This window comes from Cnephaeus nilssonii (genome assembly GCF_951640355.1).
Source record: "Cnephaeus nilssonii genome assembly, chromosome: X".
Taxonomy (NCBI): Eukaryota; Metazoa; Chordata; class Mammalia; order Chiroptera; family Vespertilionidae; genus Cnephaeus; species Cnephaeus nilssonii.
The window spans coordinates 50135070-50207158 of NC_137071.1; the positions used below are offsets into that span (position 1 = coordinate 50135070).

Below are 72089 nucleotides of genomic sequence, written 5' to 3' on the forward strand. Positions count from 1 at the left end.
TGTCTACACGGTGATCAGGGTGATGAGTTTCGATAACATACAGACCCTTCCCCCCACACACACCCCTTAGCTAGAAGAGGTCAGAACCTGGTTACTTTGAATGAACCAAGCTAAGCCAACAAACGAGGCAGCCGTTTGTCCACTCTGATCTATCTGAGGTAACTTGCACGCACGCCTTCAGACCCTTCTAATGTCTGTCAACAATGATAGCTAAAATCTGTGCCCAGCTTATGCTGCATTCGAAGAACTCTCATTTCATTAGCATATAACATTAATTACAGGAAGTAATTAGCTGAACTAATGGCATCATCAAAGGCTCAAGGAGTAGAGAAAGTAAGTGTAACTTGCCCACCACCGTTCATTTCAAATTGTGGTTTGTGATTGGTTTGTTTTGTTTAAAGGAAGTCTTACTATGGTCCAGAACTGAGAATGTATAAACTAAAAGGATACAAAAGGCAGCCTTGCAAGTTGCTATGGCCCATAACACAAAAAAGGCCTAATTAGTTAACCATATGGGGAGAGAGGGTAAGAACTGGATAAATGGGATGCTGATGGAGCTCCAAAACAATCATTGTGACTCCTCCTGCACCCCCCCTCCCAAGGCTAATAGGCACTAAGTCTTCTTGTCAGTTCAATTTTCTAAGCAAAGCCAGAGCAGTGATTCATTTGATTTTCATATGTCTGGTTTCTGGGAGGTTGGGGGGAAAACAGACCAAGAATTGAACAAAGAAAACTGGTTGAGCAATAATGGAGAGGTATTTGTCCACTGTCCAAAGAGAGGGAAAGAAGTCAAATGAAATAGCAGTCTGTTTCACAAAGAGGGTTCCCTTACCCTTTACTTCTTCACACACACCCCCACAACAGATTCACTGGTCAACCTTCTGGAGGATGCAGAAACTGCCCCAGAGACAAGCAGATCTTGATTTTGATAGATTGTGTTGCTCACCAATAAGAAGCAAACTCTTAGCACAACTGCCCACACTCCAGAGAACAGAGCAGCTGAAAAACCACACTGTGTGCTGAAAAGACTTAAGCCTCTCACACAGAAGCCCTGGGCCTAGGCACTTGGTTGGTACAGTTCTGAATTCTAGACTTCTGAGTACAGGCCAGACCCACCCACTCCCTTGCAATCAGCACTTTCCCCTGATTTAGACCAAAGCCACATAATATAATAAACAACAAAATCCCAGATGCTTTGTAAAGAATTCAAACTATTTGGTTTGTGGTATGGATGTTGAGGATAGAGAGCAAGTCATTCTCAACATAACAGAAGGACCTGACCACATTTCAGGGGTTTTACCGGAAGTAAAATAGATTCATTACTGGGCTTAATTTATATATGAATGCCAGACTTGTCTGTCCCAGTCTTAGAATTCGAAAAGATGCAAACATCTTGCTCTGTAGGGAAATGAAGGAGAGTTTGTGCTTTTGCCTAACAAAGGTAAAGAACAGCCAGGGCCTTCTTAAGAACCATTATGAATAGCTGAACTCTAAAGCCAAGTATGAGACATGTTTAGGACTTGTTATTTCTGCTGATTTTTCTGGAAGCATCTTGTTTGCTACTTCTAGTGGGTTTTGCCTCTCCCCTCACCTTGCTATCTCTAGTGGATTCCCCAAAAGATTCTAAGCTAAATGCACTGATACCTTTGTATTTTCCAATTACCTTGAGTCTTACTTTCCTCTACAATAATCTGTATGCCTGGATTTTTTTAGAACATCATCACTCTGGCCCTCAGATACTCAGTGGTGTTCCCATTAGCACAAGAGCATTTGGGGCAAAGATTTTATGGTCAGAGGTAACATGGAGGACTGGAAATATTTACTTAATGTTTTACAACAGGTGGACCTAGTTCCAAACAAACAACCAAACTGTACTATTCCTACCAATCATCAATGAACAGAACACTGAACATCTTTCCTACTCCTAACACTCAACCTCTCTCCTCCCCCCTTGTTTATCGTAACACCAACTCTCTCTCCCACCTAGGCACAAACCATAGTATTTGCTGCCTTCTGCACCTACTCTGCTGAAACTGGAGAAGAGAGGCTGAAAGCCCCTCCAGAAAGGCTTTCAGAGAACCTACTACTGCCACTATTACTAGTGTGAAAAATAATAATAACAATTTTTGAAGGCGGAATACAGAAGAGGTGCAAATGAAATGAAGTTGGCCCCAGGAGGTTAGCTAACAATCCAAGTTGTTTCTGTCCCTTTGTTTCCTCTGATTCCAACTAATAGCAGCAGGTGGTTCTGTAGACTGACTTCAGTCCAGTGAGGAGAGCAGGAAGTCATCCCCAGGAGAGGTTAGTTGGTAGCTAAAAGTGCTTTGCACTTATTTGTGGTAAGGATGTTGAGAATAGAGAGCAAGTCATTCTCAACATAACAGGGAGCTTCTCTGGTGTCTCTTCTTTGTCTGCTTCAGTCTCACTCCTGGGACTTCCACCTGGCCTCAACTTGTCCCTTACCTGTAAATTGCTTCCCTGGCTGACAGCTTGCCCTTTAAGGAGGCAAGAGCAAGGCAGCAAATTAATTCATGTTAGCTTAATGACCACAAATTGACCAGTTGATCTGGAGACATCATATTGAATATTCAAAGACAGATGAGATTCTACAAGCATTTTACCAGACATCCATTCTAACTCTCTAGAGTCTAGACAACATGGATTGGGTTGCTATCTCACTGTATCATCCGTCTGAGCAGATCTGGCCAAGCACCTGCCCTCTTCCTCATAAATGAACTATTCCCTAAAAAGACGAATTCATGATCAGTGCTCTTTTCCTCACCATTGCAGCCTTTCATTATCACCAGGTCTGTAACACAGTGGTGACCTTTCACTTTAATATGATTTTCCAGGGCCAGGACTAGAGTGAGGTGACTGAGGCGCCTGGGGCGCAAAATTTAAGGAGGCGCCCACTCTCAGGGCTGTGCAAGTGCCTTACCCTCATCCTGGCCCTGCGATTTGCACTCCATAAAGTATTATCAGTTTATCTTCTTCCAATGAACAAGCATGGGGGGTAACTCACTATCTGTTGTTGTATCAGATGTCTTTATTGCTATCTGTTTTTCACTGCTATTTGATCAGACAATATTGGACAGTTTCACCTTTCACAAACAGGACTGATTTGGGGGGTAACTCACTATCTGTTGTTGTATCAGATGTCTTTATTGCTATCTGTTTTTCACTGCTATAAACCTTCGTATGCTTATACATAAAAGAATCTTCATTATTATCAGAAAACATGGTTGCTTTCTAAGTAATTTGCTCCAAGTGACAAGTTAGTGCCCATTTTAGTAAGGGATGCTGACAGGATAGCCCATCAGCAAAACAGTGAGTGAGTTGGAGGTCTGTCGTTGGAATCCAAGGTTTATAGTTTCTGCTCCATTCTCCCCAGACCTTGCTTTCCAGCACCAACTCTTCTGAGTGCCTCCTAGTTTGCGTTCTTCCTAGTTAAGAAAATCATGCTCTCAGGAAAGGAATACATTTCTTTACTTTGGGGTTATAAGGCTTAATGCTACCTCTTTTGAAGGTCATTTGCTGTTTAACAGGGGAAAAGCCTTACACCAAAGGAATGAAATTCTACTGTAGAATTTTAGACATCAATTAGTTGCAGAAGTGGTGGTGTGTTTTGTTTTGTTTTTCACCATCAAAAGGCCAAATTACTTGACAGCTAACTCCAGACTATAGAAAATACCTTAATCTCCTGGTATTATTTTAGTAAATTACTGGTAATCGATTCAATCATCCTGATACCCAGTGCTGTTCAATATGGCTCCTACCAAGAGATTCTCAGAAATGCTACCAAATGCCACTGAAAAGGCCTAGATAATTCACATTGTACATTAACATTTTCTCACAAGTGGAATTAATACTATTTATCATTTGAGTAAAAACAAAGGGATTTAAATAATTTATGAAGATGTGTCCTGTTTGTGAAAGGTGAAACTGTCCAATATTGTCTGATCAATGTCAGTCGTCCAGTATTGGTGGTGATTATTAAACTTATTAGAGGTACAACTTTATTGAACACAAGCCTCTGCTCCCTGCCATCTGTTTTGTGCTATCACTTCAGGTTGGTGTGAGAGTGAGACCAGATCTATACCACAGCACCCACTCCCTCCAAAGCCTTTGTGTGTATTTCAGCTATAAGTGATTAAGGATTTAAAAGGACAAGAGAGGGGAAATGAGGTACAAAGAACTGCTTTTGTCAAAGGGCAGCAAAAAAATCTAATTATTTAAACAATGACATTAAAGAAATAATTTTAGAATACTTGGAAACATATTTATAGAGGAATACAGTAGTAAATTGCTATAGACACACATTTGAGATGCTTTTCATATGTTTAGGAAAAAAAGAATTTGCATAAGTAATTGTTTGTGTGAAATAGGTATATACTTTGTTCAGTAAAGTCCCAAATTTAAACCAGTGGCTATCAAAGCATGATCCCAGGACCAGCAGAAGCCCTAGGATATGTGTGTGTGTGTGTGTGTGTGTGTGTGTGTGTGTGTGTGTGTGTGTGCGCGCGCGCACGCCCATCTATTCCAGTGATGTTACTTCTTCAAGCCCCTGAATCACTGTAGCCACAACTCTCCAATGATTCCAACCTCCCCATTATTTCTGCTATCATTACTAGTAGAGTGATCAGTCTCTGGCTAAGTGATATATTTTGTCATGTTGGTCAGGTATGTGTTGCTTAGTGTTAAGAAATTATCAGATCAAATCAACTACTTGCTCAACCTGCAAAAATATTTTATTTAACTTAGCCAGCATATCTGGCCTGTTTTTTACTTAATATTTTAATGTCATAAATAGGAAAAAGAAAAAGATGTTATATTTGTTTGGTATTGCTGGTTGTTCTCTAGAAGGGCTCTGGCAGAAGTATATTTGATTTTAAGATTTTGCCTAAATAGTGAAATTTGATATCAACAAATCCTCAAACAAAATATGAACTGAAACAACCAGTTAACCCCTCTCAACCTCTCTTTAGTGCCAAGCTTTATAGAAATTTATTCCTTACGTGATGTTGAGGTTTTTTTTAATGTCCAATTTTATAAAATGTTATGCATGCAACAAAGCATCATGCTCATTATACAAGTCACCCCAAACTCATTTCCTCCTCCGTATGTATGATGGTGAAGAAATATCAATATGTATGCTCTTCTCTCTCCTGATCAATTATAAATTGCAAATCTTTTCATTAATTTTTAAACAAGATATATTTACTCTGGCTAGTAGTTAAAATTATATTCTTTTTATTATATTTCATTGCTACTTTTTTTCTACTGACTCCAAAACTTACTTTGGGGAATATTTCTTATTTCTAGATTATTGTATTTATCTTATGTCTATATTTATCTGTAGTCATGGAATAATAGAGCTGAAAGGAACCAACTTCTCATTTTACAGATGAGGAACTGAGGCCCAGAAAGGTTAAATAACTTAAACAAGGTCACAGTGGTATGACCCAGCCTCAATCTCAGGTCTCCTGTCTATGGGTCCAGTGTTTTTCCATGTAAAGTATGACATTTATAGAAGACCCACAGCTGGCTTCTACTTTTATGACACATGAATTTCCCAGATATTTCAGTGAAATAATATATATGCTTTAATGAAAATGATCAAGAGTTCTTTAGTTCATGAGTCCAAAGACAAATTTGATTTTCAGTTTAGAAATAGTAATTCCTTCCAAATTCAGTATATGTGCTCTACTTTGTACAATGGATGTTTTCCTTCAAAGTTGTTTGAAAAATTATTGTTTTGGATAAAATTCCATATTTTAGAAGAGAAGCTTCCTATGTAAGGAATCTTTTGGTGATTTCTTTTGAAAAACGAAGAATCCTCTTGTCAACGTCTCCTAAAAGCCTATACTTTTTTTCATGTGAACTTTTGTAACTGGTGTTTATTTAAAGTAGGGCAAGCCAATATAGGCTTTCCTAGAATCTACTTTATTCGTCTCTTCTTAAACTTTGTGAGATTTTTCAGACTGTTAGATGTTCATGAGATACTTAGTTGTGCTCTAAAAACTTTACCTAGCTTGATATTTTGTCAATCCCTGGGCTCAAACTCTGTCGCCATCTTATCAAACAATAACAGAATTCCCTAATCAACACTAAGTTCTGCATGCAGTCTCTTTTCCAGAACATTCTTTGCCTAGTGCTCATTAGTGTGACTGTCTCCTCGGCTATTCTTGGGTTTCCCTCCATAGTTCATGCATAACCTCATTATTCTGTGGAGTTTCAGGCAGTTGTCTTTTAGGCCTATCTTAGTGATATGGAGTAGTATTTACAGATATTTCCATTTACAGATTGTTCCCTTTTTTCTCCTGGACCTTTTCTGGTTTGTCTTTTCAGGAATGCTTAGAGGATGGTGGTATTTTCCCTATCCTCCAGACCAGGGGTTGACAAACTTTTCTGTAAAGGGCCAGATAGTAACTATTTTAAGCTTTGTGGGCCACATATGGCTTCAGTAACAAATTCTTCTTTTTTTATTGTTTGTTTGATCTTTCAAATGGTGTGTTTATACCTTAAAAATGTAAATACCATTATTAGCTCTTGGGCCATACAAAGCCAGTGGCTAGATTTGGCCCACTTGTCATAGTTTGCTGAGCCCTGACCCAGACCATCTTCTGTGACCCACCCCAGGTGATCACTGGCTTGTGTACTGTATAATATGGCTCACAAGCATACACAGAGGTGGGTGGAGAGGAGCTGCATATGCCAACCATTATTTTCAATAGGGTGCCCTTTATGACTTCTCTGTCTCTCCCTCCACCTATCTATCTATCCATCATCTATCTATCTCTCATTTTCACTGACTACCTCGGTGTAGGAACCCTCATTGTTTTCTCCAGCCCTCCTATCCTGATTATCCAATATGCCTCTGCTTCCTTAAGTTTGGGGCAAGCTGGCAGGGAAGAAAGGATTTCTGAGATTTCTTATTTCTTTTGTCCCATCATTAACCCCAAACTGTGGTTCATCAGTCCCACCCTGCATCATACTGCCATCATGAGTTTAGGGCTGTCTGTAGAGAGTCTGGTGACCCAGGCCATGAGATTCCAGTCCAGTCTACAACTTTCTAGGGAAATCACCAGCTCTTGATTTGGTCCCAATAGCTGGTTTTAAAATCCAGAATGTCCACGTGTCCATTTTCTAATGTGATTTGGACCTGTTCTAAACTCAGCCCCAGCAAGAAAAACAATGAATTATGGAGGTATTCTGTGCCCCCCAGTTTTTTCTAGCCAAACCTCCTGTCTCCTGGGCCCCGGCTTCTGGGGACGGACTCGTTGGGATGCCCTGGGCAGGACCACAACCAGCAGGCATTCAACAGACTACCACCACCTGTTTCCTGCACCTCTAAAAGGATTCCTTAAAGCTTATTCACATCTCTCTCCATCTTTCTCCATTTCTATCTCTAATTCTGTTACTTGCGGGTCTAAAGCTCAGAGTCACATTTTAATATTTGTTTGTATAAACTTGGGGAGATGCAAGTGAATGGGAAGGTGTGTACCTGTGTGTACAAGCATGGTTTCTCCACCTGGACTGTGAAGTCACATTTCCTAATGTGTATCTCTTACACACATGCACATACACCCTATCCAGTGCTCACAGCAGTTCTCTGGTCCAGATCCAGGTCTGATAGGGCTAGTGAAGGAGAAGGGGATTGTGGGAGCTCCTGAGGCATCTCCCTTTTCTCATTGTTTTTTTTTTTCTACTGACTTGTGCTGACCTCTCCCAAGAAATCATTTAAAGAAACTCCTCTGTGACAATTCTGGACAGGCCAACTTTCAGAGAGCTATGACTATCATTCATTAAGGACTCAGACACGCCTCTCAGGCTGCAGGTTTTCCTATCTAAGCAAATTGTTTTAGAGGACCTTTAGCTTGCTTTTTGTCATTTGAGTCCAGGGATCTACCCACTTACTGAAATCTAAATTTTAAAAAGTCAGACACAAGTTACTTTCAGGATTTCCTAATTTGAAAGCACCCATGAAACAGTTTCTTTCTGCCTTGTGTTTAGGATTTCCAGACTTAGGAAAGGAAACAGGCTTGCACCTTGGAGTCTAAGGCAGCAAAAGTACCACACTTGCCAAAAACAAAATGAGGAAGGAGGATTGGCTAGTCCTACTGTGCATAGTCAAGAGATGGACTTTTGTGAAGTTAGCTCTCATGGTTCAATGCTTATTGGGTGCCAACAATGCACTTAAGAAAAACAAGGGAGAGTGGAATTTACAAACCAATATCCTAAACTGGAAGGCAGTGATGAGAATGTGTCCATCGATAAAAATTTCAAGAAGCAACAGAAACTAATAAAGATCAGAACCCCAGTCTTTCTAGAATTCCAACACAAAATGGAAGGGAACCCTCTGTGGGTAATATTACAAATGGTTTTTATAGTCTTTCTTTTCTTTTTAAACAAAATCATTCCTTACTGGTTTGCTGCTATGAATTCATTTGCATTCTTTATATAGCTAGAGCTGTTTGTGTCTTCTCAAAATAAACAACTTCTGTTAAAAATTATTTTTTGTTTCACCCTTTGTTTTCATAGTAGCATAGTGTTATTCAGACACTAAGCCCAGCTCATGAGCATGTTTTACTGACCACACAAGTATGGGGCCCACACATGGAATCTGATTCTCATAAACCCCTGAGAACCCAAAACAGATATGCGGGACATGGTGTCTTGCAGAAAGGTGGCACTCTGAGCCAGGAACCTCAGCCAAATCTGTGTTCGAAGACTTCATCTTGAGGATTCGAGTTCAACTGCTCATGGAGGCAACAAGGGGCTCTGGTGAAGTGGACAGTAGTTACCAGGCTCCTTAGGGGAGGAGGTTGCCTTAGCAACTGTGCTCAGGACTGCACTCCCCCTTTGTTCACTGGCTCAATGAAACCACCCAGTATGGCAATCCAGTGTGAGTTGGGGCTGGGAGCAAAAAACATAGACCAGATGCAGCCCAGATCACTTCCATCCCTCAAGTTGATCCTTGAATGTAGCTACATTCAAGGGTCAACTTCCATCCAAAAGGAGATTTTTCTTTTTTTGTTCCCAACAGGCCCAAACCTCTAAGGCCTTGCAGCCAACACCCCTGTCTCCCTAGGCCCTGTGCTAGCTCGTGTTTCCAGACACCATCAGGCTGCTCTTCCCAAATGACACAACAGAGCTGGAAACAACCTAGAAAGCATACAGGGGAAGGGAGAGAGGCCATAGCTACTCTCAGACAAGAACAGGTGTTAAGATTTAAGATAAGGGTCAGAGAAGGAGGCTGGCTCAAGGTCGGCCTTATACAAGTAATACCTCTGTGAGACCCTATAGGTCAGGGTCCAGTGTTCACCGCAGCAGGGTCAGAGCCTCCTCCTTTTAAGGTCTAACTCACAGTGACCAAACTCAAAAGACTTACCAAGGGCTGGAGCTGGCATATTAATTAACCAAAGAGAGAGTACACCTTTAAAGCACAGGTCATAAACATGAAGCCTATGGGCTGAACTGAGCTTACACACGTTGTCTGTTGTACACAGTGGGTTTTTTTTTTAATTCTTAAAAATCTAGATGTGGCACAACCTCTGCAATTCATCTAGTTCTCCACCAGTCCCTGCTATGTTAAACCCAACCAGTTTCATTCATTTATATACCTGCCAGGTCCCTGGAAGCATTTTTGAGCCTGTGAGTTATGAATCAAGGTATTGTTGCAGGTTGGGTTCCCAGGAAGCAGGCTCTGGGATGAAATTCGGTGTGCAAGGTGTTTCTTAGGGAATGTCTTAGGGATCGAAATCTATGGGAGAAAAGGGAAGGAAACAGGCTTAGGCGGGAGAAAAGGACAGCAATGCAGACACCACAAAGCCTTGGCTGACTCAATGGCAAGCTTCGGCTTTAAAATGACCTGTCAGAATTGTCCTGCACTGGGCCAAAGGCAGGCCTTTGTACCCCTGTTTCAGTCACTGGCTGTAGGCCACTTCATTAAGGGCCTAACCTTGGGTGAGGTGACTCTTTCCAGCTGAGGCAATCCCAGAAGGCGCTGACAGCTAAAGAAGGTTCTTTGCTGACAGCACTCCTGGCTGCTGAGTCAACAAGTCCACCCTTGAAGGGGGATCGGGGCAACAGAGTTCAGTGTCCATCACAGGTGTCTTATCTCCAGGAGCAGTTCAGGTTAAATATGTACGAAGTCTTACTTTCTGATTCCCACTCCTTATATAGTTGGTTTGATTAAGCTCATAGCTTTCTTAAATTGTCACCATCTCAGGGTACATGCCAGTAGCCTTAGTTGGATTTGGTGTTTCACAACCCTTATTAATGCCCATTAACAAACCCTTTCCAAGGGCATGTCACATATGCAAATGGATAAGTCAATCCATCATAAAATACCAAGAATAATACTAGCATCTATCAAACACTAGCAATCTATCAAGCACCTATAATGGACCAGATACTGTGTGCTCTTCTATCCACTTCTTTTATTCATCCATTCAATAAGAAAGTAATGAGCTCCTTCTACATGCCTAACAGAGTCTAGGTGCTGAGAGTATAGTAGTGACAGATACAGACACCAGGTTGGTCCTCATGTAGTTCACAGGCCATTGGGACTGCTGCTGAGATTAGTTCACTTGGCAGCATTGGGGACCAGGACCAATAGGAGTCTGTTATCTAGGGGTCACCATCCTGGATATGAACTCCTCTGATCATCTCTTTTCTCTCAGTACTTAATTCATACTACTCCAGGCTTCTCTGCTACTCAACCTCCCACCACTCCTTTCCCTCCCATCTTTTTTAAATTGTGCCCATTGGAACCCCAATCCGGGAGACTAGTAAATACCCCTACAACCCAAGCAGAAAGTTCCCCCTGCCAACACCTTCCTTAATTGAAACCATACTTTGTTCTAAGAATCCCACTTCGCCTGTAGTCCTCTCCTCAGAGATATTTGTTCCCTCTACAAATACTTCTGCATCTGTTGGTGTAGGGGGTCCCTTTTTTACTCCCCACTGTACTTTCCAGACAGTGATTGCTGAACCTCCCAGTCACCACCTTTCATACAGTTTTTTCTTTCTACCCCTAGACTGGTCAAATCCAGGGTTACTTCAAATCCATGTGAAAACCCCATTGTAAATCCCTGGCTTGTCATTTCTTTGGCTTACTCACCTCTGATGACCTACTTTTTTGCTCCAGTCACCCACTATCAGGGTCACAAATAGACCTTATTATCCTCCAGAATTGATATATTACTGAAATATTAACTTCAATCCCCCACAACCTCAACTTCATTGAAACTTCCAACAACTTAACCCATTCATTCATTCAATATTTAGTAGGCATCTACCAAACACCAGGCATGGTGTTAAGTACTGAATATACAATTTGAATATGACAAGCACAATCTTTGCTCTCATGGAGTTCAGTCTACTTTTTCCTTATTTCTTAAACCTTCTCTCTATTCCAACTTCTTCCCAATTAGTTCAGGTCTAGCATTTTGACCACTATCTTGTAAACATCCTCACATGGATCCATCATTTTAGATTATTAAGAAAACACAATTCTGTCCACATTCTCTGTTCCCACCACACAGGCTGCTGGAGAAGACCACACACATAATTATGCAAACTGGTGCTCTCTTACCAAAAGGGGGCCTTCAGCTCTGTTAAAAAAAATACTTCTCAAGTCTTGGAAGCACAGAGCAGGAAAGAAGATGGCGGCCAGCGAGACAGCAGTGAGGAAGTGAGCGTGAGTGAGTGAGAGAGCAAAAGGGGAGTGCATGGACATGTGGTGTGTGTGTATGTGTGAATGTGAGTGAGGGACAGTTAGATTCTGCAGGACTTTTGGGGGCTGGCAGACCAGGCTCCCTAGCCAGGAAGCCTCTGCTACCACTGCAATCTCTCTCAAGGTGGCTGACTCTGCCACAGAAGCTGCACCATCTTGAAGGAGAGAGCTTCTGTGACTGGGAGCCCTGCCTCACCTCCACCCAGGGTGCTCCCAGACACCATTGGGGTCCCTACAGCCACTCCAGCCAGGGACCTGCTGCCTTGGCTGTGGACCCACAAACACTGAGACTCCTGCCTCCCCAGCTATGGGCTCCTGTGAGTTCTGGAGCATGCTCCCCTCTCACAAGCCAGACAGTTTAGCCCCAGGTACCTCGACCACATGCAAACAGCCAAGCCTTATGCAGCAACACTGGGAACCAAGCCTCATGCAGCAACCCCAGGTGCCCCTTCTATGCACGAAGAGCCAAGCCTTACGCAGCAACCCTGGACCCCACAACTGTGTTAGCCACCACCAAGTCTGACTCGGCAAATCCACGCGCTGCAACTGAGCATAAGCAGCCAAGCCTTACGCAGCACCCCAGGTGCCTCACGCAGCAACCCCTGATGCTAGCTGCCACCAAGCCCGACACAGCAACCCCAGGCACTGCAAATGAGTATGAGCAGCCAAGCCCTATGCAGCAACACCAGGTGCCTCATGCAGCAACCCCAGGTGCCGCAACCATGCAAATTGCTGCCAAGCCCAATGCATCAACCCCAGGCCTGGTAACTATGTGATCTGCCGCCAAGCCCACCACTGCAGTCACAGGCCCAGTATGACTCGACACCTAGATCCTTTGGTGAGAGCAAAAATGAAGAGACAAAGAAACAACCCCCAAAGGAAAGAAAAAGAGGAATCACCAGAAAAGGAACTAAATGAAATGGAGGGATGCAATTTGTCAGGAAAAGGATTCAGAATAAGGGTCATACAGTTCATAACTCAGATGGATGTGAAAATCAACAACTTATGTAAGAATCAAGAGGAAATAAAGAGTGATATAACTACAATAAAAAAAAGACTATAGAAGGTTTCAACAGTAGACTAGAAGAGGCAGAGGATCAAATTAATGAATTAGAAGACAGGGCAGCAAAACACATCCAATATGAACTGCAAATGGAGAAAAAAAATAAAAGGCAGGAGGATAACCTAAGAGTGCTTTGGGACAACATGAAACAACACAACATACATAAAATAGGGATGCTAGAACAACAAGAAGACGAGCAAGGGTTAGAAAACCTACTTGAAGAAATAATGTCAGAAAACTTCCCTGATTTGGGGAAGAAGAAATTCACACAAGCACAGAGAGTCCCAAACAAGATGAACCCAAAAGGACCCACACCAAGACACATTGTAATTACAATGGTAAACATTAATGACAAAGAGAGAATCTTAAAGGCTGCAAGATAGAGACAGAAAGTTACCTACAAGGGATCTCCCAATAGATTATCAAATTATTTCTCAACAGAAACACATCAGGCTAGAAAGGAATGGAAGGAAGTATACAAAGTTATGCAGGTCAGGGACTGAGTCCAAGAATACTTTATCCATCAAGGTTATCATTCAAAATTGAAGTGGAAATCAGGAGCTTCACCGACCAAAAAAAAAAAAAAAAAATGCCTGCCAAAACCGGTTTGGCTCAGTGGATAGAGCGTTGGCCTGTGGACTCAGGGGACCCAGGTTCGATTCTGGTCAAGGGCATGTACCTTGGTTGCGGGCACATCCCCAGTAGGTGGTGTGCAAGAGGCAGCTGATCGATGTTTCTCTCTCATCGATGTTTCTAACTCTCTATCCCTCTCTCTTCCTCTCTGTAAAAAATCAATAAAATATATATTTTTTAAAAAGCCTAATGGAGTTTATCACTACCAAGCCAGCAATGCAAAAAATGCTAAAGGGACTGTGGTAAAAAAAGAAGAAATAAAAAGGGAAGAAGGAACGCAGGCACAAAAAAATAAAAATGGCTACAAACAAGTACCTATCAATAATAATATTGAATGTAAATGGACTGAATGCTCCAATCAAAAACATCGAGTGGCTGAATGGATAAGAAAACATAACCCATAACCCATATATATGCTGTCTGCAGGAGACCCACCTCAGAACAAGGGACACACACAGACTGAGAGTGAAGGGATAGAAAAATATCTTTCAGGCAAATGGAAATGAAAAAAAAAGGCTGTGGCAGCAATACTTATATGGGACAAAATAGACCTCAAAAGTGAAAGCCATAACAAGAGATAAGGAAGGCCACTTTATAATACTAAAGGGATCAATACAACAAGAAGATATAATTCTGGTAAACATATATGCACCCAATACAGGGGCACCCAAATATATTTTTAAAAAAAAATTCTGGAAAAAATCAAGGGGGAGATCAATAACAGTACAATCATAGTAGGGGAATTTTAATACCCCAGTGACATCACTGGATAAATCCTCTGGAAAAAAACTTCAGCAAAGAAACAGCAATCTTAAATGACTCACTAGATCAGATGGACTTGACATTTTCAGAACATTTCAACTCAAAGATACTGAATATACATTTTTCTCAAGTGCACATAGGACATTTTCAAAGATAGACCACATATTGGGTCACAAGCAAAGTCTCTCCAAATTCAAGAAGATTGAAATCATACCAAGCATCTTCTCAGACCACAATGGCATAATATTAGAAATAAACTACAATAAAAACAATAAAAAAAATCAAACACTTGGAGGCTGAATAGCATGCTATTAAACAATCATTGGGTTACCAAAGACATCAAAGAAGAAATTTAAAATATCCTGAAAACAAATTACAATGAAAACATAACATCCAAAATCTATGGGACACAGTCAAAGCAGTCCTGAGAGGGAAGTTTATAGTTCTATACGCCTACCTCAAAAAAAAAAAGGTAATAAATTATCAAACCCTGCAACTTAAAGAATTAGAAAGAGAGCAATAAGAAACACCCATAGTGAGCAGAAGGAAGGAGATAATAAAGATCAGAGCAGGAGGATTAAGATGGTGGCTGGCAGGACAGAGGTGAGGGAGAGGAAGTTAGGGAGTGAGGGGATGAAAGGAGAGTGTGTAGATTTGTGTGGTGAGTATGTGAGTGAGGAACAGTTATATCCCCGTAGGAGCAGCAGGGGCTGGCAGACCAGGCTCTCTTGGACAGGGAGAGACTACCACTGCTGCAGGCACTGCCCCAGACTATGGGACTTGGGCATGGAGCCCACACCATCTTGAAGGGGAGAATGGCCTTTTTTAGGAACTCATCAGCACTTCCAACCAGACAGGCCTTGGAACTGCCCTGCGAACCAGCAGCCACTCCAGCCAAAAACCTGCTGCCCCACATGCAGACCCGCAGACTCTGGGACCTTCACCTCCAAAGGAGTACTGCTCCGGCAGCAGTAAGTACAACCTCCTCCTCCCCAGCAGCAGAACTCAGGACATCACATTCATGCATTTCCAGCACGCACAGGCATCCAGGGCTCACCACTCCATAGGCAGCACCTGGGAGCCACTGGGAGCCCCCGCGGATGTGATTTTGTACAGAAAAGGGCACTCTGCCCCGCAGTAGAAATTCTGAACTCCCTCTTCCTGAATAACTGCCCACGGACACCCAAGCTGTGCAACTTCAGTGCCAGGGCCCCTCAGAGTGCATCAGAGCTCTGCGCAGGCAAAGGCACCTCCACGCTCACGCATTTCCAACGAGCAGGCCCCCTGAGCCCATCTATCCACAGCGCACTCAGGGGAGCAGCTGTGAGACTCTTCTGGGTGTGATTCTGCACAGACAAAGGCACACTGCCCCACAGTAAAAATTATGAATTCCCTCTTCCTAAATAACTGCCCACAGCCACCCCAGCTGCTCAACTTCAGTGCCAGGGCACCTCAAAGTGTGTCAGAGCTCTGAGTCAGCAAACATACCTCCATAGATGCACATTTCCAACAGGCAGGCACCCTGAGCCCATCTATCCACAGGGCGCTCCTGGGAGACACTGTGAGCTCTCCCTGGGTGTGATCTTGGACAAACAGGGACACACTCCACCACCACCCTCTGCCCCCGGGCAGTAGAAATTCAAAATTCACTCATCCTGGATACCTGCCCACAGACGTCTCAACTACACAGCTACACTGCCAGGGCCCTTCAGAGTGCTTCAGTGTGCCTTGCTGGCAAATGTACAGCGGGTGCCCCTGTGAGCCGCCACTGGGAGCGAGTGCCTATCCACCACAGGTGCAGCAGCAAAAGCTGAGTCTGCCCACCCCACAACTACAGAACTCTGGACACCACAGTCACGCCTTTCCAGAGTGCAGGCCCCATGAGACCCATCACCCCAACAGACAGTTCCTGGGTGCCACTGTGAGTCCCCTCTGGGCACGTATGATTTCAATCAAGAGCACAAGACAGCAAAAATTGGGTGCTGACCTCTAGAGACCACAGTTGTGCCACTCCAGCTCACAGGCCTACATCAAGAGAACCCAAATAGCTCAAGGAGGGAGTTACACTAGATTACCAAGCCCAGGAGACCTGAGAAATCACACCAGTAGCACCATCCCCAAAAGAACCTAGGTAGCAAAGCAATTGGATCTACAATTAAAACATTACAAGAAAACATGGGAAGACAAAAAAAGCAATCCCCAAAGGAAAGAAAAAGAGGAATCACCAGAAAGGGAGTTAAATGAAATTGAGGCTAGCAACATACCTGAGAAAGAATTTAGAGTAATGGTTATAAGAATGCTTAAATGGCTGGATGACAAATACACACAACTCAATGAGAATTATAAGGAGCTGAATGAGAATGTCGCCAACATGTAAAGGAATGAAGAGGAGATGAAGAATGACATAGCTGCAATAAAGAACACAATGGAAGGCTTAAACAGTAGACTAGAAGAGGCTGAGGACCGCATCAGCAAATTAGAAGACAAGGTAGGAAAAAACACACAAACACAGCAACAACTGGAAAAAAGACTTAAAAAGCAAGAGGAGAGCGTAAGGGAGCTTTGGGACAACACAAAATGAAAGAACATTCGCATAATAGGGGTACCAGAAGGAGAGGAAAGGAAGCAAGGAATAGAAAACCTGTTTGAAGAAATAATGACAGAAAATTTCCCTGATATTGGCAAGAAAAAAACCATGCAAGTCCAAGAAGCACATAGAGTCCCAAACAAGATGAACCCTAAAATTCCAACACCAAGACACATCATAATTAAATTGGCAAACACCAACGACAAAGTAAGAATCTTAAAGGCTGCCAGAGAGAGAGAGAAAGTTACCTACAAGGGTTCTCCTATTAGAATATCAATGGATTTCTCAACAGAAACACTCCAGGCCAGAAGGGAATGGAATGAAATTTACAAAGTGATGCAAAGCAAGGGACTGAACCCAAGAATACTATACCCAGCAAGGCTACCATTCAAAATTTAGGGTGGAATCAGGACCTTCACAGACAAAAGGGGGCTAAGAGAATTGATCACTACCAAGCCAGCAATGCAAGAAATGCTAAAGGGACTGCTGAAAAAAAGAAGGAGAAAGGCAAGAAGAAACACAAACATTAAGGAAAAATATGACAACAAACATATACTTATCAATAATAACATTAAATGTAAATGGATTAAATGCACCAATCAAAAGACATAGGGTAGCTGAAAGGATAAGAAAACATGACCCATATATTTGCTGTCTGCAAAAGACCCATCTCAGAACAAAGGATTCACACACACTGAGAGTGAAGGGATTGAAAAATATTTTTCAGGCAAATGGAAATGAGAAAAAAGCTGGGGTTGCGATACTTATATCCGATAAAATAGACAAAAAGTAAAGGCCATAACTAGAGATAAGGAAGGCTACTACATAATACTAAAGGGAGCAATTCAACAAGAAGATATAACTCTGGTAAACATATATGCACCCAATACAGGAGCACCCAAATACACAAAACAACTTCTGGAAGATATCAAGGGAGAGATCTATAGCAATACAATCATAGTAGGGGACTATAATACCCCACAGACACCATTGAATAAATCAATTGAACAAAAAATCAGCAAAGAAACAGCAACCCTAAATGACACATTAGATCAGATGGACTTAATTGATATCTTTAGAACATTTCACCCCAAAGCTACAGAATATACATTCTTCTCCAGTGTCAACCAAACATTTTCAAGGATAGACAACATATTAGGACACAGGCAAAGTCTCTTCAAATTCAAGAAGATAGAAATCATATCAAGCATGTTCTCAGATCATAGTGGCATAAGACTGGAAATCAACTACAATAAAAACAATCCAAAGAAATTAAACACCTGGAGACTAAATAGAATGCTATTAAACAATGACTGGGTTACCAGAGAGATCAAGGAAGAAACAAAAAACATCATGGCAACAAACGAAAATGAAAACACAACAATCCAAAATCTATGGGACACAGTGAAAGCAGTCTTGAGAGGGAACGTCATAGCTCTACAAGCCTACTGCAAAAAAAACAAGAAACAATGGTAATAAATTATCTAATGCTACAACTCAAAGCGTTAGAAAGAGAGCAACAAGGAAAGCCCAGTGTAAGCAGAAGGAGGGAAATAATAAAGATCAGAGCGGAGATAAATGACATAGAGACCAAAAAAACAATACAAACGATCAACAAAACCAAGAGTTGGTTCTTTGAAAGGATAAACAAGATTGATGAACCTCTCGCCAGGCTCACCAAAAAGCAAAGAGAGAGGACCCAAATAAACAAAATAAGAAATGAAAGAGGAGAAATAACAACAGACCCCACCGAAATACAGAGGATTGTTAAAAAATATTAGGAACAACTCTATTCCAAAAAACTGGACAACCAGAAGGAAATGAACATATTCCTAGAAAAATACAACCTTCCAAAACTCAATCAGGAAGACTAAAAATCTCAATAGGCAAAAAACTATGAACGAAATTGAAGCCGTCATTAAAAAGCTTTCAGAAAAAAAAAAAAAAAAGCCCGGGGCCAGACAGCTTCACAGGGGAGTTTTACCAAACATTCAAGGAAGAACTAAAACCTATCTTCCTTAGACTATTCCAAAAAATGCAAGAGGAAGGAACACTTCCAAGCTCATTCTATGAAGCCAGCATCACCCCAATACCAAAACCAGATAAAGACAACACAATGAAAGAGAGTTATAGGCCAATATCCCTCATGAACATAAATGCCAAAATCCTCAACAAAATTCTAGCAAATCGGATCCAGCAGTACATCAGAAAGATCATACACCATGACCAAGGAGGATTTATCCTAGGGATGTAAGGATGGTACAATATCCACAAATCAATAAACGTAATACATCACATAAACAAACTGAGAAATAAAAATCGCATAGTCATATCAATTGATGCAGAAAAAGCATTTGGCAAAATCCAACACCCTTTCTTGATAAAAACTTTCAGCAAGGTGGGAATAGAAGGATCATAACTCAACATAATAAAAGCCATATATGACAAACCCACAGCCAACATCATACTCAATGGGAAAAAAATAAAACCATTTCCCCTAAAAACAGGGACAAGACAGGGATGCCCGCTTTCACCACTCCTATTCAACCACAGTACTGGAAGTGCTAGCCACAGCCATCAGAAAAGAAGAAGAAATAAAGGGCATCCAAATTGGAAAAGAAAAAGTAAAATTTTCATTATTTGCAAATGACATGATACTCTACATAGAAAACCCTAAAGACTCCATAAAAAATTATTAGACTTAATAAATGAATTCGGCAATGTAGCAGGAAACAAAATCAATGCCAAGAAATCTATGGCATTTCTATATACCAACAGTGAACTTACAGAAAGAGAGACTAAGAAAACAATCCCATTTACCATCGCACCAAAAAAAATTAAGATACCTAGGAATAAACTTAACTAAGAAGGTAAAAGACCTCTACACAGAAAACTACAGGACATTGAAAAAAGAGATAAAGAAAGACATAAATAGATGGATTGGTAGAATCAACATCATTAAAATGTCCATACTACCCAAAGAAATCTATAGATTCAATGCACTCCCCATTAAAATACCAACGGCATATTTCACAGACCTAGAAAGAACTCTCCAAAAATTCATCTGGAATAAAAAATGACCCAGAATAGCTGCAGCAATCCTGAGAAAGAATAACAAAGTAGGAGGGATCTCAATACCAGATTTCAAGCTCTATTACAAGGCCACTGTTCTCAAAACAGCCTGGTACTGGCATAAGAACAGGCATATAGACCAATGGAATGGAATAGAGAACCCAGCTATCGACCCAAACCACTGTGGTCAATTAATATTTGACAAAGGAGGCATGAACATACAATAGAGTCAAGACAGTCTCTTCAATAAATGGTGTTGGGAAAATTGGACAGACACATGCAAAAAAATGAAACTAGATCACCAACTTACACCATACACAAAAATAAACTCAAAATAGATGAAGGACTTAAACATAAGATGGGAAACCATAAAAATACTAGGGGAATCCACAGGCAGAGAAATCTCAGACATATGCTGAAGCAATTTCTTCACTGATACTGCTCCTAGGGCAATGGAAGCTAAAGAGAAAATAAACAAATGGGACTACATCAAAATAAAAAGCTTTTGCACAGCAAAAGAAACCATCCACAAGACAACAAGAAAGTCCACTGTATGGGAGAACATACTTGCCAATGTTATCTCCGATAAGGGTTTAATCTCCAACATCTACAGGGAATTCATACAACTTAAAAGGAAGATAAATGATCCAATAAAAAATGGGCAATGGACCTAAATAGAACCTTTTCAAAAGAAGACAGAAGGAAGGCTAAGAGACATATGAAAACATGCTCAAAGTCACTAATTATCCGAGAGATGCAAATCAAAACGACAATGCGGTAGCATCTCACACCTGTCAGAATGGCAAACATCAACAAATGAACAAACGACAAGTGCTGGCGAGGGTACAGAGAAAAAGGAACCCTTGTGCACTGCTGGTGGGAATGCAGACTGATGCAGCCACTGTGGAGAACAGTATGGAGTTTCCTCAAAAAACTAAAAATGGAACTCCCATTTGACCCAGTAATCCCACTTCTAGGAATATATCCCAAGGAACTAGAAACACTAAACAGAAAGGACATATGCACCCCTATGTTCTTAGCAGCACAATTTACAATAGTTAAGATTTGGAAACAGCCTATGTGCCCATCAGCAGATGACTGGATCAGAAAACTATGGTACATCTACAGAATGGAATACTACGCTGTGGTAATAAAGAAGGAATTCTTACCATTTGCAGCAGCATGGATGGAATTGGAGAACATTATGCTAAGTGAAATAAGCCAGGCAATGACAGAAAAATACCACATGATCTCACTCATTTATGGAAAATAAAGAATATTATAACGTGATGAACAAAAAGATAGATACAGAGGCAGTAAAGCATCAAACAGACTGTCAAATTACAGAGGGAAGGTTGGGGGGTGGGAGATAAGAGATCAACTGAAAGACTTGTATGCATCCATATAAGCATTACCAATGGACGCAAGACACTGGGGGGTGAGGGCATGTATGGGAGTGGGATGGGGGGGGCAATGGAAGATATTTACACATGTAATACCTTAATCAATAAAATAAATTGGGGAAAAATAAAATAAAATATAAACAAAAGCTTTAAAAAATATATCAGAGTAGAAATAAATGACACAGAGAATAAAAAAAAAACCAATACAAAAGATCAACAAAACCAAGAGCTGATTATTTGAAAGGATAAACAAAATTGATGAACCTCTAGCCAGGCTCACCAAGAAACAAAGAGAGAGGACCCAAATAAAATCAGAAATGAAAGAGGTGAAGTAACAACCGACCCCACAGGGTCTGGGTGAGGCCGCGCGCCCCTGGGATCGGGTGAGGACGCACGTCCCCGGGTCCGGGTGAGGCCGCGTGCCCCTGGGTCCGGGTGAGGCTGGGTCCCAGGCCCGGGTGAAGCCGCACGCCCCCAGGCCCGGGTGATGCTGGGTCCCGGGTCCGGGTGAGGCTGCGCGTCCCTGAGTCCGGGTGAGGCCGCGCTCCTGGGTCCAGGCGAGACCAAACCAGAGGGAGTTGGAACTGCATTACCACCATTTGTCCACCATCCAGAACTGAAAAGTCAGTGTTGACATGTACACATAAGGAAATGGTAGACATTGAAATTGGGTCTCAAAAGAACTGTTGGTCCAAAAAGAAACTCACTACAGACTGATTCATTTGCCTGTCAGCATAACTATTATTGCTCGTCTCACATTCGGTTCTTATAAGTATATTTCTAGTAACACATGATCTCACTCATCTAGGGGAAATGATGAACAACATAGACTGAGGAACAAGAACAGACCCAGAAACAAGGAGGCATCAATCGGACTGTCGGGCCTCAGAGGGAGGGTAGGGGAGGGTGGGGGTAGTGGGGAGAGATCAACCAAAGGACTTGTGTGCATGCATAAAAGCCTAACCAATGGTTAAGGACAACAGGAGGGTGGGGGAATCCGTGGGGAGGGGTGTGGGATGGGAATGGGGGGATGAGGACAAATATGTGACACCTTAATCAATAAAGAAATTTTTAAAAAAAGAAAAGTACCACATGATCTCACTCATTTATGGATAATAAAGAACATTATAAACTGATGAACAAAAAGATAGATACAGAGACAGTAAAGCATCAAACAGACTGTCAAATTACAGCGGGAAGTTTAGGGAGAGGTGGAGGAGATAAGAGATCAACCGAAGTACTTGTATGCATGCATATAAGCATGACCAATGCACGCAAAACACTGGGGGGTGAGGGCATGTATGGGAGTGGGGTGAGGGGGAGCCTATGGTAAGATATGTACACATATAATACCTTAATAAAAAATGGAAAAAAAACCTAGCAGATTCAGAAGATAAATGTATAATAGAAGGCCACAACTGTACATTTATTTGTGACTTGAATAGAATTAAACCTTCAAAAAACACAGAAACATTAGAATTACTACTGAAGGAATTTTTTGAATTTTTTTGGAAATTTAGCTTTCAATAAAAATTCCATAAATATTCAACAGGGAAGAGAAAGAACAAACCTGAACCTTCTCCATTGCACATTCAGAATCCTTTTGAAACTTCTCTCAACATCAGTAAAAATGTAAGTCAAAGCCAGCTGCAAAAATTTGTAGATCTGGCCAGAGAAAGTGCCTGGATTTTACATCAGGAAGATAAAGATCACCCTTCCCCATCAAGTAATCAGCCATGGGGGCTGGCAACCTTGCTGCTACCTTCCATAGCAAAGAGTATGTCTCATGACAAGAAGAAAAGGAAGAAGCCTGCAAGTGAGAGAATTAAAAACTTGTTGGAATCCATAAAAAGCAGTCCAGAAAATTCCACAAACACCAATGGGAAAAGAACAGTTAGTACACAGGCATAATGGGTACTGCTTTGCTTCACGAACTGGTTTTATTTTATAAAATGATCTTTGGACTGCCTGGGAGAACTGGTGTGGAATTTTCACAGAGCTCAACTTTCATGTGATGTCTCTTCTTGATCTTCCATCTTCTTGCTGGGCCCTTTCCCTGGTCTGAAGTTCTGGGACATTTTCAGGCTGCTACCCAGTGGCAGTTTATTAAAACAGCAGCCACAAGGAGGAGCAGATGAAAAAAGATTGGAATGTACTTTAATAGATGAACTGTACAGAGCAAATGGTAATAATTAGTTTTAGAATCACACCATTGTTTATATCCATGTCAGTCCCTGGTATGTACATATACATTCAATGAGTAAAATAAAGCTTCAAATTTTGGTAGTACTCATTAGTATATACTTTTGCATTCTTTAAGCAAAGTGCTCTTATATAAATTAAAACAGGTTGGTAATGATTTTGAAAAATGTTCATGTTTTTAAAAGATGGATACAGACACGTCAGTCACTATGTTCAGGGTATTTTATGCCATATCAGTACATTGTATTTTAAATATTATTTAGTTATTTTTCCTATTTTTAAAAAAGAAAACCCTGTTTCTATTAATATGTAATATTTGTAGTATTTCTTCAGTTCTGTTTTGAGAACTCTTTCTTCCTTAAGGAAATAGATGTGTATTAAAATATAATTTCATTACATTTCCTGGGGAGTAACTTCCATTTTAAGAAGCAAAAAGTGTAGTGCTTGAAAACACACACTTGAGCTAGACTGGCTTCCTGGTAAATTATTCAGGCTCTCTGGGCCCCCAGTTGTTTCATCTGTAAACTAGAGGCCTGGTGCACGACATTCATGCACTGGGTGGGGGAGGGGTGGTCCCTCAGCCCAGCCTGTGCCTTCTCGCAGGGAGTGGGGCTAAGCCAATAGGTGGACATCCCCCTCAGGGTCCTTAGTGCTGCTGCAGAGGCAGGAGAGGCTCCCGCCACCGCTGCTGTGCATGTCAGCCATGAGCCTGGTTTCTGGCTGAGAGGCACTCCCCCTGTGGGAGTGCACTGACCACCAGGGGGCAGCTCCTGCATTGAGCATCTGCCCCTGGTGGTCAGTGCACGTCATAGTGACCGGTTGTTCTGCCATTCGGTCAATTTGCATATTAGTGTTTTATTATATAGGATGGTGATGCTAATGGTGCCTACCTTACAGCTTGTGAAGATTGGATGAGTTACATAGGGTGTTACATCAAGAGTCTTGCATGTAGTACTGGATTCTTTAGCCATTTCTTTTTTGTGTTCATGGTATGTGACTATTCTTGGCTATTCAAAATTCAGACTTAGAGTGTGTATTAGTTTTCAAATTAGTTTCCCATGTAAATTTTCAGTCAAAAACTATAATGAGCTCTGCTTGGGATATTTTGGGAAACTCCAACAGAATTGTTATGAAGCAAATAAGTTCTATGCATAGCCAACATCTGAAACAACAAATAAGTATTAGTATTTTTTTATAGAAATGTTGTCTTTAAAAGCCATTTTTCATTTGTTGTTTAATTAATAGGTTTATTTTGTTTGGCTAGAAATCTGTATTAAGACTTAAAAAGTTTTAAAAGCATATAAAAACACTCAGCAAAGTGGGAATAGATGGATCATACCTCAATATAATAAAAGCCTTATATGACAAACCTAAAGCCAACATCAAACTCAATGGGCATAAACTAAACCCATTTCCCCTAAGAACAGGAACAAGATAGGGATGCCCACACTCACCACTCTTGTTCAACATAGTACTGGAAATGCTAGCCATAGTGATCAGACAAGTAGAAGAAATAAAAGGCATCCAAATTGGAAAAGAAGAAGTAAAATTGCCATTATTCACAGTTGACATGATATTGTACATAGAAAACTCTAAAGACTCCATCAAAAAACTACAAGAATTAATAAATGAATTTGGTAATGCAGCAGGATACAAAATTAACACCCAGAAATCTATGGCTTTTTTATATACCAATAATGAACTCACAGAAAGAGAAACTAAAAAAAAAAAAAAAACAATTGCATTTACCATTGCAATAAAAAATTAAGATACCTAGGAATAAACTTAACCAAGGAGGTAATGGAGCTGTACTCAGAAAAATTACAGGATGCTGAAAAAAGATATATAGGAAGACATAAATAAATGGAAGAATATACAATGTTCATACATTGGTAGAATCAACATCATTAAAATGTCCGTACTACCCAAAGCTATCTATAAATTCAACACAATCCCCATTAAAATACCAATCGCATATTTTAAAGACTTAGAACAAACTCTCCAAAAATTCATCTGGAATAAAAAAGACCCAGAATAGCTGCAGCAATCTTGAGAAAGAAGAGCAAAGTTGGGGGGATCACAATACCAGCTATCAAACTATACTACGAAGCCACTGTCCTCAAAACTGCCTGGTACTGGCACAAGAACAGACATATAGATCAATGGAATGGAATAGAGAAACCAGAAATCAACCCGAACCACTATGCTCAATAAATATTTGACAAAGGAGGCATGAACATACAATGGAGCCAAGACAGTCTCTTCAATAAATGGTGTTGGGAAAATAGGACAAATACATGCAAAAAAATGAAACTAGACCACCAACTTACACCATACACAAAAATAAACTCAAAATGGATAAAGGACTTAAACATAAGATGGGAAACCATAAAAATATTAGAAGAAGCTATAGGCAGCAAAAGAGCAGACATGGAAACTATGGAGAAAATAACTGGGACTACATCAAAATAAAAAGCTTCTGCACAACAAAAGAAACCATCAACAAAACAACAAAAAAGGCCACTGCATTTGCCAATGTTATCTCTAATAAGGGTTTAGTCTCCAAAATTTATAGGGAACTCATACAACTTAGCAAAAGGAAGATAAACAACCCAATCAAAAAAAATGGGCAAAAGACCTATATAGATACTTTTCAAAAAAAGGACATACAAAAGGCCAAGAGACACATGAAAATATGCTCAAAGCCACTAATCATCCAAAAGATACAAATCAAAACAACAATTAGGTACCATCTCACACCTGTCAGAATGGCTATCATCAACAAATCAACAAAGGACAAGTGCTGGTGAGGATGTGGAGAAAAAGGAACCCTCCTGCACTGCTGGTGGGAATGCAGACTAGTGCAGCCACTGTGGAAAACAGTATGACATTTTCTGAAAAATTAAAAATGGAACTTCCATTTAACCCAGTAAAAGTGGATATATTCCACTTCTAGGAATATATCCCAAGAAAACAGAAATACCAATCAGAAAGGGTATATGCACCCCTATGTTCATAGCAGAACAATGTACAATAGCCAAGATTTAGAAACAACCCAAGTGCCCATCAGCAGATGAGTGGAATAGAAAACTGTGGTATATCTACACAATGGAATACTACACTGCTGTAAAAAAGAAGGAATTCTTACCATTTGCAACAGCATGGATGGACCTGTAGAGCATTATGCTAAGCGAAATCAGCCAGTGAGAGAAAGATAAATATCACATGATCTCACTCATTTGTGGAATATAATGAACAGCATAAACTGATGAACAAAAACATATCCAGAGACAGAGAAGTATTGAACAGACTGTACAACCTATGAGGGAAGTTGGGGGTGAGGGGATAAGAGATCAGCCAAAGGACTTGTATGCATGCATATGAGCATAACCAATGGACACAGACAGTATAGGGGCGAGAGCATGTGCTGCAGGGTAGGGGCGGCTGGGGAGAGGTCAATGGGGGGGGGGCAAGGAGACTTATGTAAGACTTTAAACAATAAAGAATTTTTTTAAATAAAAAAAATAAAATCTAAGCACAAATTTATTTTTAAAACATCTTTCTCTATTTCCACAATGAACTCTCTTTCCTGCTCATGACTTCAAACCTCTACTTTCCTCAGACTCAAAACCCTCCATTAGCCTCCATCCCCACCCTTGACTTCCTGCTACCTTTCCAGCAGACAGGAATGTCCCTTACCTTCCTAAAAACAAATCCACAATCCCATCTGTATGTGCACACTTTCTTATCCCCTCTCTAGCCTATATTTCTAACTTCTCCTTTTCAGTGAACAATTTATTCCACAAATATTAATTGAGCATCTTCTATATGATAGGTACTGTGCTAGGAGCTGGGACTACAATGGTAAGCAAAACAGTCAGGGTTCCTGTCTTTAAGGAGCTTACATTCTAGTGTGAGGAAACAGACAGCACATTAGTAAACACCCAAGATCATTTTAGATTATTTAAAAAAAAACACAATAGTATATTATGATAGTAATTGGGACAACTATTTTGGATAATATGGTCAGGGAAGGCATTTGTCATGAGGTGGCATTTAAGTTGAGGTTAACAAAGTTGTGTTTTGACCACATTAACTTTGAGATTTTTATTAGTTACACAAATGGAAATATCAAGAAGATAGCAGGTTATATACAATGGAGCTTAGGAGAGAAATCAGGGCTAGAAATACAAATTTGGGAGCCATAAGCATACAAATGTATTTGATACCATGGTACCAAATGGGCTCACCTAGGGAGAGAATGTAGTTAGAGGAGAGAATCAAGCCAGAGCTTTGAAGCCCACCAACACTTGGAATCTTGGTAGAAGAAAATGGTAAGCAAGGGGAAACCAAGATGGCGGCATAGGTAAACACCTAAACTGCTGCCTCACACAACAATTTCAAAACTACAACTAAAAGACAAAACGTCTATCACCCAGAACCACGGGAAAGCTGGCTGAGTGGAAGTTCTACAACTAGAAGGAAAGAGAAAAGAGCATTGAGACGTGCACAAGCGCTGAAAAGCTGAGGTACGGAGGCACATGAACCAGGCTGGCGGCGGGCGCTGCTTTTTTCAACCCGAAGGGAGACAAGCTCCCGATTACTCTGAAATACAGTTTCTGGGGAGATGCTGGGGACCCAAACTCCTACGGGGAGAAGCTGGACTGTCTGCCATCAGGTCGGGAAGTGAGGGTGGCTTGCTTGAAGAGATGCGCGCAGGAATCATTGCTTACTGCGCTGGGGCAATAGGCATGGAAACTCAGATACACAGAGATGGCTGACTGGCAGCCATCGCTGTTTGCCAAGCCCTAGCCTAGTGACTCCCTGATACCCCTCTCCACACAATCTACAAACCCACCCAAGCTCCTCGCAGCGGCTTTTGCTTATGAATGGCCTCCCCTATCACAGCTTAACCTAACAAACTGCAGCTCTGGTCAGACAGCTCCAAAACCTCCAAACCCCAAGAAAAGAGGAGAAAACTGTAGTTCTCGCTGTAGCTCCTGCTGGGTGGCCTCAGACAGTAGCTGACCTGCACCCCATTGGAGATCCAGAAGTCAGTGTACCTAGTGGTCAGTGTGAGATGACACCAGATTTCAACTCCTCACATCCATAAGTGACACATTCAAGAGGCAGACTCAGTAGTACCAAAGCCCCACTGAAGCAAGTCCTGCCCCATAAGCATGTCTGCAGCGCAGCAGTTCTTCGATTATAGAAACAGCGGGTCCTCACAGCCAGTTGGCCTGGAGGTCAATTCCTCCCAGTGTACCAACAGCAATAAAGGATTAACTACACCAAGACTTTCCACTCAGCCCACAAAGGGGTGCACCAAGAGCATCCACCTCAGGTGATTGGGGAGGCTGAGCCACTGGCCCCTATAGGTCACCTACCACTAAGCCACTCCATCAACACAGGGAAGCAGCCAAAATGCAGAGATAAAGAAACATGTCACGAATGAAAGAAGTGGAGGAAAGCCAACTACTGGACATAGAGTTCAAAATCACATTTATAAGGTTACTCAAGAATCTTCTAAAAACCGCTGAGAAATTTGATGAGACCTCCGAGGAGCTTAGTGAGACCTTCAAGAACCTTAATGAGAATGCCAAAAAAAATGGAAAAAGACCAGTTAGAAATTAAGCATACACTGTCTGAAATAAAGAATATACAGAAATTCAACTGTAGATCAAAGGACCCCCAAGAATCAAACCAATGATCTGAAATATGAGGAAACAAAAAACACGCAACCAGAAAAACAAAAAGAAAAGATAATCCAAAAATATTAAGATAGTGTAAAGAGACTCTGGGACAACTTTAAGCGTACCAACATCCGAATTATTGGGGTGCCAGAAGAGAGAGAGCAAAATATTGAAAACCTATTAGAAGAAATAATGACAGAAAACTTTCCCTACCTGGTGAAAGAAATAGACTTACAAGTCCAGGAAGCGCACAGAACCCCAAACAAAAGGAATCTTAACAGGACCATACCAAGACACATCATAATTAAAATGCCAAGGGCAAAAGACAAAGAGAGAATCTTTTGAAAAGTTTGTTCTTTGTCAGCGAAATATGCCATTGCTATTTTAATGGGGAGTGCATTGAATCTATAGATTGCTTTGGGTAGTATGGACATTTTAATTATGTTGATTCTACCATGAACACGGTATGTTCTTCCATCAGTTTATGTCTTCCTCTATCTCTTTTTTCAGTGTCCTGTAGTTTTTCTCATATAGATCTTTTACCTCCTTCGATAAGTTTATTCCCAGATATCTTAATTTTTTTTTGGTGTGATGGTAAATGGGATTTATTTTTTAGTCTCTCTTTCTGTAAGTTCACTATTGGTGTATAGAAATGCCATAGATTTCTTGGTGTTAATTTTGTATCCTGCTACATTGTCGAATTCATTTATTAAGTCTAACAATTTTTTGATGGAGTCTTTAGGGTTTTCTGTGTACAATATCATGTCATCTAAAAAAAATAATGACAGTTTTACTTCTTCTTTTCCAATTTGGATGCCTTTTATTTCTTCTTGTTGTCTGATCGCAATGGCTAGCACTTCCAGTACTATGTTGAACAGGAGTGGTCAGAGTGGGCATTCCTGTCTTGTTTCTGTTCTTAGGGGAAATGGTTTTAGTTTTTGTCCATTGAGTATGATGTTGGCTGTGGGTTTGTCATATACGGCTTTTATTATATTGAGGTACGATCCTTCTATTCCCATCTTGCTGAGAGTTTTTATCAAGAAAGGGTGTTGGATTTTGTCAAATGCTTTTTCTGCAACAATTTATATGACTATGTGATTTTTATCTCTCAATTTGTTTATGTGATGTATCACGTTTATTGATTGCGGATATTGTACCATCCTTGTATCCCTGGGATAAATCCTACTTGATCATGGTGTATGATCTTTCTGATGTACTACAGGATCCGATTTGCTAGAACTTTGTTGAGGATTTTGGCATCTATTTTCATGAGGGATATTGGCCTGTAATTATCTTTCATTGTGTTGTCTTTATCTGGTTTTGGTATTAGGGTGATGCTGGCTTCATAGAATGAGCTTGGAAGTGTTACCTCCTCTTGAATATTTTGGAATAGTCTTAGGAGGATAGGTTTTAGTTCTTCCTTGAATGTTTGGTAAAACTCACCTGTGAAGTCATCTGGCCCTGGGCTTTTCTTTGCTGGAAGGTTTTTGATGACTGCTTCAATTTCTTCCATAGTTATTGGCCTATTGAGATGTTTATAATATTTCTGATTGAATTTTGGAAGCTTGTATTTTTCTAGGTATATATCCATTTCCACCAGGTTGTTTAGTTTGTTGGAACAGAGTTGTTCATAGTATTTTTTAACAATCCTTTGTATTTTGGTGGGGTCTGTTGTTATTTCTCCTCTTTCATTTCTGATTTTGTTTATTTCGGTCCTCTCTCTTTGCTTCTTGGTGAGCCTGGCTAGAGGTTCATCAATCTTGTTTATCCTTTCAAAGAACCAGCTCTTAGTTTCATTGATCTTTTGTATTTTTTTTTGTCTCTATGTCATTTCTTTCTGCTCTGATCTTTATTATCTCCTTACTTCTGCTCACTCTTTGCTTTTCTTGTTGCTCTCTTTCTAATTCTTTGAGTTGTAGATTTAGATGATTTACCACCATTTTCTCTTGTTTTTTGAGGTAGACCTGAAGAGCTATAAACTTCCCTCCTCTCAGGAATGCTTTCATTGTGTCCCATAGATTTTGGAGTGTTGTGTCTTTATTGTCATTATTTTCCAGGATGTTTTTAATTTCTTCTTTGATCTCTTTGGTAACCCAATCATTGTTTAATAGCATGCTATTCAGCTTCCAAGTGTTTGAGACTTTTGGATTGTTTTTATTGTAGTTGATTTCTAATATTATGCCATTGTGGGCTGAGAAGATGCTTTATATGATTTCAATCTTCTTGAATTTGGGGAGACTTTGCTTGTGACCCAATATGTGTTCTATTTTTGAAAATGTCCCATGTGCACTTGAGAAGAACATATATTCTGTGGCTTTGGGGTGGGTGAAATGTTCTGAAGATGTCAATTAAGTCCATCTGATCTAGTGAGTCATTTAGGATTGCTGATTTTTTTGTCTAGAGTATTTATCCAGTGATGTCAGTGGTGTATTAAAGTCCCCTACTATGATTGTATTGCTGTCGATCTCTCCCTTGATATCTTCCAGGAGTTTTTTTTTTTTTATATATGTATTTGGTTGCTCCTGCATTGGGTGCATATATGTTTTTCAGGGATATATCCTCTTGTTGTATCAATCCCTTTAGTATTATGAAGTGGCCTTCTTTATCTCTTGTTATGGCCTTCACTTTGAGGCCTATTTTGTCAGATACAAGTATTGCTACCCCACCCTTTTTTTCATTTCCATTTGCCTGAAAGATATTTTTCCATCTCTTCACTTTCAGTCTGTGTGAGTCCCTTGTTCTGAGGTGGGTCTCTTGTAGACAGCATATATATGGGTCATGTTTTTTTACCCATTCAGCCACTGGATGTCTTTTGATTGGAGCATTTACTCCATTTACATTTAAAGTTATTTTTGAAAGGTACTTGTTTGTAGCCATTTCTATTTTTAGTTCCTTCTAACCTTTTTATTTCTTCTTTTTACAGCATTCCCTTTAGCATTTCTTGCATTTCTGGCTTCGTAGTAATAAACTCCCTTAGGCTTTTTTTGTCTGAGAAGCTCCTGATTTCCCCTTCAATTTTGATTGATAGTCTTGCTGGATAGAGTATTCTTGGATTCAGTCCTTTGTTTTGCATCACTTCGTATAACTCCTTCCCTTCCCTTCTAGCTTGATGTGTTTCTGTTGAGAAATCATTTGATAATCTGATGGGGAATTCCTTTGTATCTCTCTCTCTCTCTCTCTCTCTCTCTCTCTCTCTCTCTCTCTCTCAGATGTTAAGATTCTCTCCTTGTCGTTAACATTTGCCATTGTAATTATGATGTGTCTTGGTGTGGGTCTTTTGGGATTCATCTTTTTTGGGACTCTCTGTACTTGTGTAACTTTTTTTCTTCTCCATATCAGGGAAGTTTTCTGTCATTATTTCTTCAAATAGATTTTCTAAACCTTTCTGCTCTTGTCCTTCTGGCAGCCCTATTATACGTATGTTACTTCATTTTGCATTGTCCCAAAGCTCCCTTAGGCTCTCCTCCTGCTTTTTAATTTTTTTCTCCAGTTGCTGTTCAGATTGGGCTTGTTTCTGTACTTTATCTTCTAAGTCACTAAAACGGTCCTCTGCTTTTTCTAGTCTACTGTTGAAACCTTCCATGGTGTTTTTGATTGTAGCTATATCACTTTTCATTTCTTCCCGATTTTTGCATAGGTTGTTGATTTTCTCGTCCATCCATTGTATGATCTGTACAACCATTAATCTGAATTCTTTTTTCTGTCATGTTGCATGCTTCCGTTTCACTTATTTCCTTTCTTGGCAATTCCTCCTTTTCTTTCCTCTAAGAGTTGTTTCGTTGTCTCCCCATACTGACTATCACCAGAAGGTTCAAATGTCAAGTTCTGGGGGCCTGGGCCATGTGCAATGGGAGCTTCGCACCCCCTGAGTGTCACTGAAGAGCTCTGACAACAAGACGTGTTGCTGTCATGTGTTAGTGGGAGCCACACTTGCCCAGGATCAGAGTCACAGGTGCTTAGTGTGGCCTCATGTGCGCACCTAGAATCAGGGACCCTGCCTGCACCATGCTGAAACAGAGACCCCACTGGTGTGTGCCAAAAATCAGAGTCCCCTAGCGTATGCCAGGAGTCAGAGACCCCCTGTGTCCATGCCAAGAATACAGTATCAGAGTCTCTGTTGCTTGGTGTGGTCTCACGCCAAGAATCAGGGTCCCTGTGTGTGCATGCACCAAGAATTGGAGTCACTGACTCTTAGTGTGAATGCACTGGGATTCAAGGATCCCAGGCACACATGGTGAGAAACAGAGTCAAGTAACTTGTGCTCGTAGCTGCCTCTTGCATGGAGAATCAGAGTCCCTGGTCTTTTTGGGGGACCAGGTTGCATAGTCGCACTGTGTCGGCAGGAGGTCCACACCTGCCCTGAGGAAAACAGCCTTGCATTTGCTCTTGCCCTGAATCAAAGTCAGGTGGCATTGCCACCCAGTGGGGGCTTGGGGTCATGTCACGTGGGTGTGCACTTCGGGAAACAAACTCCCCGTGTCCATGCACCCAGGCTCAAATTCAGCGCAGTCTCCCTGTTTAGGTGCAGGGTCTGGTCGTGGGAAACAAACTCCCCGAGTTTGCGTGCCCAGGCTCAAATTCAGCACAGCCTCCCTACTTGGGGGCAGGGTCTGGTAGTGGGAAACAATCTCCCCGAGTTCACACCCCCAGGCTCAAATTCAGCACAGCCTCCCTGCGTGGGCGTGGGGTCTGGTCGCAGGAAACACACTTCCCATGTCCACACACCCAGGCTCAAATTCAGGTAGAGCCGCCACTGCTGTGTGGGCAGGAGGCCTGTTTGTGGGTAGAGGGTCTGGCAGTTCCTATGCCAGTGCTGCGGGGCCGGCGGGGAGGGGATTGGCTCTGTGACTCACAGAAATCTGTGGCCGGGGTGCCTGAGGTCATGGTTTCCGTGGGTCTGCAGCTGTGGTCACAGGTCTTTTACCCGAGTGGCTGTTGGGTCCCGGTTTGTGACTGAGACCAGATTGGGTAGTGGCGAGGCTAGGATCCTAGTCTCAAGCAGTTCTGTTCTTCAAGATGGTGTGGTCTCTGTGCCGGCAGTGTCCTCCCTGGAGTGTATGCAGTGGCAGTTGTGGTTTTGCCATCTAAGACTGCCCGGTTTGGCAGGCCCTTGGAAGACCTGTAGGATATAACTGTACCTAGCTCTCGCTTACACACACCACACATGTCCACACACTCCTCTATCGCTCCCTCACTCTCTCACACACTCTCCCTCCCTACCTTCCCGCCGGTTGCCATCTTTGATCCCCTGGTGTTGAGTTTTATGAGTTCTTTATATATTTTGGAAATTAAACCTTTGTCGGAGCTACTGTTTGTAAATATCATCTCCCATCTGGTTGGCTGCCTCTTTGTTTTGTGGTCAGTTTCTTTTGCTGTGCAGAAGTTTTTTAGTTTGATATAGTCCCATTCACTTATTTTTGCCTTTACTTCCCTTGCCTTTGGGATCAAGTTTATAAAATGTTTTCTCTTTTTAAAATATATTTTATTGATTTTTTTTACAGAGAGGAAGGGATGGGGATAGAGAGTTAGAAACATCGATCATCTGCCTCCTGCACATTCCCTACTGGGTATGTGCCTGTAACCAAGGTACATGCCCTTGGGGGTATGTGCCTGCAACCAAGGTACATGCCCTTGACCGGAATCAAACCCGGGACCCTAGAGGACACAGGCCAACGCTCTATCCACTGAGCCAAACCAGTCAGGGCTATAAAATGTTTTCTAAGACCAAGGTTCATAAGTTTGGTACCTTTATTTTCTTCTATGTAACTTATTGTTTTAGGTTTTATATTTAGGTCTTTGATCATTTTGAATTAATTTTTGTACATGGGGACAAACTAATCCAGTTTCATTCTTTTGGATGTGGCTTTCCAGTTTTCCCAGAACTGTTTATTTACTTAGTTAGTTAGTTAGTTAGTTAGTTAGTTAGTTAGTTATTTTAAAAGATAACATTTTAATATTTTTAAACCAATAAAGATGCTTGTTTAAGATTCACATCAGTAGTCACTAATTGGGTAAATGCTAGACTTATATTCAAGTGCTTGAAGGATTACTGCACAGAAATTTGATACTAAAAATCTTTCCTTAGATGCATCTCGGGCTCATTAAAGATGAGATGATGTAGGAACCAATAGTGGTATTTAAATCCCAATCATTCTCAAGACAGTCTAAAATATACAGCTGTGAAGATATCCCACAAGCCCTAACCGGTTTGGCTCAGTGGATAGAGCGTCGGCCTGCGGACTCAAGGGTCCCAGGTTCGATTCCGGTCAAGGGCATGTACCTTGGTTGCAGGCACATACCCGGTGGGGAGTGTGCAGGAGGCAGCTGATCGATGTTTCTCTCTCATCGATGTTTCTAACTCTCTATTCCTCTTCCTTCCTCTCTGTAAAGTCAATAAAATATATTTTTTTAATAAAAAAGATATTCCACAAGTGAGGTTATTGACACCAAAAAAATGGTGCTAAGAAAAAACAAGACCTCATACAATCTGCTGGCATTTCATACCAACCATTGAAGGAGGTACTGTATTTTCTGGCGTATAAGACTACTTTTTAACCCAGGAAAATCTTCTATACTCCCAGTCATCTTATATGCCGGAAAATACGGTAGTAATATAAAGTGTTGGAATTCAAAATATAAGGTCAGCACTAGCTGTAAACATTTCTAAAGCAATTTATGTAATTCTTTAAATCATAATGTAGTGAAAAACAATTAGAATTCATACAAAAACAGATTTTTAAAAAACAAAAAATGGGAATAGTTAGTAAATTTACTTAAATTATACTGAACTGAAAATATTAGAACTCTATGTACAATAGAAAGTGAACATAAATTAGCCAACTCTATGAACATTTTCAGCTAAGCACTAACACAAATACATAGTCACCTCTTTCTTTTATATAGGAATAACACATACATACGTACATGACATGAAGATTCTGGCAAAATATTTTCAGAGATATTAAAAATATTCTCAAGTTTTAAAGATGGTGTGGAATAAGTTTTAAAAACATTCACATGAATAAAACGTATCTCAGTGTGGAAAAAAACTTTTAGTATTGATTATTTGCTGATGTTTAAAACTTTCAAAGTCTTTCAACATAAGAAAATAGCTGCACACATTTGAGTGTTTTCTTATAAAACACATTCTTTAAAAAAGTAATGATGATTGGTCTTTACTTTTCCTAGTAATAAGATTTGTCTTATTTTTTTCACATAGTATAAAATACATTCTTATGAAGGATTGCATTAAGATCCAGTAGTTCTTCAACAATGTTGCCAAGTAACCATATAAATCCCAAATGCAGCAAAGGTGAACAATCTTCATAGTGCACTTTCACCTTATTAAAGTTGAACATAGCACCATTTATTGAAGAGAATATCTTTACTCCATTGTGTGTTTCTAGCTCCTTTGTCAAAAATTATCCGTCCATATAAATGTGATTTTATAGCTGGGCTGTCTATTCTGTTTTATTGATCTGTGTGTCCGTTTCTCTGCCAATACCATGCTGTTTTGATTATCGTAGCTCTTTAGTTTAATTTGAAGTCAGGGAGCGTGATACCTCCAGCTTGGTTCTTTTTTCTCAGGATTGTTTTGGCTATTCAGGATCTTTTGTGGTTCCATACAAATTTAATAATTTCTTGTTCTATTTATTTTTTTAAATGACATTGGGATTGCATTAAGACTGTATATTGCTTTGGATAATATGGCCATTTTAACTATGTTGATTTTTCCAATCCATGAACACATGATATTTTTCCATTTTGTTGTGTCTTTTTTAATCTCTTTTAATAATATTTTGTAATTTTCAGTATATAGGACTTTTACTTTCTTTGTTAAGTTTATTCCTAGGTATTTTATTCTTTTAGTTGTAATTGCAAAAGGAATTTTTTTTTCTTCATTTCTTTTTCTGAAGTTTTGTTGTTAATTAGTATACAGGAAGGCAATGGATTTTAGTACATTTATTTTATATCCTGCAACTTTACTGTATTTGCTTACTGTTTCTAATAGATTTTGGTGGAGTCTTTAGGGTTTTCTATGTCATCTGCAAAAAGTGACAATTTTACTGCTTCCTTCCCTATTTGGATGCCTTTTATTTATTTCTCTTGCCTTATTGCTCTGGCTAGTACTTCCAGAACTATGTTGAATAAGAGTGGTGAAAGTGGACATCCTTGTCTTGTTCCTGATATTAGAGGAAAAACTTTCAGTTTTTTATCATTGAGTATGATATTATCTGAGGGTTTATCATATATGGCCTTTATTATGTTGAGGTGCTTTTCTTCTATTCCTATTTTATTGAGCATTTTAATCATAAATTGATTATGTATCTTATCAAATGCTTTTCTCTGCATCTATTAATAAGGTCATATGATTTTTATCCTTTCTTTTGTTAATGTGGTATATTACATTGATTGATTTGCATATGTTGAGTCATTCTTGTGCCCCTGAAAAGAACCTCACTTGATTGTGATGTATTATTTTTTTGATGTACTGTTGTATTTGATTTACTAGTATTTTGTTTAGGATTTTTTCATCTGTATTCATCAGAGATATTTGTCTACAGTTTTCTTTTTTGTCTTATCCTTGCCATTTTTTGATATATTAGGACTATATTGGCCTAAAATGTGTTAGGAAGTATTGCCCCTTCTTCAATTTTTTGGAAGAGTTTAAGGATAGGTTTTGAATCTTCTTTGAACATTTGGTAGAATTCACTGATGAAGCCATCTGGTCCTGGACTTTTGTTTTTTGGGGAGCTTTTTGATGGTTGTTTCAATTTCCTCACTGCTGATCAGTCTATTTAGATGTTCCAATTCTTCAAGATTTAGCCTGGGAACGTTATATATTTCTAGGAACTTCTCTTGATGTAGTGTCCTCTTTATCATTATAAAGTGTCCATTTTTGTCTCTTATTATCTTTAAATATATTTTGTCAGACATAAGTATGGCTACATCTGCTTTTTGTGGGCGTTTTTTGCTTGGATAATCATTTTCCACCCTTTTACCTTAAATCTATCTTTGTCTCTGCCACTTAGATATGTCTCTTGTAGGCAATATATAGTTGGGTTTTGGTTTTTGATCCACTATGCTACTCTGTACCTCTGTATTGGTGAATTTAGACCATTTACATTTAGGGTAATTAATGATGTATGAGGATTTATTATAGCCATTTTATCTTTTGTTTTCTGGTAGCTCTGTGCCTCCATTGATTCTTTACTTTTGTGTTTTTATCTGTTGTTTTTGTTTGGTGAAATTCCATATTTCTTTTCTCTGTTTCCTCTTTTTAAAAGCTATGAGTCCTGGTTTGGGAATTTTTGTATCTGGTTACCATTAGGTTTATAAAAAATAAAGTTGCATATATACAGTAGTGTGTGTTTTTTCTTTTGAGTGCATCTGATCTTCATCCTCCTTTGCCAGTTCAGATCTTTATACCCTCCCTTTTTATGTGTTTGTTGTTACAAATTATCCCTGTTTATGCTGTACGTTTTTTGGTGAATTTACTCTTAGTGTTGTGACCTTATGTTCTTTGTTTCAGGTAGAATAACTACTTTGAGTATTTCCTGCAATGGAGGTTTTCTGGTGATAAACTCCATCAGTTTCTGTATGTTTTGGAACATGTTTATTTCTCCTTCATATTAAAGGATAATTTTGCTGGATATATTATTCATGGCTGGTAATTTGTCTCTTTCAGATGTTCGAATATTTGGTTTCACTCTCTTCTGGCTTGAAAATTTTCTGCTGAGAAGTCAGTTTAAATTCTGATGGGTTTTCCTTTGTAGGTCACTTCCTTCTTTTGCCTTGCTGTGTTGAGAATTTTTTTTTGTCATTAATTTTTGACAGTTTTTATATATAAATGTCTTGGAGAGGGCCTCTTTGGATTGAGGTAACTAGGGGTTTGTTTGCTTCTTGGATTCAAGGTTCTAGTTTTTTCCATAGGTTTAGGCAGTTCTCATCCACTATTTGTTTGAATAGGATCTCCATTCCTTTCTCCCTATCTTCCTCTTCCAGAATGCCTATTATTCTAATATTGCTTCTTTTGATGGAATCAGATAGTTGTTGTAGAGTTATTTCATTTTTCTTTATGCTCAGGTCTCGCTCTTCTTCCCTCTACATCATTTCTAGATTCCTATTTTTGATATCAGTAATTTTTTCCTCCATATGGTTGGCTCTGTTTTCTATGCTCAGTAGTTTACTCTTAATCTCCTTAATTGCATGCTTCATTTCCAGGATTTATGAATAGTTCTTTTTTAAAGTTTTGATATTGTTGGCAAAGTTCTCATTTTGTTCATTGATTTGTTTTCTGAGTGCCTTGAATTGCCTGTGTGCATTTTCTCACATCTCATTGAGTATTTTCAGAATTGCAATCTTGAAATCTCAGTTATTTATATCACATATTTCTATGTGCTCCTGCTTGCTTTCTGGGGATTTTTCATTTTCTTTCTGACCATCCTCATTACCATGGTTATTCATGGTATTTGCTGTTCTCCTTTGTCTAGGCATGTATATCTGTCTATATTAATGGCCTATTTAGCAGGTTCCTCTGCAGAGGTCTTTCTACTATTTTCCAGTAGATGGTGCTGAATTGCAGGGTTTCTTTTACCTCTGTTATCTCCAGGACTTGACCTTCATGGCTTCCATAAAACAGTACAGCCCTACTGCTTGAAGTGGGTTTGTTTGCCCTCACTGTTATGGTGACCTCTGATCTCCATGGGGTTCTGCCCCAAAGTACCCCACCTGGGGATCAGTCACAGAAGGAAACAGAAGTTCTACAATAGCTCTTAGTTTACAGATAATATGCTCCTCGGCCTGACTCCAAGGGTAATGGGAGGTGAGTTTTGGCAGGGGTTTGTTGTTTTGTTTCTTTGTCTGAAACACCACCACCTCGTCTGACAGTGGAGAACCGCACAGCAGAACCCCGTGCTCTGTCGGGCATCTGTTGGCTCAGAAACTGCTTGCTCCACTTGCCCTGCTGGTCTGACCCACACAGCTCTCTGTTCCTCCCAGCTAAAGGAAGCACCTGCTGCTGACTTCCTTCATCTCCAGGCTGAGCTTTAAGCTCCTAGTTGCAGTGCTGTATCTGCGGGCAGTCTGCGTTTTCCTCCCTTCTCATCTCCCTGTTTATTCCCAGTTGCCCACTTTTAGATGTTTCAATGCGCAGGTCTCTCAGGCATGCCTCCACATTGAGCAGGAAGTTGTTTTTAAAAAAAATATGTATTTGTATTGATTTTAGAGAGAAGAGGGGAAAGGGATAGAGAGATAGAAACAATGATGAGAGAGAAACATGGATCAGCTGCCTCCTGCACGCCCCCTACTGGAGGATCAAGCCTGCAGCCTGGGCATGTGCCCTGACTGGGAATCAAACCCTGACCTCCAAAATGGAATATCACAAGAAATCCACACACAAAATAAACAACCTCCTAGAATTAATAAATGAGTTCAGTGAGATCACAGGATATAAGATCAACATACAAAACTCAATTTTATTTCTAAATATTAGCAATGAACATGTGAAATCCAAAATTAAAACTACAATATCTCTCACAATCACTCAAATAAAACACACAGGTACATATCTGGAAAAAAAATATGTTCAGGACTTGTATGCTGAAACTACAAAACACTAATGAAAGAAATCAAAGACCTGACTACATGGGGAGATGTACTGTGTTCATGAATTGGAGTAGTCAACAAAGTAAGGATATCAATTTCCCCCAAAATGTTTTATAGGTTTAACACCATTCTTATCAAAAGTTAGCATCATTTTTTATAGATACAGACAATATTATTCTAAAATGTGTATGGAAAGATAAAAAGAACTGAAATAGCTAAAATATATTTTTGAAAAAATAATAAATAGAAAAATAATCACTCTACCCAATTTTAAAACTTAGTATGTAGCTATAATAATTGTGTGATATTGGCGGAGGGAAAGACACACAGATCAGTGGAAGAGAACACTGAATCCAGAACAGACTCAGACAAGTACAGCCAACTGATTTAAAAAAAAAAAAACTCATCCTGTTTTTAGTGTATAACTCAGTGAGGTTTTTTTTAATGGTTTTATTGATTTTTTAGGAAGAGAGGAAGAGGGATAGCGAGATTGAAACATCGATGAGAGAGAAACATCATCGATTGGCTACCCCCTGTAAGCCCCCCTCAGGGGATTGAGCCTGAAAACCAGACATGTGCCCTGACCAGGAATCGAGCTGGTGATCTCTTGGTTCCTAGATCAAAGCTCAACTGCTGAGCTACACTGGCTGGGCCATCCAACTGATTTTTTTAAAGTGCAAAAGCAATTTAATGAAGGATATATTTTTCAACAAATGATATTGGAGAAATTGGACTTTTATAGGCAAAAAAATGAACTTTGATCTAAACTTCACACCTTATACAAAACTAACTCAAATGGATCACCAATTTAAGTTTAAAACAAAGCTTTTAGAAGAAATATAGGAGAAAAATCTCCGGAATGTAGGACTTAGTTCTTACTATGCCACCATAAGCATGAACCATAAAAAATTAAGGACTTTTGCTCTGCAAACAAACAAACAAACAAAAACCCAAACCTTTTAAGAGGAGAACACAAAGTACTCATATCTAGAATATATAAAGAGCTAAAAGTCAACAGTTTAAAAATCTAATCAGTAACTGGGCAAAAGACATGCCATTTTACTGAAGAGGATATACAGAGAGCAAATTAACCCATGAAAAGATGTTCAACATCATTAGCCATTAGAGAAATGCAAATTAAAAATCACAATAAGGTATCAGTAAACATCTAAAAATGGCAAAAATAAAAAATTGTGATAACACAAAATGCTATTGATTAGAGTGAGAAACTGGATCACCCTTGCATTGCTGGTAGGAATGTGAAATGGTACAGCCTCTCTGGAAAAGAATATGGCAGTTACTTACAAAAATAAACATGCAATTTACTATACAACTCAGAAATTACACTCTTGGAAATAATCCTAGATAAATGAAAACTTGTATACACACAAAAACCTTTACACAACGCATACAGCCACTTTATTTGTCATAGTCCAAAACTGGAAACAACCTAAATGTTTTTATTTATTTTTTATTTATTTTTTTTCCAATTTTTTTATTAAGGTATTATATGTGTACATATCTTACCATTGTTTATTTATTTTTTTAAATTTAATAAATCTTAATTGTTCAAATTATTACAATTGTTTCTCCTCCTCCACCCATAGTTCCCCTCCACCCGGTTCCTACCCCACCCTCTGCCCTTACCTCCCCGCCCGCTGTCCTCATCCATAGGTGTACGATTTTTGTCCAGTCTCTTCCTGCAGCCCCCATATCCCTTTCCCCCTGAGAATTATCAGCCCACTCCCTTTCTATGCCCCTGATTCTATTATATTCACCAGTTTATTCTGTTCATCAGATTTTTTATTCACTTGATTTTTAGGTTCACTTGTTGATAGATATGTATTTGTTGTTCATAATTTTTATCTTTACATTTTTCTTCTTCCTCTTCTTAAAGAATACCTTTCAGCATTTCATATAATACTGGTTTGGTGTTGATGAACTCCTTTAGCTTTTTCTTATCTGTGAAGCTCTTTATCTGACCTTCAAATCTGAATGATAGCTTTGCTGGGTAGAGTAATCTTGGTTGTAGGTTCTTGCTATTCATCACTTTGAATATTTCTTGCCACTCCCTTCTGGCCTGCATAGTTTCTGTTGAGAAAGCAGCTGTCAATCTTATGGGTGCTCCCTTATAGGTAACTGTTTTTCTCTTGCTCCTTTTAATATTCTCTCTTTGTCTTGCTCTTGGCATTTTAATTATGATGTGTCTTGGTGTGTCCTATTGGATTCCTTTTGTTTGGGGTTCTCTGCGCTTCCTGGACTTGTAAGTCTATTTCTTTCACCAGGGAGGGGGAGTTTTCTGTCATTATTTCTTCAAATAGGTTTTCAGTATCTTGCTCTCTCTCTTCTTCTGGCACCCCCATAATTCTGATGTTGGTACTCTTGAAGTTGTCTCAGTGGCTTCTTACACTATCTTCAAATTTTTGGATTCTTTTTTCTTTTTGCTTTTCTGGCTGAGTATTTTTTGCTTCTTTGTATTTCAAATCTTTGACTTGATTCTTGCTTTCCTCTAGTCTGCTGTTGGATCTCTGTATAATATTTTTTATTTCAGTCAGTGTATGTTTAATTTCTAGTTGGTCCTTTTTCATATCATCAAGGGTCTCACTAAATTTATTGGCCTTTTCTAGGAAATTCTTGAAAAACCTTATAACCGTGGTTTTGAACTCTATATTCAGTCATTTGTTTTCCTCCATTTCTTTCATTTGTGATCTGTTTCTTTGTCTCCGCATTTTCCCTGCTTCCTTGAGTTGGTAGGGTAGCTTTGTGTGCTAGGTGTCCTATATGGCCCAGTGGGTCAGCCTCCGCAGTTACCTGAGGTGGACACTCTTGGTGCACCACTTTGTGGACTGTGTGTACAGCCTCGTTGTAGTTAAGTCTTGATTGTTGTTGGTATCACTTGAAGGAATTGACCTCCAGGCCAATTGGCTGTGAGTATCAGCTGTGTCTATGCTGGGAGAACTTCTGTGCTGGAGACAGCCTTATGGGACCAGACTTGCAGAATTGCAAAAGCCTCTGTGCTCAGCTTGGATGGGGCGGAGTCTCAGGGTTGAGCAGACAGTCTTGGCTTCCCGTCAGCTGTGCCCTTGCGCACGTGCCTCCAGATCTCTGCCTTTCGTGGCTCCCCTGAGTTTCTGCCTGACAGTCCAGATTCCCCCCGTAAGAGCGTGGGTCCCCAGGGGCTTGCCCGGAACTGGGGTTCAGTGCAGTTGTGAGCTTCCAACTCCCTTCCGCTAGGGAAAGCCAGCGGCAACCTCAGCAGTCCATCTTCTCTGTGCGCACTCGCGTGCATGCGAGCGTCTCCAGACCCCTGCCCGCCGCGGCTCCCCCGAGTCTCCAAGTCTCCATGTGCCTTTCTCTCTACCTGACCGTCCAGACTCCCCGTGTATGAGCCTGGGTCCACAGAGTTTCGCCCGGAACTGGGGTTCAGTGCAGTCAGGAGTTTCCTTCTCCCTCCCGCCAGAGAAAGCCAGCCAGGCACTCAGCCGCCCTTCCTCTCTGTATGCATGTCTCTGTACCTCAACCCTTTGCAGTTCCTCTGATTCTCCGTGAGCTTTTCTCTTTTCTTCTAGTTGTAGAATTTCCACTCAGCCAGCTTTCCTGTGGTTCTGGATGATGTCCATTCTGTCTTTTAGTTGTAGTTTTGAAATTGTGCGAGGCAGCAGTTTAGGCACTTACCTATGCCACCATCTTGGTTTCCAACCTAAATGTTTTGTTTTTTTTTTTAAATTTCTTTATTGATTAAGGTGTCACATATTTGTCCTCATCCCCCCATTCCCATCCCACACCCCTCCCCTTGGATGCCCCAACCCTCTGTTGAACTTAAGCATTGGCTAGGCTCATATGCATGCACACAAGACCTTTGGTTGATCTCTCCCCCCTCCCCCCACCCTCCCCTATCCTCCCTCTGAGGCCCGATAGTCCGATCGATGCCTCCTTGTTTCTGGTTCTGTTCTTGTTCATCAGTCTATGTTGTTCATCATTTCCCCTAGATGAGCGAAATCATGTGTCACTAGAGATATACTTATAAGAATTGAATGTGCGACGAGCAATAATAGTTATGCTGACAGGCAAATGAATCAGTCTGTAGTGAGTTTTTTTCTGGACCAACAGTTCTTTTGAGACCCAATATCAATGTCCACCAGTTCCCTATGAGTACATGTCAGCACTGACCCCTCAGCTCTGGATGGTGGACAAATGGTGGTAATGCAGGTCCGACTCCCTCTGGTTTGGTCTCGGCCGGACCCAGGGGCACTGATTCACCCGGATCCAGGGGCCCACGGCCTCACCCGGACCCGGGGCCAGGCTCACCCGGATCCAGGGGCCCGCGGCCTCACCCGGACCCGGGGCCAGGCCCACCCGGATCCAGGGGCCCGCGGCCCCACCCGGACCCGGGGCCAGGCCCACCCGGATCCAGGGGCCCGCGGCCCCACCCGGACCCGGGACCCAGGCCCACCCGGATCCAGGGGCCCGCGGCCCCACCCGGCTCCAGGGGCCCACGGCCTCACCCGGATCCAGGGGCCCGCGGCCCCACCCGGCTCCAGGGGCCCGCGGCCTCACCCGGACCCGGGGCCCAGGCTCACCCGGCTCCAGGGGCCCGCGGCCTCACCCGGACCCGGGGCCCAGGCTCACCCGGCTCCAGGGGCCCGCGGCCTCACCCGGACCCGGGGCCCAGGCTCACCCGGATCCAGGGGCCCGCGGCCTCACCCGGACCCGGGGCCCAGGCTCACCCGGATCCAGGGGCCCGCGGCCTCGCCCGGACCCGGGACCCTGGCTCACCCGGATCCAGGGGCCCGCGGCCTCGCCCGGACCCAGGGGCACGTGGCCTCACCCGGATCCAGGGGCCCGCGGCCTCGCCCGGACCCAGGGGCACGTGGCCTCACCCGGATCCAGGGGCCCGCGGCCTCGCCCGGACCCAGGGGCACGTGGCCTCACCCGGATCCAGGGGCGCATGGCCTCGCCCGGACCCAGGGGCACGTGGCCTCACCCGGATCCAGGGGCGCATGGCCTCGCCCGGACCCAGGGGCACATGGCCTCACCCGGACCCAGGGCCCAGCCTCACCCTGACCCAGTTCCCAGCCTCACCCGGACCCAGGGGCACGCGGCTTCACCCGGATCCGGGACCCAGCGGAGTTTCGTCTTCTTGATCCCAATTCCTGTTGGTCAATTCCCTCTCAGCAATTCCTTCGGCCATTTTCTCAGAGTTCCAGGGCAGCCACCGCAGAACTCGTTGGGCGGCGGGCTCGGCAAAGCTCCGGTGTGCCCGGTGCGCGGCGGCGGGCTGGTCCGGGGTGGCTGCGTCGGCCCTTGGGTCTGCAGCGGTGGCCGGTCGCCCAGCGTGCGCACCTGGCCGCTTCCGGGTCGTTGAGATTCTTGAAGGACTCGGAGGTCAGCAAGCGCGTAGTCTCCCGCCCCATGTCTCCCAGGGGCTCGTCTGTCCGTGCTCGGCAGCGAGTGAAGCCTTCCCCTCAGCCGGAGACCGCTGGGGGAACTGCGCCGAGCACGTTCCAGGCCGCCATTGTGTCGCCTGAGCCGTAGTTTTTAAAGTGTGGTCTTTGGGTCACCGGCATCAGCTTCATCCCGCGTACCCCTCTCTTTTATTCTAGTTGTATAGCATCCGCTCAGTTAGCCCTCCGGTGGTTCTGGATGGTGTCCGCTCCGCTCTCCCGTTGTAGTCTCAAAACCGTTGTGGTAGGCAGCAATCAGGCTTCTGCCCTATGCCTCCATCTTGGTCCTTGTTTGTATAGTTAAGTCTTGATTGTTGTTGGTGTCACTGGGAGGAATTGTCCTCCAGGCCTATTGGCCGTGCGGACCCTCTGTGTCTATAAAGGAAGAGTTGCTGTGCGGGAGCCACGCCTATGTGCCGGGTCTTGGTGCAGCAAGGCTTCGGCGCTCACTGCGTCTGCCTCTTGAATGTGTCCCTTATGGGAGTGGTCGAAATCTGATGTCATCTCACACCGACCACTAGATGCCTTCGTTTCTGGGTCTCCAATGGAGTGTAGGTCAGCTACTGCCTGTGGCCCCTCAGCAGGAATTACAGCATCCCTTATATTCGTGACCTGTTTCGGTGTCTTCCCCTTTTGGCTGCCTCCCTATCGCTCAGCTTCCCCAATCTCCCTAGGTGGTTGCTCTTGATACCCCCCTTTGTGGGCTGAGTGCAAAGTCTTGGTGTTGTTAAGCCTTGATTGCTGTTGGTACACTGGGAGGATGTGACCTCCAGTCCAATTGGCTGTGAGGATCAGCTGTGTCTATGCTGGGAGACAGCCCCATTCAACTAGACTTGCAAAATTGTAAAAGCCTCTGTGTTCAGCTTGGATGGGGCAGAGTTACAGGGCGGAGCCTACCGCCTTGGCTTCCCGTCAGCCCCGCCCTATGAGGTTCCTGTGTCTCAGTGTCCCTCTGTACTCCCAGCAAACACCTCTGAGAGAAAAGCGCCCTGGAGTTTAGCGCGCTGCCAAACAGTCTAGTTTCTCCCCCAATGAATCTGGATTCCCAGATTCTCTCCCGGAACTGGGTTTCCGTGTAGTCAGAATTGGGGCTCACCTCAGTCTGGCGCTTTTGTCTCCTTCCCTCCAGGGCGACTCAGCGGCACAGTCAACAGCCCATCCTCCGCGCACAATCCTGTGTGCGCCTCCGGTGCTCTGCTCTTCGCCGCCTCTCTGCATCTCTGCCTTACAGCCCAGCTTTCCCCAGTATGAGCATGGCTTCCCCGGGTCTTTCCCGGAACTGGGGTTCAGTGCAGTTGGAACTGGGGGTTCAGCACAGTCCGGAGCTTTTGTCTCCTTCCCGCTAGGGCAATCCAGCGGCACAGGCAACAGTCCCTCCTCTGCGCACATTCCCGTGCGCGGCTCCGGCGCAGCTCCTCTGTGTCTCTGTCCCACAGCCCAGACTCCCCCAGCATGAGCCCGGCTTCCCAGGGTTTCGCCGGGCACTGGGGTTCAGTGCAGTCGGAGCTGGGGTTCAGCACAATCTGGCGCTTTTATCTCCTTCCCGCCAGAGAACGCCAGCCAGGCGGCCAGCCGCCCCTTCCTCTCCGGCTCCGGCTTCCCCGCACGCCCACGGGCTCGTGTCTCCGCCCGTGTCTCCATACCTCAAGCTTTTACGGCTTCTCTGATTTTCCTTGTGGTTTTCTTTTTCCTTCTAATTGTGCGCATTTCAGTCAGCCAGCTTTCCTGTGGTTCTGGATGATGTCCGTTTTGACTTTTAGTTGTGTTTTTGATATTGTTGTGCCCGGCTGTAGGTTAGGTGTTTAACCTATGCCGCCATCTTGGTTTCTCCCAACCTAAATGTTTTTAAATGAGTGAATGGTTAAACAAACTGTGGTGTATCTAAGGCATGGAATACTACTCAAAATCATACAGATGTTACATATAAGCCTAGAGTGATTTGAGAGTGCCAAGGAGTGCCTAGCCCAGCCTGAGAGAAGGCGGAGAAGAGGGTTAGGGAAGGCTTCCTGAAGGAAGTAGCACCTGAGCTTGGTTTTGAAAAGTAAACAAGAGTTAGCTAGATCAAAAATAGGGGGGGGGGGGGAGAGCATTTCAGGTAGAGAGAACAGCGTGTGCAAAGGCATGAAGTTTGAAGAGAGCACGCTACATTTGAGGACCTGTAAATGATAAGGTTGGAACCCATTGGGGACTAGCAAGAGATGAGCCTGTAGATATCAGCAGAATATCCGTAGGGCCTCTAGCTAAGGATCCTCTCAACATCGGATAGCCACTGAAGGGTCTTAATTGGGGAAGTGAGTGTCAAATCTGTGTTTCTGAGAGCTCTCTGTCAGATGCTGGGTACGGTAGTTTGGAGGGTGGTGAGACAGACAACTGAGAGGCTGTTGCAATGTTCCAGACAATGTGCAAAAGGTTGTGGCAGCAGGGAAGAGAGTGGAGAATGAGCACAAGAAATGTTTGATGAATCCTAGTAAAATGTTCATTGTTTATCGTAAAATGATGAGAGGCAAGGGAGAAGATTTGTTTAGAAGGCAGAATCCACTGGACATGGAGACCAATTCCTGAAGGTAAGAACACAGAAGACCTCTTCCCCACTGTCCCCTCTCTGCCTAGGTAACAATGCTGTGCCCACTGTCCCCCACCTACTCCATGTTCCTTCTCCTTGCCTTAGTGTTTCTGGGCTTGGGAGATTTGGCGGAGTAGGCAGAGGTGATCACCTTCCAGATTACTCAGAACCAACACACTGGCGCATAAACCAGAGGCGCACTTATTTCTGTCCAATGGTGGCAGCGTAGCTTGGCCTTGGCATATCTTGGACAGTGTCCCCTTGTGAGGCCTCTGGTCCCTGGGAAGCTGACTTGGAGAACATGCGCCCAGAACAAAGGGAACTGGGTGTTCTTGGGTTTTATTCAGAGGGTGGCAAAGCATGCCATCATGCAGAGAGTACCAGCTTGGAAGTCAGAAAGACATGAGTTCAGAGCCCAACCCTGCCACCATCCTAGGATGTGAAACCTTGAAGACATTTCTTAACTTCTTTGAGCTTGTTTCTTCAGCTCTAACATGGCAATGGCGATTCTCTGCAATAAAACTTGTGAAAACTAAAAGATCATGAAGGGAAAGCTCCAGGCTCATGCTACATATGCCATTTCTGTTGCTTGTTTTCCATTGTCTCAAATGAACACTGCCTTCGACAAAATCCACCTCACTAGATACTGAAATATTAGTGTCCTCCAGAAACTGTAGCTTTTTTGCTTAAACATTACTAGATAAACATAGACTCTTCTCTGGAGTCCTTTTTTAAAACCAGTTGCTCAAAACTTCATTATCTCATGCCAGGCACGTTACAACAGCATGAAGAGGGACAGAAAGTTCTTCAGCCACTGAATGGGCTTAGGAGACACATCCATCCCATCAGCAATATACCTGCATCCATTTGCCATAATGGGTGCTTACTTTTGCATGTGGCTGATCTCATCCACAGTATATTGATTTTTCCTGGTTTCAGTTTCCAAATGTGACCTTTTTCTACCCTTGTCCCCATAGTCTGGGGCCCAGAGCTCCCCATGCATTGATCACCTCTGAATGGGATCAATTAGATTTCTGTTTTGTTGCTTCAAGCTCCCATTTCAGAGTAAGCTCTGCTGGGATCTCCAATGGAAAAGAAACTGCAACCTTTGGTTGTGGAGCAGAGTGGGCAGGACAGTGAGTCTGGGTCAAGGTTTGTGAACCTCTGTCCTGGAAAGAGAGCTGCCAGCTTCCCTTCCTGCTTTTCCTTGTTTAAGAAATGCATGGAAGAATCAGCCACATGCAAAAGTAAGCACCCATTATGGCAAATGGATGCAGGTATATTGCTGATGGGATGGATGTGTCTCCTATAATTAATAGAAAATACAACTGGGCCCTGGCTGGCTTGGCTCAGTGGCTAGAGCATTGGACTGTGGACTGGAGGGTCCCGGATTCGATTCCAGTCAAGGACACATGCATGGGTTGCAGGCTTGATCCCCGGGGGGGGGGGGCGGGCGTGCAGGAGGCAGCCGATCAATGATACTCTCTCATCATTGATATTTCTATCTCTCTCTCCCTCTCCCTTCCTCTCTGAAATCAATAAAAATATATTTTAAAAAAGAAAATACAACTGGCAGCCATTCCTGGCTCTGATTCATTGTGCATACTCCTGCAGTCATTATCATGGTTTCAAGGCTGAAGTTTTCTCCTCTCTGTCCCCTGCCTGTTCTTCTGTTCACTCTGCTCCACAGACTCCTCCATAGTCGGCCTACACAGACTGGTTCAGACTTAACCCTATATAGAAACTAGCTTTTTTGTTGTTTGTTTTACAAATAATGTTTATTGCCCTTTTTCTTGGGGAAAAAACCATGCCAGTTGACATAAACATAATGTAAACAGAAAAAAATGAAAAATAGTCATCAACTCATATTCCAGAACTAACACTTAAGATTTTATTATATTTCCCTCCCCATTTTTTATGATGAATACTACATAGTTGAGCTGGAACATGATTTTGTATCTGTCTTTGAAGTGCTTTTAACCCTGAAACCCCCAGCAGAAGTGTACGTATCCTTTACTCCTTTGAGCTACGGGCCTTTAGGCACTGCTTTGGGCAAATTCAGCCACTTGCACAGGCTTGCTTATTGCTGTTGTTGCTGTTATCTGCTAAAATGCACAGAGCTCTCACAATTGTTCCATATACTAAGCATTTGCCTGGCACATCAACCATTGAACACTGGGTTCTTCACTGGGATCTGAACTCTGCTTCGTTCCCACTCCAAGACTGCCATAACCAGTGGTTGCAGGAAAGGCTGTTCCCTATGAAAACTCAGATGTAAAGGTGCTTCGGGGCTTCGAATGAACTGATGAACATGTCATTATCAAAGCCCACTCCACATCTCCCAGCTGGACTTGGCAAGTCAATACATGGGGCCTGTGGTATCCTCCTCCGAAGTGGGGGAGCAATGACCCCTTCTATGCTGAGTGTGCTTCCCAATCTGAAACAAGGTGTGCCCAAGATGTGCTGTGTCCAGAAATCACAGCAGCACAGCATGAGAAGGTTGCTTTTTATGTATGAGTTGGAGATGGGCATGATCTCAGAAATACCTGACCCACAGGTCTAAGCATAAAGCATCCCAAGTCCAACAAGGCTGTCTCTAAAAACTGAACTCTGAGCTGAACCACCTATAGGTTCTAACTGGCAGTGGGAGCTGGCACAGCTATCTTGCAGAATGGAGGAAAAGCTCTAACCTTATATATGGGGGTTGTGGGTAAGGGGAGAAAGTGTAGGGGCACAAATTCAAAACTCATTTACCTTAAGCTCTATGAACTAGTGATTGTTTTATGTGTTTTACAAATATGAACTTAATTCTCTTAACACCCAGTAAATAGGTACTATTATCATGAACTCCATTTTACAGATGATGAAACTGAGCCAGAGAGGTGCGGTAACTTCAAGGTCACAGAGCTAGTAGCCAGATGGTGCAGCAGGGATTTAAAGCAAGAATCCGGCTTTTAACTACTATATTATGCTGCACCATTATAGTAATTTTGGAAACTACACAACTACCTGTGCTAGCACCACTGGTCACATTTTACTGGGTAGCCTTCCTGTCCTTTAATGCATATATTATATGGTACACTATATACTTTTTCCCTTAGATTGACTTTTATATTTTGAACATTCTGCTCAAGAAACACACCTTCAACAAAGCACAAGACATTACATCAACAGTTCCAAATTCATTTTACAGACTTTATGCAATAAAAAGCCAAAAGCAGGTGAACCTAAGACTTGTCTAGCAATCAATGATTTAATAGTTGAAATTAGTTAATTTGATTTGCTCACATGACTAAGGGTTTTTTTTCTTTCAATAAGGATATACTATATACTTTAAAAAGAGAAATATTCTACAGCTTGGTCTGTATTCTTAAGGGACATTTCCCATGTCTGTATTGTAAATGGCAAATATCCTTTACTGTGGTTGAAACATTATTTAAGCAATGCCCTACTGAGGGACATTGAGACTGCTTTCAATATTTCTCCATGACAGAGTTCTGCAGGAGGCAGAGAGGGTGATAGCCTTTTTTGAAAACTTCCTTTTGAACACAATCAGCTACAGCTGCAAAATAAAATTTAAAACCTCAAGGGAGGCAGGACTTGTGTATACGAGGGAGCAGAAGGAGGGAGCAGCCACGGAGGCTCTTCCTGCTTTCCCTTTGTCTGGAGGCCACAAGGGATTGGTTACAGCCGTAGGGACTGCAGAGGACCAAGGCTTCCACTACGCACGCGTGGGAGGAGGGGGGGGCGGAGGTAGGGGGAGCGGGGAAGCAGGGGAGCTGGCACAAATAAGGGCGTGAGAAAGAAGGAACGTAAAGCGCAGAGGCGGGGCTTCCTGCCTAGCTCTACCTGTGACCTGGTCCCCCCACCACCCCGGCCAGCCCAAGCTTCTTATTGGTCAGGCATCTTCAGTCCCATTGGTTCGAGAGCCAAAGGACTGTGTCTGCCCCAAGATATGCCTGCTCCCGGAGCCGCAGTAAAAACGGTCAGTTGTGATGCCGCTTTCAGGCATTTGTTTAGGACAGGCCCGTAGGACCTGAAGGGGCTTTGTGGGGCTACCGGTACCTTTGAGAGTTCAATCAACATCGAGTTTCCAAGATGCCTCCCAAAGGAAAAAGCGGTTCTGGAAAGGGTGGAAAAGGTAGAGCGGACAAAGCAACTAGGGAGAATAGGGTTAGGTGGGTAGCGAGGGGAGGGAGCTGACCGGAGACCCCCGGGGCCCGAGATGGACGCAGCGGGTGGTCAGTGACTGACCTCGAGGTGATTAGAGACAATCAGTGTAGACTTCTCTGGAAAACTTTAATTTAAAAAGCATGGAAATTAGATGGTAGATAGAAGAGGACAAAGGACTAAGAGAAAGTTTTGTTTGGGGAAAACTTGGAAATGAGGCTGATGTGAAGGATCTGGTTGAATTACAGGCAAAGGTACCGAGGAGTGAGATTTAAGAAAAAAAATGGGGTCCAGGAAAGAGGAGCAGTTGAGCTTTGAAGAGGAGAAGGGACATCTGATGCTTGAGGTCACAAGAAAAGCGATGGGGGTGATGGTGGTTATAAAAATTGGGGCCAGAGAGGGGGAAGGGGTTGAGTTTGTAAGAGATCATACTTAATGCCTCAATTTCTTAGTAAAGTGGAAGGTAAGGGTAAGTTTTAAGACTGAGGGGCAAGGACTGAGTAGGGATCTTGAGAGGTAAAAGTTCGGAATGGTCACAGAAAGTGATGGGAGAGGGAATGAAATACTAATAAAAAGGATTGCCCTGAGGGCCGAAAGCCTAAGATTGAAGGCTATGAATTTGTAGAGGACACATTCTACACAGTTATGATTTACCTAGTACCGAGCAGCAGGCACAATATAGGATTGAAAAGAGGTGTAGCCTTGAGCCGAGGTTGAGGTTTTGTTGGACAACGATAATAGAAAGCTAGCAACACAAGAGAAATAAGGGTGCTAGTGGGAAGGGACCAAGTTCAGATCGTGGTATCCAGAGTAGGAAGGGAAGAAGTCTGATAGTGCAGGGGAACATAGCTGGATAAAGGAACTGGAGGTGGGAGTGGTTTCTGTGAAGACGAAGAGTCAGTGTTGTGGGAATGAGGCATGAGAAAGCTAGAATTGGAAATTGTAGCCAGAGACTGAACTACTAGATCTGAGTGGCACAGTTTCATCCTGTGCCTCTGGGAACAGGTGGCCTGGAGTAGAAGACATGAGCATTCGGGAGGGAGGTCCAGAAGTGTGAGGTTAGGTTGTTGGGTGATTCCTCAGTGTAGATGGTGAAATCATCTAAGATGATGGCAGAAATGAGACTGGAAAGGAAGCCTGAAGCTGCTGCCAAAGTTCTCAGTCAATCAAAGGGAGGGAGATGGCAGTCAGAAGATGACAGCATCCAGTGGGGGAGAGGATGGGATAACTGGAAGGCATCAGTGAATATACAGCAAACCCACTTAAGAGTTTGATGTAATAAAACTCCTTTGACAGTAATATGTTCTTAGGCATTTAGTGGTCAGAACAGTATTTTGGGTTCTCAGTTTAGTTGAAATTTTTTGAACAATTGTGTGCCAGGCACTCTGCTAGATATTGGAGAAACAAGTAAGATGGAGTCTCCTGATTAAAACATTTCAAGGGCTCCCTGTTACTTCTAGGATAAATTCCAAGTTTCTTAATGGGGCCTAAAGGCCCTCATGCCCTAACCCTCAGCCACTTCCCCTGGGCTCATCTCACAGCATTCCCATCTCAGATTTGGCTTTATCCATAGTTTCCAACATACCATGCAGTTTTTCCACTTTGGAGTATCCCCTCACCCTTGTTCTTTATTTCTTTTTTTTTTTTAATATATTTTATTGATTTTTTACAGAGAGGAAGAGAGAGGGATAGAGAGTTAGAAACATCGATGAAAGAGAAACATCGATCAGCTGCCTCTTGCACAACCCCTACTGGGGATGTGCCCGCAACCAAGGTACATGCCCATGACCGGAATCGAACCTGGGACCCTTCAGTCCACAGGCCGACGCTCTATCCACTGAGCCAAACCGGTTTTGGCTCTTGTTCTTTCTTTACCTCGTCAGTGCCTATACATCCAGGAAACCTCCCCTGACTGACTAAAATGTCCCGCTGTGCTTCCACAGCCCCCTGTCCATAGATCATAGATCATCTTCTGAAAATGATCTGTTTACATATCTGAGGGCAAATGAGCTCCCTGAAGGAAGGTACTGTGGCTTGTTCATCTTTGTATTCCCAGTGCCTGGAACTTAGTAGTTACTTAGGAAATGTTTATTTAACTGAACATTTAATCCAGCAATAGTTCTCAGGAACATGAGGCTCTAACATAAGTATACTGCCATCGACATAGAAGTTGACATTGTAGTAAAATGATATACTAGTAAAATGTAAGTTTCTGCCAATGGTTGTTAATCTGAATACTGATAACTTTTCTTAGGAAGCTATCAAGTAGGCAATGTAGTAGACTATGGGAATTTGGACATAAGTGTATTACTTAGCCAAATATGGGTAGTGGGAAATATCTTTAAAATATATTCTTGGATATTTTACATATTGGAATTATGAGTACTCAAATACATAGTTGCAGTGCTTATTGAAAATCTTACAAGAGCTCAGGGGTTTGCACTTAGAAGGCAGGATTTCAAATTGGGTCCAGAGAATCTGGACCAGGCTTCTGGCACTCTCATTCAACCATTAGCATCTTCACCTGTGTATCTATTTTTCAGTGAAGGGTTTCCATAGGGCACACATTTCCTGTTTTAAGAGAGGTGAGTCACAAATGAATTTAGCTTTATGTAATTAAAGTGTCTGGCAGAGTTCCCTTTTTAAACTTGGTGCTATGACAGAAGCATCAACTCCTGATGTGTTGGACCTTTCTGTAAATATCAAGGTGCAGTTTAAATGAGTACCTGTTATCTCTTCTCTAAAGGAGGAGCAGCATCTGGGAGTGATAGTTCTGACAAGAAGTCTCAGGGTCCCAAAGGTGGTGGCAATGCAGTAAAGGTGAGTTACTGGTTCCTTTTTTTCCCATGTTAAATATGAATAACGTATGTACATGTGTTATTTTGGTGCACATAAAAGGAAAAAAGTTTGCTTAACTCATTCTAAGAGACTAGCCTTAGATAAGCCACTGATATAAAAGCAAGATAACACAAAATTGGAAACTATAGACCAATCTCACTTATGAAAAGTAATTCCTTTTAAATATTTTTTCAAATGCTTTCTCAGACATCCAGAATTTCTTCATACTTCAGTATTGTTTCTTAAATGTATTGTTAGATCTTACCAGTAAGTGAATGAATTAATTCTTAGGATAAAATATCTTATAAAACCAAAAGCTTAGGTAAATAGGCAGAGGCACAGGTTTCACTAGATAGCTACCCTGCTGGTGAGCTAAAAGCCAGGACCCTGACCATGAAAATGGGGGTGGGAGACAAACGCAATAATTACTTGAAGAGCTTGACCAAGTCTCAGAGGGGTGTCTGCCCTGGTAAAATATAATCTGCAAACAAAACTATACTACTTAGTACTGTTTAACAGGCCATTTCCCATGTTTCAGTCAGGATATGGGATCCCATACTTTGAATCATTCATTCAATAAGGATTTAGTGACATCTGGCCTATGCCAAGCAGTGTACTAAGTTCTGGGTATTAAAAAACAAACAGCTCAGCTGGTGTGGCTCAGTTGGTTGAGTGTCAAGCCCATGCACCAGGAGGTCACAGGTTCGATTCCTGGTCAGGGCATATGCTCGGGTTGTGGGCTCAATCCACAGTAGAGGGCATGCAGGAGGCAGCCCATCAATGTTTCTCATTGATATTTCTCGCTCCCTCTCCCTTTCTTTCTCTGAAATCAATAAAAACATTTTTTAAAAAAACAGAAAAGAGATTGTTTCTGTTATCCCAGTCTAGTTGGGACCAGTTAGGCAAAGAAATAAATTTTATCACTGTATGATTAGTGAAATTATATCATATAAATCCAACCATACACATGCAACCAGAGAGAGAGAGAGAGAGAGAGAGCAGGGGGCAGGGAGAAATAATATAAATAGTGAGGGCCATTCTTCCCACTTTTCTAGAGGGGATAAAATGGGAGACATGAATCTGCTTTTCTGTAGTTGACCTCCATTTTCGCATGGACTTCCAACTCATGAAGTGGCATTTGGTATCCAAAGATAGGTTTTCATAAAACATGGCCTCCTAAATACAAACCAGCTAGTTCAATCAGGTGGTCAGCTGAAGAAGTGGCCATTGTTATAAAACAGGTGGAGAGACAAGTTATGTTGGGCTTAAGGAGGGCTGGCATATTGGTTTCTAGTATGGCATTTTCATAAGGGATGTTGTAGGATGATTTGGGCTATGTGTAGTTCTTATCTTACATGCAGACTTTTACAAGCACCTAACCTAAGGGACTGCTCCACTGCATATGGCGTCAAAGAGGCATCTTGCCCTTTCTGAACAAAAGTAAGTTCATTTGGACTCTACATGAACTATATGGAAAGGAGTGGCGTGGAAAATCTATTAGGGTTAAGCTTTTTCTTTAGAGATAATTTTAGACTCACATCCAATTGTAAGAAATTATACATGTGCCACTTACCCAGTTTCCTCCAATGGGTAGGTATCTTACAAAACTCTAGTACAATAGCACAACCAGGAGATGGACATTGATACGGTGAAGATACAGAGCCTTGTTTTTTAGTAGTTAGTTTTTATTTATTTTTACTATTTTTTAATTCTTCATTGTTGAAAGTATTACATATGTCCCCTTTTTTGCATATTGTCCTCTCCCAACCCCCACCCCAGCACTGTACTTCACCGCCCCCCCCCCCCATTGTCTGGGTTCATTTGTTATACGTCCATGCATACAAGTTCTTTGGTTGATCTCTAAACCACTCCCCTACCCATCCTCCCTACCTTCCCTCTGAGGTTTGAAGGTCTGTTCGATGCTTCTATGTCTCTGGATCTATTTTTGTTCATCAGTTTATGTTGTTCATTATATTCCACAAATGAGTGAGATTATATGATACTTATCTTTCTATGACTGGCTTATTTCACTTAGCATAATGCTCTCCAGGTCCATCTATGCTGTTGCAAATAGTAAGAGTTATTTCTTTTTTACAGCAGCGTAGTATTCCATTGTGTAGATATACCACAGTTTTTTAATCCACTCATTTGCTGATTCGCACTTAGGTTGTTTCTAAATCTTAGCTATTGTAAATTGTGCTGCTATGAACATAGGGGTGCATATGTTCTTTCTGATTGGTGTTTTTGATTTCTTGGGTTATATTCCTAGAAGTGGGATTATTGGGTCAAATGGGAGTTTCATTTTTAATTTTTTGAGGAAGCTCCATACTGTTTTCCACAGGGGCTGTACCAGTCTGCAATCCCACCAGCAGTGTTCCCTTTTCTCCACATCCTTGCCAGCACTTGTCATTTGTTGATGGTAGCCATTTTGACAGGTGTGAGGAGGTACCTCATTGTCATTTTGATTTGTATCTCTAGAATGATTAGTGACTTAGCATTTTTCATATACCTCTCGGCCTTCTGTATGTCCACTTTCAAGAAGTGTCTATTTAGATCCTTTGCCCATTTTTTCATTGGATTGTTTATCTTCCTTATGTTAAGTTGCATGAGTTCTCTATATATTTTGAGATTAAACCCTTATCAGAGATAACACTGGCAAATATGTTCTCCCATGCAGTGGGCTTTCTTGTTGTTTTGTTGATTATTTCTTTTGCTGTACAAAAGCTTTTTATTTTGATGTAGTCCCATTTGTTTATTTTCTCTTTAGTTTCCATTGCCCTAGGAGCGGTATGGGTGAAGAAATTGCTTCTGCATATGTCTGAGATTTTGCTGCCTATGGAGTATTCTAAAATTTTTATGGTTTCCCGTCTTACATTTAAGTCCTTTATCCATTTTTGTGTATGGTGTAAGTTGGTGGTCTAGTTTCATTGTTTTGCATGTATCTGTCCAATTTTCCCAACACCATTTATTGAAGAGACTCTTTTGACTTCATTGTATGCTCTTGCCTCCTTTGCCAAATATTAATTGACTGTATTGGTGTGGGTCAATTTCTGGTGTCTCTATTCTGATCCATTGGTCTATATGTCTGTTCTTGTGACAGTACCAGGCTGTTTTGAGAACAGTGGCTTTGTAATACAGCTTGATATCTGGTATTGTGATCCCTCCAACTCTGTTCTTCTTTCTCAGGATTGCTGCAGCTATTTGGGGTCTTGTTTTATTTCCTATAAATTTTTGGAGAGTTTATTCTACATCTGTGAAATATGCCATTCTTATTTTAATGGGGATTGCACTTGAGTCTATAGATTGCTTTGGGTAGTATGGACATTTTAATGATGTTGATTCTACTAATCTATGAACATGGTATATTCTTCCACTTGTTTATATATTTCTCTATCTCTTTTCTCAACATCCTGTAGTTTTCCGAGTACAGGTCTTTTACCTCCTTAGTTAAGCTTATTCTTAGGTATCTTAATTTTTTTGGTGCAATGGTAAATGGAATTGTTTTTTTTAGTCTCTCTTTCTGTAATTTCACTATTGGTGTATAGAAATGCCTTAGACTTCTTTGTGTTAATTTTGTATCCTGCTATATTGCCAAATTCATTTATTAAATGTAGTAGTTTTTTGATGGAATCTTTAGGGTTTTCTATGCACAATATCATGCGAATAATGACAGTTTTACTTCTTTTCTATTTGGATACCTTTTATTTTCTCTTCTTGTCTGATCACTATGGCTAGCACTTCCAGTACTATGTTGAACAGGAGTGGTGAGAGTGGGCATCCCTGTCTTGTTCCTGTTCTTAGGGGAAATGGTTTTAGTATTTGCCCACTGAGTATGATGTTGGCTGTACGTTTGTCATATAAGGCTTTTATTATGTTGAGGTTATGATCCCTCTATTCCCATTTGGCTGAGAGTTTTTAATCAAAAAAGGGTGTTGGATTTTGTCAAGTGGTTTTTCTGCATCAATTGATATGATCATGTGATTTTTGTCTTTCAATTTGTTTATGTGATGTATTACATTTATTGATTTGAGGATATTGTACCGGGCTTGCATTCCTGGAATAAATCCTACTTTGTCATGGTGTATGATGTATTGCTGGATTTTTAATGTATTGCTGGATGCAATTTGTTAATATTTTGTTGAGGATTTTAGCATCTATGTTCACCAGGGATATTGGCCTGTAATTCTCTTTCTTTGTGGTGTCCTTATCTGGTTTTGGAATTTTGGTAATGCTGGCTTCATAGAAAGAGCTTGGAAGTGTTCCTTCCTCTTGAATTTTTTGGAATAGTCTGATGAGGATAGGCTTTAGTTCTTCCTTGAATGTTTGGTAATACTCCCCTGACCAGGGCTTTTGTTTGCTGGAAGTTAATTACTGCTTCCATTTCATCAGTAGTTATTGGCCTATTCAGGTTTTCTGATTCTTCTTGATGGAGTTTTGGATGATTGTATTTTTCTAAGACTATGTCCATTTCATCTAGGTTGTCTAGTTTTTTGGAATAGAGTTGTTCCTAGTATTTTTTAACAATCCTGTGTACTTCTGTGGGGTCAGTTGTTACTTCACCTCTTTCATTTCTGATTTTGTTTATTTGGGTCCTCTCTCTTTGCTTCTTGGTGAGCCTAGCTAGAGGTTCATCAATCTTTTTTATCCTTCCAAAGAATCAGTTCTTGGTTCTATTGACTTTTGTATTGGTTTTTTTGTTGTTGTTGTTGTTTCTATGTCATTTATTTCCTCTTTGATCGTTATTATTCCTCCCTTATACTTACTCTGGGCTTTTATTGTTGTTCTCTTTCTAATTCTTTAATTTGTAGGGTTAGATAACTTATTTCCAGTTTTTCTTATGGTTTTTTTTTTTTTTGTGTGTGTGTATGTTTTTGTTTTGTTTTGTTTTTAGGTAGGCTTATAGTGCTATGAACTTTCAGGGTTGCTTTCACTGTGTCCCATAGATTTTGGATTGTTGTGTTTTCATTGTCCTTTGTTTCCAGGATGTTTTTTATTTCTTCTTTGATCTCTTGTAACCCAATCATTGTTTAACAGCATGCTATTTAGCCTCCATATGTTTGATTGTTTTTTATTGTAATTGATTTCTAATTTTATGCCATTTGATTTGATAAGATGCTTGATATTATTTCAGTCTTCTTGAATTTGTAGAGACTTAGTCTGTGTCCTAATATGTGGTCTGTCTTTGAAAATGTTCCATGTGCAAGTGAGAAGGATGTATATTCTGTAGCTTTGGGATGAAATGTTCTGAAGATGTGAATTAGTTCCATCTGATCTAGTAAGTCATTTTGGATTGCTGTTTCTTTGCTAATTTTTTTGTATAGAAGATTTATACAGTGATGTCAATGGGGTATTAAACTCCCTTACTATGATTGTATTGCCGTCGATCTCTCCCTTGATATCTTCCAGAAGGCTTTTTATGTATTTGGGTGCTCCTGTATTGGGTTCATGTATGTTTACTGGATTTATATCCTGTTGTTTTATCAATCCCTTTAGTAATATGAAGTGGCCTTCCTTATCTCTGGTTATGGCCATTACTTTGAGGTCTATATTGACAGAGATAAGTATTGCTACCCCAGCTTTTTTTTTTTTCATTTCCATTTGCTTGAAAAAAAATTTTCCCATCCCTTCCCTTTCAATCTGTGTGAGTCTCTTGTTCTGAAGTGGGTCTCTTGTAGACAGCATATATATGGGTCATGTTTTCTTATCCATTCAGCCACCCTATGTGTTTTGATTGGAGCATATAATCCATTTATGTTTAAGGTTATTATAAATAGGTACTTGTTTGTTACCATTTTTATTCTTTATGTTTGTGTTTCTTCTTCTCTTTCTATTCCTTCTTCTTATACCAGTCCCCTTAGGATTTCTTGCATTGCTGGTTTGGTGGTAATAAACTCCCTTGGCCTGTGTTTTGTCTGCGAAGCTCCTGATTTCACCTTCAATTTTGAATGATAGCCTTTCTGGATAGAGTATTCTTGGATTCAGCCCTTTGTTTTTCATTACTTTATATATTTCATTCCATTCCCTTCTGGCCTGATGTGTTTCTGTTGAGAAATCACTTGATAGTGTAATGGGAGATCCCTTGTAGATAACTTTCTGTCTCTCTCTTGCAGCTCTTAAGATTCTTTCTTTGTCATTAACATTTGCCATTGTAATTACAACATGTCTTGGTGTGAGTCTTTTGGGGTTCATCTTGTTTCAGACTCTTTGTGCTTATGTGAATCCCCCCAAGTCAGAGTTTTCTCTCATTATTTCTTCAAATAGGTTTTCTATTCCTTGCTCAGCTTCTACTCCTTGTGTACCCCTATTATGCATATGTTACTTCGTGTCATGTTGTCCCAAATCTCCCTTAAATTCTCCTCCAGCTTTTTACATTTTTTTCCAATTGCTGTTAAAATTGGTGTTTTCTCTACCCTGTCTTATAACTGGCTGATTCAATCCTCAGCTTCTTCTAGTCTATTGTTGAAATCTTCCAGGGTGTTTTCTTCCCCCCTCAGGCAAAACATGTGAAAATAATGGCGCGATGAGTATGAGAGGGGAACAAGGAGGGATTCTAGGGCAATAGGAACATTCTGTATCCTGATACAGTGGTCACATGGGTGTACAGATACACGAAACACTGAATCAGAGACATGCTCTCTACAGCTGTACCAAATGATTGATCTCAGTTAAAGCACATAAGGTTCTTCCAGGGTGTTCTTTATTGCAGATATGTCATTCTTCATTTCCTCTTCATTCTTATACATGTTGGTGAATTTTTCATCCAGATGTTTGAGCATCCTTGTAACCGTTACTTTTACTCTGAATTCTTTCTCTGACAAATTGCTTGTCTCCATTTCATTTAGTTCCCTTCCTGGCAATTCCTCCTTTTCTTGCCTTTGGGGATTGTTTTTTTGTCTCTCCATTTTTGCGCTCCCTTTGTAATTGTTTCTATGTAATGTGAATTGCTGACACTTTCTGGCCCTGGGAAACCTGCTTGTGGTCTGAGAGGTTGAAGCCCTTAGCAGTCCAATGATACAGGACTCCTTAGCACAGAGGCTGGGTCTGCCTTGAGTCTCACACCTTTATTGTCTCTGGCATGCATATTACTACGTGGCTCCAGCATCCATGACTAGATGGTGCCTTAGGACCCTCTGGCTTGCCCCATCAGCTGGGTGCTTGGCATGGCACCGGGCTGGGTGCCTCCAGCTCACACTATCAGTGTGGTCCTTAGGGCTGGGCGGGGCACTGGGCCAGGTGTCCCAGCTTGTACCTTTGGCACAATCCTTGGGGCTGGGTGGGATGCCGGGCCAGGGGTCCTCAGCTCACACTGTCAGCATGGTCACTGTGGATGTCTGGGAGCTGGCAAAGTAGGGTGCCACTTACTACAGGAGTGTGGCAGTGGTCCCTTGTGAGTTATGGTTGGTGAACAGCTTCCTGCTCAGTTTCAGGGTGGTATCCAAGTGCAGTCTAGGTGTTGTTGTGGCTGCGCTACTGGCCTCCACTGCTCCCACCTTCAAGATGGTGTGGGCTCTGTACTTAAGCCGCACTCAGCCTGGGAGTGCCTGTGGCAGTAGCTGGGAGAGCCTGATCCACCAGTCCCCAATTCTCCTGTGAGATCTAACTATCCCTTGCTCACCCCCCCACACACCACACACGTCCACACACTACCCTCTCACTCCATTACACTCTCTCCCTCACTGCTGTCCTCCTGGCCGCCATTTTGGATCTCCTACAAAGCCTTTTTGTGATCTCGGGGATTCCTCCTGTTGCCCTTTTATAACTACACCTTCCTCCTTCCTACTCCTACCTCTGCCTCCTCCTTTAACCCCTGGGAGCATGTAATGTGATTTCCATTTCTGAATTTTATCATTTCAAAAATGTTATATGAATGGCATGATACAATTTGGGGATTGGCTTTTTTCACTCAGAATAATTTTCTGAAGATTATATTCCAGTTGTGTGTCTCAATAGGCTGCTCCTTTGTTTTGCAGAATAGTGTTCCATGGAATGAAAGTGCCTTAGTATGTTTAACTCTTCACCTGCTGGAGGACACCTGGGTTGTGACCAGTGTTTTTGAAGGCCCTAGCAGGGGAGGCACTTGGAACCCTCCAGCCTTTTAGGGTCTAGGCTCCTTCCACATCCTCCCATTCTGTTTAAACCCCATTCCTAAGCCCCTGTCACTAGACTGTCCAGATTCTAAAACCCACCTGCTGACCAGAGCTTCCCTCTTTTCCCTTCACTTCCTGTCTCACCCAATCCTGACCTCTTCTCCTCACACGGACCTCCAGGCCCCCTGGCCCCTTTGTTCTCCCCCATTTCTCCCAGGCTTCGTGTCTGTTCTTCAAGCCCCCTATGTCCTGTAACCTGGAGATTAGATCAAAGGTTTGACCATTGGATTAAAGAGCCCCAACTTTTTTTTCCTTTTGGTTATCCTCTGAATCCACCTGCAAAAACTACATATCAGGATCAATCCAGTGGTCTACTTTCTTTACACTTAAAGCCAGAACTGCTGGACCCTACTGGAGAATCCCATGGCCTTGGGTATTTGGTCTACTACTTCCTGGTCTCTAACTTCACCTAAGGCCCTCAGTACTGCTCAGCATCCCTTTGCCACTCACCTCAAGCCATTAATACCTTGCTCTAATGCTTCTCACCCCTAGTGTACATCAAATTGAACTGGAGAGCTTCTAAAACTACCAATGCCTAGCATAGGGTCCCACCCCAGACCAGGTGCCTTAGAATCTCGGGAGGGTGGGGCCTAGACTGTGATATTGTTTTTTAGAAGCTCTCGGGGTGATTCTGCTGTGCTGGCAGGGTTGGAAAACATTGATCCAGTCTCACAGGGTTAGTGTGAGGATTTCATGCGATAATGAACAGAGAGCACTTAGCATAGCCTGGCCGGTGTGACTCAGTGGTTGAGTGTAGACCTATGAACCAGGCGGTCTATTCCAGGTCATGGCACATGCTGAGTTGCAGGCTTGATCCCCAGTGTAGGGTATGCAAGAGGCAACTGATCAATTATTCTCTCTCATCATTGATGTTTCTATCTCCCTCCCTTCTTCTCTGAAATCAATAAAAATATATATTAAATAATAATAATAATAATAATAATAATAATAAAGCACTTAGCATAGTGCCTAGCAAATATTAGGTACTCAGGAATTTTTATTTATTCTTCTTTCTGTAGTTATTTATTTTATTTTTATTTCATTTTTTTATAAATCTCTATTGTTGAAAGTATTACATATTCCCCCTTCCCCCCCCCCCCCATTTACCACTTCCAGCCTGCTCCTGCCTTCCTACCCCTGCCCCAGGCCTTCACCACCCTATTGTCTGTGTCCATGGGTTATGCATATATGCATACAAGGTCTTTGATTGATTACTTCCCACCCATCCATCCTCTCCCACTTTCCCTCCGAGATTCCTCACTCTGTTCCATGCTTCCATGTCTCTGGATCCACTCCATTCACCAGTTTATTTTGTTAATTAGATTCCACATATGAGTGAGATACTTGTCTTTTTTTGACTGACTTATTTCACTTAGCATGATACTCTCCAGGTCTCTCCATGCCTTCCCAAAGAGTAAGAGATTCTTCTTTTTTACTGCTGTATAGTATTCCGTGCTATAAATGTACCACAGCTTTTTTATCCACTCATCTTCTGATGAGCACTTGGGCTGTTTCCAGATCTTAACTACTGTAAATTGAACATATGAACATATGAATGCTATGAACATAGGGGTGCATACATTCTTTCTGATTGCTATTTCAGGTTTCTTAGGATATATTCCTACAAGTGGGATCCCTGTGTCAAATGGCAATTCCATATTTAAGTTTTTGAGGAAACTTCATACTGTTTTCAATAATGGCTGCACCAGTCTGCATTCCCATCAGCAGTGTACTAGGGTTCCTTTTTCTCCACATCCTCGCCAGCACTTGTCATTTGTTGATGATAGCCATTCTGACCGGTGTGAGGTGATAACTCATTGTCATTTTAATTTGCATCTCTCTAATGATCAGTGACTTTGAGTATTTTTTCATGTCTCTTGGCCATCTGCATGTCCACCTTGGAGAAGTGTCTATTTAGGTCCTTTGCCCATTTTTATTTTTTTAATTTATTTTTTACTTTTTTATTGCTTAAAGTATTACATGTAGTAGTACATATATATCCTTTTTTTCCCCCATTGATCTTCCCCCAGCCACATGCCCTCATCCCACACCCCGTGTCTTGTGTCCATTGGTTGTGCTTATATGCATGCATACATGTCCTTTGGTTGATCTCTTCCCCCTCTCCCCAACACTCCCCTGCCTTCCCGCAGTAATTTGACAGTCTGTTCAGTGCTTACTGCCTCTGTATCTATCTTTTTGTTCATCAGGTTATAATGTTCTTTATTTTCCATAAATGAGTGAGATCATGTGGTATTTTTCTTTCATTGCCTGGCTTATTTCACTTTTTAATTGTGTTGTTTGTTTTCCTTTTGTTAAGTTGTATGAGGTCCTTATATATTTTGGATATTAACCCTTTATCAGATGTATCATTGCCAAATATATTCTCCCATACAATGGACTCTTTTCGTTTTATTGATGGTTTCTTTTGCTGTGAAGAAGCTTTTTATTTTGATGTAGTCCCATTTATTTACTTTCTCCTTAGTTTCCTTTGCCCTAGGACCGTGGTCAGCAAACTGCGGCTCGCGAGCCACATGCGGCTCTTTGGCCCCTTGAGTGTGGCTCTTCCACAAAATACCACAGCCTGGGCGAGTCTATTTTGAAGAGGTGGCGTTAGAAGAAGTTTAAGTTTTAAAAATTTGGCTCTCAATAGAAATTTCAATCGTCGTACTGTTGGTATTTGGCTCTGTTGACTAATGAGTTTGCCGACCACTGCCCTAGGAGATGTATCCATAAGCATATTGTCTGGGATTTTGCTTTCTACGGTTTCTTCTAGGATTTTTATGGTTTTCTGACTTAGAAGTCTTTTATCCATTTTGAGTTTATTTTTATGTATGGTGTAAGTTGGTTGTCTAGTTTCATTTTTTTGCAGGGACTCAGTAATTTTTAAATATTGTTATAATTTTCACAAGAAACAGATGGTGAGTCCAGAACTCATTGGCTTTCCAGCCCCCTATCAACAAAATTATCTTCACCTGCATCGCTCTGCAGTCTCTCCTTCCCTTTCTTCCTTTGAGGCCACTGGTTTTTCAGATAGTACTCTGAATGCCAAACCTTGCTCTTTCATTTATCTCCACCCACTTTCTTTGCTCTGTCTTTAACCTTTCCCTCTTCAGAGCATCTTTCCCTCCATTCTGTAAAGTACACTCAGTAATCTTTAAAATACATACGTGTCTGTGACCCTTTTCCTCTGACCAGAGCCCTTTCTCCTTTTGTAACTCAGTTGAGGGAGAACTCTACATCCATTCCCTTCCCATTTCCCATTACCTTCCTCAGTCAGCCTGCTGCAGTCTGGCTTCTGCACATTATCAATCTTTCGAAACTACTTTTGCTAAGGTCATCGATCACTTACTGCTAAACTGATTGTGCTTCTTACCTGACCACTCTGCAGCATTTAACATGTTGACCATTTCCTCTTTGAAACTTTCTCATACCTTGGTTCCTGTTAACACATCTTCCTCTCCCACCCACCTGGACCTTTCTTTTTATTGTGCTTGTTGAGCTTCTTTTTTTGCTTATTGCTTAAATATTGATATTCTCCAAGGATGTATTTAGCCTAGTCTCCTCCTCATCTCATTCTACTTATCCTCTCTGGGTAACAGCATCACCTTCTGTAGTGTCAGCTACTCCCTCCATGCTGATTGCTCCCAAATTCTCTCTGTAGCTTGGACTCTTCTGAGATGCTAGTTTTATACAGTTGCCAGTTGGTCAGTCATACTTGCAAACCCCACATGTACTCATTATGTCTAATCTGTCAAACTGTCCAAATCAGAATATGTATATCTATACTAATAAAAGGGTAATATGCTAATTAGACCGGGAGACCTTCCGGACAAAGCCACGGTGGCAGGGCCAAGGCAGAGGCGGTTAGGGGTGATCAGGCCAGGAGGGGAGTGCAGTTGGGGGTGATCAGGCTGGCGGGGGTGGGGGCAGTTGGGGGCACGCAGGCCGGCAGAAGGGGGCAGTTGGGGCGAGCAGGCCGGCAAGGGGGGGCAGTTGGGGGCATTCAGGCCAGCAGGGTGGGGGCAGTTGGGGGCGAGCAGGCAGGCGGGGGTGGGGCAGTTGGGGGCAAGCAGGCTGGCAGGCAGAGTGGTTAGGGGTGATCAGGCAGGCAGACAAGTGAGTGGTTAGGAGCCAGCAGTCCCGGATTGTGAGGGATGTCCCTCATGGGGTCCCAGATTGGAGAGGGTGCAGGCCGGGCTGAGGGACAACCCCCCTGCCCATGCATGAATTTTGTGCACCGGGCCACTAGTTCAAATATAAAATGGCAGGCGGTATCCCCATTCTGTGATCATGAATGTTGTGTCCACCTTCCCAGTAATTGAACCAGAAGATTGCTTTGGGAATGTGGAAGCAGAAAAGGTGTGGGGTGGGGGGGGCAGTCTAGAAGCTGTTTTAGCCAGACTGAGTGAGGTCTAATGAACAGTACTAGTGTCCAGATCATTTGTCCCTGTCTCTCCTAGACATTGCTAGACACATTCTATAGAAGTTTGCCACTTTGAGCCCTGCTTTTTGACACATTCTTTCCTTTGCTGTGTTCCTATCTCCTGTGCAGCTCCTCTAGTCACGAAGCTACTCCTGTGGGTCTAGGATCCCCTTACCCCCAATTTTAGTAGTTGAACAATGAGGACAACCTTGGTTTGCTTGTCTCTAAATTCATAAGGCAGACACCTTTAGCCCCACCCCAGTGTATCACCTACAATATGAAATAACAGATTCTATTTGAATAGGAAATGAGAAATCCTGTAAAACATATCTTGACAAAATCATTTTTAAGGATATATTGATTTTTTTAAAAAACATGGCTTTAGAGGCCCAGTGCATGAATTCGTGCATGGGTGAGGTCCTGGGGGGTGGGGATGTGATCGGCCCTCCAGGTGGGCAGTGGGATGCCCTTGCCAGCCCGGGATCTGGATCCATCCCACTGACGTTTGCGCCATTGTCAGGAGCCACCTGGTGGCCACTTTCATATCCTTTCTTCCTTGCAGAGTGTCTAGGGAGGGAAAGCGGCCACGGTGCCCAAGGGCAACTTCCAGGAGGCCAGTGGCGCTGTCAGGATCGTGCCTGTGGCACTGGTCCATTGGAGCCTGGCCTGTTCTCTGGAGATTGGACCTGCAGGACTACTGGGGGAGTGAGTGGCTGCGGCTGAGCTGGTGGGCGCCAGGATGGGTTGGTCAGCTGAGCGGTGCTCCCACTGTGGGACCACCAGGGGGCAGCTCCTGCATTGAGCTTCTGCCCCCTGGTGGTCAGTGCATGTCATAGCGACTGGTCATTCAGTTGTAATGGTTGCTTAGGCTTTTATATATACATAGATAGGTCAAATTTGATTACTTCTATGAGGTTGAATATTCTTAACCAGTTAACTGATATGAGTCCAAAGACACTTTTATCTCACATCTATAGACGCTTATGGCATACAAAGGGTTAACAGTCAACATAAGATAATTATTCAAAGTGTTGAATTGTGGGGAGGCTTTATACATTGGGCCTCTTTTGGTAAAAAGTATTTCTTAGTGGTGCCCTGGCTGGTGTGGCTCAGTTACTGGTTGGGGCCTTGTCCCATACACTGAAGGTTTCAGGTTCGATTCCCAGTCAAGGCACATACCCAGGTGTGATTCAATCCTTGGTCAAGGCACCTGCAGGAGGAAGCTGGTCAATGTTTCTCTCTCTCTCTCTCCTCTCTCTCTCTCTCTCTCTCTCTCTCTCTCTCTCTCTCTCTGCCTTTTCCTTCCCGCCCTCCCTCCCTTCCTCTCTCTAAAATTAATAAAAAATAAGTATTTCCTAGTGGGGTTTTTTCAAATCATCCCCACTCTGATGAAATAATAGCCTTTATTGAATGCTAGCTGTAGTATCTCAATCTTCACAAACCTATGAGGACACGTAAGTACTGTTATCATCTCAGTGCACAAATGAGGAAAACAGAGGTTTAAAGAAATGCTTAAGGCCACACAGCAGAGTTGGGATTTGACTCCAGGACCCCAAATTTCAACCATTATCGTGTTTCTTCTTCCTGTTACCACTGAGGTACCTGGTAAAAGATGGGAGCTTCCCATAGCCAGGTACCTGTTTTCCATGTAAATTGGGGTCCCAAGATACTGTCTTGTTATGCAAAATGGGTTTCTGGTCATTGCCCCATGTGGGCAGACTTCTAGGATTTCCCATTGCCATGAGCAAATGTGATTTTTCACTAGTGAGGGTAATCCAGACATGACTGCTGTACTGTGAAGAAATGAATTGTTTGCATCTCCAGGTATTATGTGAATATACTTTTTTCCTTGTAGGTCAGACACATTTTGTGTGAAAAACATGGAAAAATCATGGAAGCCTTGGAAAAGTTAAATTCTGGAATGAGATTCAATGAAGTGGCCACACAATATAGTGAAGATAAAGCCAGGCAAGGGGTATGGTGCTATTATCATTTACAATGATCTTTCCCCCAGCAGTAGGGATTATTGCTATGTTATGCCATTAATTTTATCCATGTCTTGGTTTAAAGATCTTAAAAACAGAAGTGTCCAACTTGTGGACAGATGAATACAGGTCACCTATATCTAAATCTTGGCATGACCAAACTTACACAGCTGACAAATACCCAGCATCATTGTGAGTGCTTGTATGTTCAGTGCAGGCTGGACCTCTTCCACCCATTTGTCCTTGTCTAGCCTACTTCTTTACAGCCCATATGAATAACTCAGAAACCTTAGCATTCAAGCTACAGTAGAACTGTTCTCTCTTCAGAGCCTCTTGGCATCACATATCTTTTGGGTTTTTTAGGGCGACTTGGGTTGGATGACCAGAGGGTCCATGGTGGGACCATTTCAAGAAGCAGCATTTGCATTGCCTGTAAGTGGGCTGGACAAGCCTGTGTTTACAGACCCTCCAGTTAAGACAAAATTTGGATACCATATTATTATGGTTGAAGGCAGAAAATAAAATTGTATGGAACACTGAATATGTTTTATACATTGTTTATTTCTTTAAAAGGTATTGAATAATCCTTGTATTTTATTAACTATGTCATTGTGGGTTTTTAAATGCAAAATTGCTGTCAGAGAGGAGGAGGGGACTGGATGAAAGAAGGTGAAGGGATTAGCCAAAGAACATATATGCATAACCCATAGACACAGACCACAGTGTGGTTCCAGAGGGAATGGGGGTGGGGGCTAGATGGAGGGGGGCAAATAGGGTGAAAATGAGGACATCTGTAATACTGTCAACAATAAAAATTTAAAAAATCAGGTGTGTAAAGGTTTGTATACACTACAGTAGGTATTCAGTTGGTGGTTCTCAATGATGAGTCAAGCAGACCCATTTTAACCTGTCATTCCTTTCCTCCCAGAACTAATTTATCTGATTCTCAGTATATGCCATAAGTTAATTTAGAAACCATCTCTAGGGGAGCTAAGTGTCAGCTCACACTATTCACACATTGAATTGGGCCCCAAAAAGACAGATTAGGCCCAGCCATCATGGCTCAGTGGTTGAGCATCGATCTATGAACCAGTAGGTCATGGTTTGATTCCCAGTCAGGGCACACGCTCAGGTTGCGGGTTTGGTGCCCAGTAGGGGGGTGTGCAGGAGGCAGCCGATCAATGATACTCTCTCATCATTGATGTTTCTATCTCTCTCTCCCTCTCCCTTCCTCTCTGAAATCAATAAAAATATATTTTAAACTAGAGGCCCAGTGTACAAAATTCGTACACAGGGAGGGTGGTGTCCCTCAACCCAGCCTACACCCTCTCCAATCTGGGACCCCTCAGGGGATTTCCGACCGCTGGTTTAGGCCCGATCCCTGCAGTCAGACATCCCCCTCACAATCTGGGACGGCTGTCTCCTAACCACTCGCCTGCCTGATTGCCCCTAACCGCTTCTCCCTGCCAGCCTGATCGCTCCCTAACTGCTCCCCTGCCGGCCTGATCGCCCACAACTGCCCTCCCCTGCCGCGACCCACCTCCTCTGCTGGGACCCGCCTCCGCTGTGCACGCGGTCATCTTGTGACGACGTTGCACGAGGGTGTCGCGCGAGGGCATGACACCACCTAGGCTTTTATTATATAGGATGATAATAATAAAATAAAAACCACCACGACTTTGTAGTTGTGACTATCAATAGTATTTTAAGATAGCTGCAATAACTATGAAATCTGTGATTTCTATTGGTGACAAAGT

General features: G+C 42.0%; 2 protein-coding genes and 1 pseudogene across 5 annotated transcripts in view; all 3 read left to right on the forward strand.

Annotated features, from left to right (window-relative positions):
* The window catches only part of NHSL2 (NHS like 2), a 142243-nt gene extending 133774 nt beyond the window's left edge, over nucleotides 1–8469 (forward strand). For all 3 annotated transcript variants that reach the window (XM_079765331.1, XM_079765329.1, XM_079765330.1), the window contains one exon: nucleotides 1–8469. This exon is cut by the window's left edge and continues 935 nt beyond it. The gene's annotated coding sequence lies outside the window, so the exon portion shown is untranslated.
* Nucleotides 8470–12345: 3876 nt separating this feature from the next.
* LOC307095305 (poly(A) RNA polymerase, mitochondrial-like) lies at nucleotides 12346–23171 on the forward strand (annotated as a pseudogene). Its single transcript has 2 exons — nucleotides 12346–12451; nucleotides 22645–23171. The product of its transcript is annotated as a poly(A) RNA polymerase, mitochondrial-like (transcript).
* Nucleotides 23172–52775: 29604 nt separating this feature from the next.
* PIN4 (peptidylprolyl cis/trans isomerase, NIMA-interacting 4) lies at nucleotides 52776–71731 on the forward strand. The gene is made up of 4 exons (XM_079765482.1): nucleotides 52776–52910; nucleotides 55686–55759; nucleotides 70203–70322; nucleotides 70696–71731. The coding sequence occupies exons 1-4, from the start codon at nucleotides 52868–52870 to the stop codon at nucleotides 70852–70854; spliced, it is 396 nt and encodes a 131-aa protein (XP_079621608.1). The 5' UTR covers nucleotides 52776–52867; the 3' UTR covers nucleotides 70855–71731.
* The last annotated feature ends 358 nt before the right edge of the window (nucleotides 71732–72089 follow it).

What these genes read in the sequence shown, in the direction of transcription:
- PIN4 (XM_079765482.1), top strand. Translation starts at nt 52,868, where the DNA reads ATGCCTCCCAAAGGAAAAAGCGGTTCTGGAAAGGGTGGAAAAG. An exon ending in TTCTGGAAAGGGTGGAAAAG is followed by an intron (nt 52,911 to 55,685) that starts GTAGAGCGGACA and finishes TCTTCTCTAAAG; the next exon opens with GAGGAGCAGCATCTGGGAGT. An exon ending in AAGATAAAGCCAGGCAAGGG is followed by an intron (nt 70,323 to 70,695) that starts GTATGGTGCTAT and finishes TGGGTTTTTTAG; the next exon opens with GGCGACTTGGGTTGGATGAC.